The sequence below is a fragment of the Rissa tridactyla genome, chromosome 5 (genome assembly GCF_028500815.1).
Source record: "Rissa tridactyla isolate bRisTri1 chromosome 5, bRisTri1.patW.cur.20221130, whole genome shotgun sequence".
Lineage (NCBI taxonomy): Eukaryota > Metazoa > Chordata > Aves > Charadriiformes > Laridae > Rissa > Rissa tridactyla.
In genome coordinates this window covers 59258112-59319059 of record NC_071470.1, presented here as the reverse complement: position 1 = coordinate 59319059, position 60948 = coordinate 59258112, and the positions used below count along the sequence as shown (strand labels likewise).

General features: G+C 43.9%; 4 protein-coding genes across 17 annotated transcripts in view; 1 reads left to right on the top strand and 3 right to left on the bottom strand.

Annotated features, from left to right (window-relative positions):
• Window positions 1-9372: 9372 nt before the first annotated feature.
• YTHDC1 (YTH N6-methyladenosine RNA binding protein C1) lies at window positions 9373-31129 on the top strand. Of its 10 annotated transcripts, XM_054201764.1 has the most exons (19): window positions 9391-9506; window positions 11020-11110; window positions 12456-12532; window positions 13459-13560; window positions 14178-14506; window positions 14635-14989; window positions 16255-16344; window positions 16850-16903; window positions 17510-17604; window positions 19551-19659; window positions 19758-19875; window positions 21201-21285; window positions 23203-23369; window positions 25911-25993; window positions 27445-27481; window positions 27574-27613; window positions 27718-27780; window positions 29318-29452; window positions 30131-31129. In XM_054201764.1, exons 1-19 carry the CDS (start codon window positions 9479-9481, stop codon window positions 30353-30355), a joined length of 2283 nt encoding a protein of 760 aa, XP_054057739.1. In that variant the 5' UTR covers window positions 9391-9478; the 3' UTR covers window positions 30356-31129. The 10 variants fall into 10 exon arrangements, 9 of the variants coding, with proteins under 9 accessions (XP_054057740.1, XP_054057743.1, XP_054057745.1 ...); XM_054201765.1 differs by lacking the exons at window positions 11020-11110; window positions 12456-12532 and adding an exon at window positions 11111-11245 and having other exon boundaries at window positions 9373-9506; XM_054201766.1 differs by lacking the exon at window positions 16850-16903.
• Window positions 31130-33748: 2619 nt separating this feature from the next.
• On the bottom strand, window positions 33749-49928 carry LOC128909737 (UDP-glucuronosyltransferase 2A2-like). Of its 3 annotated transcripts, XM_054201776.1 has the most exons (7): window positions 48971-49928; window positions 46505-47153; window positions 40903-41051; window positions 37047-37178; window positions 36426-36513; window positions 35449-35668; window positions 33749-34124 (listed from the first exon to the last, which is right to left on the bottom strand). In XM_054201776.1, the coding sequence occupies exons 1-7, from the start codon at window positions 49697-49699 to the stop codon at window positions 33848-33850; spliced, it is 2244 nt and encodes a 747-aa protein (XP_054057751.1). In that variant the 5' UTR covers window positions 49700-49928; the 3' UTR covers window positions 33749-33847. The 3 variants fall into 3 exon arrangements, with proteins under 3 accessions (XP_054057751.1, XP_054057749.1, XP_054057750.1); XM_054201774.1 differs by lacking the exons at window positions 46505-47153; window positions 48971-49928 and adding an exon at window positions 43046-44262; XM_054201775.1 differs by lacking the exons at window positions 37047-37178; window positions 46505-47153 and having other exon boundaries at window positions 48964-49928.
• A 6102-nt stretch (window positions 49929-56030) lies between these two features.
• The window catches only part of LOC128910385 (sulfotransferase 1B1-like), a 5104-nt gene continuing 186 nt past the window's right edge, over window positions 56031-60948 (bottom strand). The window contains exons 1-8 of one of the 3 annotated variants that reach the window (XM_054203523.1): window positions 60202-60402; window positions 59564-59715; window positions 59213-59341; window positions 59014-59111; window positions 58719-58845; window positions 58526-58620; window positions 58268-58448; window positions 56031-58192 (exon numbers count right to left, since the gene is read on the bottom strand). In XM_054203523.1, the coding sequence (XP_054059498.1) occupies window positions 58080-58192; window positions 58268-58448; window positions 58526-58620; window positions 58719-58845; window positions 59014-59111; window positions 59213-59341; window positions 59564-59711 (891 nt within the window). In that variant the 5' untranslated portion in view covers window positions 59712-59715; window positions 60202-60402 and the 3' untranslated portion in view covers window positions 56031-58079. Of the gene's footprint in view, window positions 58193-58267; window positions 58449-58525; window positions 58621-58718; window positions 58846-59013; window positions 59112-59212; window positions 59342-59563; window positions 59716-60201; window positions 60403-60948 lie in introns of those variants that run through there. The other 2 variants (XM_054203522.1, XM_054203524.1) reach the window with 2 other exon arrangements.
• Window positions 60541-60948, bottom strand: part of LOC128910207 (uncharacterized) — a 6469-nt gene continuing 6061 nt past the window's right edge. Inside the window, exon 15 of the mRNA XM_054203162.1 lies at window positions 60541-60925. Within this exon, the coding sequence (XP_054059137.1) occupies window positions 60813-60925 (113 nt within the window). The 3' untranslated portion in view covers window positions 60541-60812. The remainder of the gene's footprint in view (window positions 60926-60948) is intronic.

The following is a 60948-nucleotide window of genomic DNA, read 5'->3' as shown; positions in this document are numbered from 1 at the left end:
TATTGCTGAATAGTGCTTGCACAGCAACAAGGTCTTCTCTGTTTCTCACTCATTCTTCCCTTCCCTGCCAGCAAGTATGTAAAGGTAGGCAAAAGATTGGGAGGTGTCACAGACAGGTCAGCTGACCCAAATTGATCAAGGGGATATTCCACACCACATAGCATCGTGCTTGGCAAATAACTGGGGGGTAGTATTTTCTGAAGCAGTCATTGCTCAGAGACTGGCTGAGCATCCCACCTCTTGTGGAAAGTGGTGAGTTATCACCTGTTTAATCACTTGTTGTCTTCCCCACCCACACCCCATCTTTCATTTAAAGGAACATGCCTTGATCTTGAGTCAAGAGTTTTTCTTGCTTTTGCTCTTCTGATTCTCTCCCTCATCCCACTGGGTGGGCCTTAGCCATCAGCTGGCGGGTGATTAGTTACTGGCCAGGGTCAGCTCCCCTCAGAGTCGTGCAAGACAGAGTTATCCCTGACAAACCAAGAAACTGGGAGTCATGCAGGTCAGATTAAAGAAAGTTTAGGATTACTTAAGGTATCAGAAAGAGAAACTACAGGTGAACTGAAATTTTATTGTAATAGCTAGGGATTTCAAGAGCAGAGAACAAGAAGAGCATGTAGTTTTTCTATTACAACAGAAGCCAGCTAGCTGAATGGTTTCTAAACTACCAAGACAAGGATAAAGCAGATAAAGTCAGTGCGGTGACACTAGATATTTCTGCCCTTGCTTTCACTTTAGGAGATGCGATCTCCTTTAGGAGATGCGTTGTGTTAACGGTTTTCAGGAAAATGCAAGCGAAATGAGCAAAAACTCAAAAGTACCAAAACCCACAAATATGCTCATTTGGGTCCTGCAGTCCATGCCTCAGGAGTCCAAGACCTGCAAAAGTGTCCTAAAAAATGAAACATTAAATCCTACGTCAGAAACAAACAGACAAGTGGAGCTTCTGACCCAACGGTTCTGACAGACAAAAAAACCCTGCACATTAAATTAGACTTATGTATTATGACTCATCTGAATGATTGCCCAGCAAGCTGTGCCTGAAAAAAAACACCTCAGCATGCAAGAATTTCTACACCTGGGTCAGAAAAGGTGAGCTGTACTTATTCACCTTGCTTTGCAGCAGAACTTGTCAGTGCCTTGCAGAGAAAGTCAGGTAGCAGAGGAAGAGCAGAAAGGAGACAGAACAAATGACAGTTCACAGTACATCTGCAATGAGCTGCAGAAGCAGATTACTCCAACAACAAACAGATAGAGAACCAAGGTTGAGAAGAAAAGGATAAGTAATATTTCATATGCATCAACACAGAGCTGTATGAAGAAGTTTGATGAGTAGATGCTCTCAGAGAACACCTGAGAGGCCACGTTAAATTCTTAAGCTTTTCTGGAATGAACCACCATTGCCTGCATCTCAAATCTCTTCTATTCCATTTCACTAGCTACTCCCACAACAACTCCCCTCTGGGACAAGCCCTGCCTGTGACTGCATAGGAGTTGCCTAAGGCCCCTCCTGCTACCGCTGACACATATGCAGTCTCCCTGAAAATCACTGCTTTTCAGCAAGGCTTACCAAGCCCCACAGGAAGCCTTGACAGACAAGTGGCACCACAGCTTCCGGCAGCAGGACTCAGTCTTTAAGAATTAGCTCACATACATTATCCAGCCAAAGCACAGTACCACAAACACACACTGTACAAGAAGAAGGGGTCATCCACATTGTATTCTGATTTACAATGGTGGGGTTTTGGTGGGAGGGGGAGGCATATGCATAATTGGAGAAAACTTAAAGGCTCCAAATGTGCAGAAGCCCTTCAGGACATAATTTAAAATATTGTTAGTTTGTATGATTCTAGAGGGACGTATGCATAGGCTGAGAAGGCCTCAAATACGAGGCATTTCATGAATCAAATTAATGGACAATTTTCTGAGAAGGATGAACAATTTCTTTGAGCTTCAACTTCTTCAGTGCTATACTGAAACCTGCTATATGACATCAAGGCTTCAAACACATGCAATCCTGTCAATACTGATTCTGATCAATGTTTTCCTTTCACCATTACACCTCTTCCCACTTGTCTACTGTGGACAAGATACTTCCTGGTAATTTGATTTCATTCCTTTAACATTTATGGTGACGCAGAGCACTAAAGTATGAATCCTACTTCTAAAACGCAAAGGCAATAGAATACCCACCCTTATGGTATCTGAGCACTTAATAATTGTCCAACCTGTTCTTCCAAGCTTCGGTTACAGATATTCTAAAGCTTCTGTAAATAAACAATCAGGAGCACTTAAATTGTAGTTGATCATGCCTGTGGTGGAGGAGGAATCACAAGACCCACCAATATCCTTTCAGCCCCAGCTTCTATTATAGGTCTACCATTTATCTATGAAACCTCATAGTTTTGCTATCTGACTCATGATTCTAAGCATCCAATGAGAGCAACACAGATAAACAGAATTGATAAACATGCAAACTCACACAGAAAAAAAATCCACAAAACTCAAAATAATTGAAACAGGACACGGAATGAGTAAGCTTAAACTCCAATCCTATGAAGCAAAAGTATTCCAGCAGCCCTAGAAACAGAAAAGCATTGTGGTTTAAAAATAGGGTGTGATACCAGATAACAGCAGTGATTCACCTGGAAGACAAGGAGAGTACAAAAGCAAGAGACAAGCCAAAACCTGCACTATAATGACAACACACTGAGTCAGCTTTAACAGCTCCTTTGGTGTTGGAATGAGAGGTTAAGAACAGGGCAACCTGGCTTTCACGGGAACAAATCATAGGAAAAACCATATCTATCACAGATGCAACAGACACCACAAAAACAAATGGCTATTACCAACTTCTCTACCAATAGTGATGCACACTGCAGCCATCTGCAATTAAATACAGTAAGCCACTTTTTAAATTCGCACAGCTTTTGTAATTTGAACCAAGAGATTTATTCACAACCAAGAGTTTAACCATAGACTGCAGATGCACAGAGGGAACAATAGTGGGAACAAAGGAATTTCCTGCCACAGTAGAGCATGCATATATGTCTGAACTTCACCATTATCCGCATGCTTACATGTGCAGAATGAGACAGTAACTCCTTATGCAATTTCTAATGTCTATTTGCATATTACCCCCCCCCTTTTTTTTTTTTTTTTTTTACAAATGACATAATATTTGGTCCCATTATACTGGGGTTCATGTTTTTGGTGTCAAGAGATAGATACATACCTAACCTTTACCCAAACACACAGATGTACATGCTAAGCACACAGTTCTACAATTATGAGATGGATTACATTTTTCTTAGCTGCTTCCTGCCCTTCAATTCCCCTCAGATATTGCTTCTAATAGTGTAAAACTCTGAGCAGCTGCTGCTTTGAACCTGGTTTCTTAAAGAAATATCATTAATGCAGACAGTGTCTGCCAAGAAACCCAAGAGGCTCTGAAATTTTAAAAACTTGAATGGAGGTGGGGGGAGTAGGGTAGAAAAAGAGGCTACTGCCCCTCTTTAGAGAAAGGCATTTATGCTCACACCTTGTTAGACACCAGAAACTCCACTAAGGACAGATGGGTAATTGGGTTTTACTTTGGTCAGGCTTCCCAAAGAACTACTTATTAACAGAAAGCCCCCTACAAAATCAGCAAACACAAGCTTTCTTCTTTCTCGAAAGATGACTTCCCAGCAACATTATCCCAATGATTATATTCAGTCTTTAATCAAACCTCCAACCCTGAACAGCTCTCTGCAGCCAGAAACTAAGCAGGAGATGTTCAAGACTGTCAGCACGCAGAAGGCCTCACTGTACATGGCTCCGACTGCGAGAGCTCAAAAATGTGACCTTTACAGCCTGTTACCTAAGTAGAACATGGTGCTCCCTCTCTTGCAATTCTTGTTTGAAAGTCTGTACTATCAGAAAGGAAAACCCTCTGCATTTCTTTCTCAGAAAGGACAGAACGGAGGAAAAACGCTGGCATGAGACAGGGAAACTTGACACCTGTTCTCTCCATTATGTTACTGAAAGCTATCTGTCCATCACGTACAGCTTTAAACTACGCTGCTGCCAATGGGTGTGAATGCTTACTGTATGCAGAGTACTGGACACTATTTTTGTGACGAACAAAATTCCTTGGTTTGCATCAGGGTGCTATTCATCTATTTCAGGATAAATTAAGGTAGGGCTACCCAGATAATGATAGGGTCTATCATAGTACCATGCAGACACCTAGTCTTGTCAAGCCTGTTCTTTAAACCCCTGTCTAATTGGGCTAGACAGTTTGTACCACACAGTAATTGTTCATACACTTCCAGTGAGATGACAACTGAGAGATGTACTTTTCAGCAACTATAAATCATGGCAGATAGAGGGGAGTGAATAGAGAATATCAAATACATTCCTCATCCCCTCAGTGCAGCATAGCATATAAGCTGAGCTCCTAGTATAGGGCTCATTGTCAATAAAGAGATAACTGTAACACAATTCAACAAGAAGCATAAGGCCATGCTTAATTTCAAGTATCTGGTTAGGTCCTCGTGGCTTTCGTAAGGCTCAGGCAGGAGCTCTCATAGTTCTGTAAATGCCCGACTGAACTCAAGCATATACAAATGTCAAAAACAGGTCTGAGAAATACATCTCAGGGATGACCTTAACTGCAACCTTACACCCTCTCTTGTTTACCAGGAAACCAGACACAGCACAAGGAGCAAAAATTTACCACTTAAAATATCATCCAGAAAAAATCCTGCCATCTGCAGACAGTGTCTAGCTAGGCCAAGCAGCACTTTCATGCCAGTGCTCTAGAGTGGACCTTGTATTTCCCTTCCTCTAGCCGTGACCACTTTCCTGCAGCAAAGAAAATAGTTCACATTGGTCTGGGATCAAAATATGCACCAAACGCAAGATACTGCCATCTCCTGATTCAGTAGGGAACTGACCTGGAAGATCCCCAAAGCTGTACCGAGCTGCAGCTGGTCCGAGTGCATCTAAACACTATTCACTGCTGCCAAAAGGAGGCAGTGGCCTTTTCTCTGTGTTCATCCTGACTCTTGAAAAGACATTTTAGCTCACGTTCTGGAAAGTTATCCAGGAAAGAAAAATGGAGCTGTTCTCTTTCAGATTAGCAATTTAAATTAGGCCACTGATGGCTATAAGAACTGGGGGCAGCACGACTAAAAGCAGGGGGCAGGAGAGAGAGAGAACGGACAGTCGTCACATCCTGGAGCAGAAATGCACCGACTGCCTCAGCTATATCATCTAACTGTACTTTAGGGTACTTTAAAAGGCAAGTTTATGGAAAAATAGTCTACCCTTTAAAGTGGAAGCGTTCAAATATGTGAAAATTGCAGCGATGACTATGAAATGCAGATTCTTCAAGTCTCTCTGCAAAACCAGAATCAAAGGGACCACCCAAACAACTCACCTTTGTCTTAACTTACTTATCACTGAAGTGACTAATCAACTCTCCAGGGTCAGTGAAGACTGCACAACAAGCACTTCCAAAAGCATTTCTCGGGTTTTATTTATTCATTCAGAAAAACCTCACCTTCCTTGAAACCCAGTGCAAACAAATAGATATCACCCTTAACACCATCAGCATAAGAATCGCATTTCCTAAGCGGAGAAGGGGGAAGAGAAAGCCTGGGGGAAAGAAAACAGTCAAGGAACACGAACAGGAACAACGATGGGAAAAAAAAGCAACCAAACCCATATCTTCAGAGAGACAGGAGAAAAACCTGTTGGCTTCCAAGAACTTAAGTTTTCTTTTGGTTTTCCCTCGTCCATCTTACTAACTTACTAATTAAAAATATATTTTTGAGTAATAACTATAGGGAGTTTCCTGTTTACACAGCAGTAACTGTGTGAGCCAATAAACTCAGTGGCCTGAAGTACCGGGCCTTGACACAGTCAGTCCAGAAGACACTAATTACCTTGTAAACAGGAAGCACGCTACTGCCAATGCACCGAGGCACAGGAACATAAGGCACACAGAAGTTATACTTCTGCACTAGCACCTCCTGCAGCACAGGTGCAGCATAAAGCGCAAATCAGAAATTAAATCAAATACAAACAATACTTCATGGCTACCTACGTAAACATCTTCCATGGGCTGACAAAGCCAAAATACTTTCAGGCATCGCAGGGTAGCTTTAGAAAGGCTTTTAGGCATAAGCAGATTAGAGCAAGGTAGAGGAAATTTTTGTTATAACCTACACCTTACTGTTGCAGGGTTGTAAGCAGACACAAGGGTTCGTGAATATACATTCTGAAAGGTATCAGACTTTATGGGAATCATACACATCGCAACACCAGCCAAACGTATGGGTGTACCAGTAGAGACTTATATACCAGGATGCAGCTATATGAATGTCTCCCTGCTGACTTATATTATAAAAGCCTGCCTTTTGAAAGAGCAGGAGCAGTAACAAGTCTTATCCTCCAACCTGGAAGAAAAAATCTCAATCAGTGGATTTTGCATTTTAATCTAACTTAGATAAACTAGCCTACTTTACAAAAGTGATATCCCCACCTCATCTTGGTTTTCCACAGTTCCAAGTTATACAGGCTGCAACAGCCCTACAAAGAAATCATTTTCAGAAATACACCTCTTGAGCAGTCAGCAACCATCCCTACTCAGTCCCTTGATAGACAGCAGAAGGCCTGGACAAAAGCAGGGCCAAATTTTGTCTCTAACATAGGACACGATTATTCTTAGTCATCCTAGTCATTCCTCAACAGTGGCCCATCTCTAATACACAGTCTTCAGAGAATGTCCACCAGCAGTCACTCACATAAAAAACATGGACAAATGGGCTAACACTAAGATATTATAAAGACCATTTTAAAAGGAGAACTTCCAAGCAACGATTGTAACCCAGTTCCAAAAGGCATTCTGCGGACACCAAGGGAATTCTTCAACATTCCTTTTAAAGCAGATTTGGGCAAAGCAATTATCTATCCCTTAAAACAAAAGTGTATCTATCAAATCTCTGGCACAGCAAGAACTAAAAGGAAACACACTACCAAGCTTAGCACTTCTTTTACCCCCTCCTTGCCATTGGGATTTGCTATATTGTAATCTATGTGGGAAGCCACAGCTACCAGCTGCTTTGCTACACTAAGGAATCTCTCTTATTCTATATAATTCTTGAACAAGAGCCCATCAATAACAGAACAGAAGAATGGTTAAGGTTGGAAGGGACGTCTGGAGATGGTTTAGTCTACCTAGAGCCACTACACCCTTGAGAAGAACATCAGCAGCTATCCTCGTTTGCAGACACCCCCACCTCACACCCCCCAAAAAAACTACAGCAAAGGTGCTAGACTCATACTACTTTGAACAAAGTTTGACTCACGCTGCATGAACTTTGTGCCACCTGAAAGGCATAAAAGCCACCAAAAGCACCAGACTTGGTTTTAAAGCACAGCATTCTCTAAAGTTGATTCAAAGAGAAGCGCAGAAAACTGACATAAACTGCAGCTCCGGTTTATTTCATTCCAGCCCTTCCTTTTAACTCATGTTAAGGACACCATCTAGTGGATTACACGCAGATAGACAATTTTTTTTTTTTTTTTTAATCGGTAACAAACCACCCAGTAATACCACAGGGTAATTTCTAGTAAAATTAGAGAATGCAGGTATTGCTTATAAATAATGCATGCTAAATAAACTTGTGTGCATGCCAGTCGCTGAAAGGTCACTGCAGAAGCAGCTTATGCACTTGATGTGATAGGAACACACACAAGAATTGCTTCAGTTTTTGGGTACAGAATCAAGTACCAGTAAAACTACTAGTGTCAAGTCCTGCATATTTAACAAAATAAAATTCCAGAGAACAGATTAAGACTTGTGGGATGAATAATTTGTAGCACTGTGGCAATAATAACCTTTAATCAGATCAAGAAGCTAATACAAAGTTGAAGAACAGGTATCTTTATCTCTTTCTGTAGACTTCACAGTCACTTCCGTCATTTTCACCTCCTCACATAATTCCAACTTTTATCACCTCTGTGCAGAAGTATTTCGGTTCTTCAGGGGATGCTTTTATCCTCTTTTCACGCTTTGCTTTCACAGTTTTGAAGCAAGATAGACAATACCAACTGGTGCTATAGAGTGTCTTTGGCACTCCAGCCTTCATCACTGGAAAGGAACAGTGCTTCATCAAGTTAGCCAACAGACACTTATTACTAACTTGTCCACTCTACGAGCACAAGCAAACACACATCCTGGAACTGCATTGTTCTGGAGGAAAGAATTCAAGGCAGAGTTGACTGGCTGCACCCATCAGGCTACACTAGCTAGTATCTGCAGCCTTAAAACAAAAATTATCCTTTAGTCTACAGCATCAATCACCTTGCTATGCATCCACTCCAGTTAAAGGGGGGTGGGGTGAACAAAAACAAAAAAAAACCCCAACCAGGTAGAGCTTTTATAACAGTAGCATGGCAGCTAATACGATTTAAAATACCACAGCAGACAAAACAAGCTCTTAATTGATAATTCCAAGTTACACACAGCCCTAATAAACTACCTAAGGCCACTCAAGTGGCCAGGCCTCCTCACAAGCTGCCTGAAAGGGTAACTAAGATTAGGTGGTAAATTTTCACCTAGGTTATAGCAGGAAAGAAGAACAACCTAATCCCAAATTTCTTTAAAAAATAATTTGGATTGATAAAGCACAATTGTTTCATATTTGAATGCATACATCAGAAAACAAGCTGAATCACAGAACGGTAGGGGTTAGAAGGGACCTTTGGAGATCACCTAGTCCAATACCCCTGCCAAAGCAGGTTCACCTATAGCAGGATGGACAGGAACACATCCAGGCAGGTTTTGAGTATCTCCAGAGAAGGAGACTCCACCACCTCTCTGGGCAGCCTGTTCCAGTGCTCTGTTTCCCTCAAAGTAAAGAAGTTTTTCCTCATGTTAAGATAGAATTTCCTGTGTTCCAGTTTGTGCCCGCTACCCTTTGTCCGGGTGCCACTGAATCTGGCCCCATCCTCTTGACACCTACCCTTTAGATATTGGCCAGCACTGATGAGATCAATGAGCATAAACAGGAGCAAGAAAAAAAAAAATTGCTTAGGGGAAAAAAAACCAAACAACCAGCCAAAGGAAACCGGGGGAGCAGCAATACCTAACACGGGGGAAGACCACGATTACTAAGACCCACAGCAAGAGCTCCAACGCCTCACACAACCGTCACAACAGCACAGGAGCACCAAAAGACACAGACTTCCCCTCAGCATCCCTCTCCCCCTCCCTCCAGCTCTTCAAAAATGGCGGCCGCCCCCCACAGCGCCCGGCAGCGCGCGCGCGCCCTCGCCCCGCCCCCGCCCCGCGCGTGCGCCGCCCGCGGCGCCGGGTGACGCGCGGCGCGTAAACAAAGCGGTGCACCCTGGGAAGAGGGAATCGTTACGTACAGGAAGAGGGAGCCTCCATCTTAGGCGCTCGACGCGTCGCGGCGGCGGCGGGATGGCGGCTGATAGCCGGGAGGAAAAAGGTACCCGGCGGTAGGGGTGGGGGCGATTGCTAGGCCTCGGGGAGGGGGGATGCCCCCTCCCCTCCCCGGGGCATCCCCCCTCCCCGAGGCATCCCTCCTCCCCGAGGCCTAGCTTGGTTGCTGGTGCTGGGCCTTCACTCTGGGAGACGTCTGTGAGGAGAGCGGAGGGCCCGGGGGGCCCTTTTGGAGCATAATTTCCGTCGTCTTTAGACGCGGCGTGTGGGGCCATCCTCCCTGTTGTGCGCTGGAGGTGGTGGGAGCCATCGTCCCCTAGTGCGGTGCCCTCTCGGTAGTGGTCTCAGGGCAAGGTGACTTCAGCAGCGGGGACAGGAAGAAGTTCGTGGGCCGCAACTTTAGCATTATTGGTAGCCAGGTAGTGCTGGTGATCTTCCCGCAGAAAACATCTGCTTTTCTTTATTTCTGCTTGGATCTGTAGCCGTGATTTTTGCAGGATTTTCTGCTGTGGGATATAGTTACTTTAGTACGCAGAAGCTGATTGTTGGAATATTATTTTGATGATTTTTTTTTTTTTTGCTTGTCTTTTTGCAGTCAGTTATGCTTTCTGGGCACTGTGGGTAAATAAGTTTGAATTAAGGGAATTGAACATTTCCAGCATAATGTATGTTCACAACTCATATAACTGCATGTGACTGTATGCAGAAGATGAAGTGATCTGCATGTTGTCTATGAGGTTATATGAGTCAGTCCTTCTAAAATAGTTCATTTAAGAAATAAAAACAAAGTTTAAATGTAGAAGACTGCTGTTTGGTGGTTAGTGCAGATAATAGCAGCATTATAAAAAAGGTAAGGGATCACTGTGGTGTTGTGGTTTGTTTTACCTTGTTTTGGATTTCTATGGAATACATTTTATGACAAGTTTTTTGCAGGATAGATGTCCATAAAATGTCTTTTGTCAGACTGCTGGTTTGCTGTCTCTAACATTTATTGTGAAATTAGATCACATGGAAAATTCCCACTAAATTTTGTTAGAAGCTATAAGCAAAATTATTTCTGGTGCTTGATTCTTGATGGTATTATTGTAAGACTGGTGGGATAGGGTACGACCAGCTTGTGTTGAAACAGGTGTTAGCTGCCACCATCGATGAGCAGTGACATTGAAATGCTTACTGTTGTCATCTATAAATTTCTGCTCATATAATCATTTATCCAGATGGACTTGAATTTTTTTATTCTTTGGGGTTTTTGTATTTGGGTTTTTTTTTTTTAAATCACTGACAGTGGTCAAGTTGTGAGTAGCAGATAATGGTTTTTTATGTTTTGTATTTTAATTTGGTTATATTTTTCTGTCCTATGGAAGGGATGATTCTGACTGAATAGTAGGTGTTAGTGCATGTTTGTAACTGAACTTATTTCTGCTGTAAACGCGACGTTATTTTTATGCTCCTTTTGGAAGAAAAATGCTGTTTCACTGCTTAAAAAAAGTGGAAATAAATCTTGCGCACCCTTTTAGTTTGAAATCGCCTGGTCTTATCTCTTCTGTTTGCCAAATCAGATTTTTGCTTGGACCCTTCCTTGAATAGATCTAATGCTCACGGCCAGCAGAGGAAAAATGGCCTCCCCAGGTTACTTTCCTGCTGTTTCAGGTGAGTTAAATTTGTTCATGGAAGGATCCAACACACCCCAGAGCCAACAAAAGATGAGTTGCAGGAGAGCCCAGTTGCGAGTGCCTGTAATGAAAAGGACTCATATGGATCTTCCCCCTTCAGCAATGATGAACTGTAAGAAATCTGTCCTGTACTGTTTTTCTGTTTCTCTTTTTTGTTCTTTTCCTGATCGTTATCTTGATCTGTCTGAGATAATTTAGCTCATCAGGTTGAACACCAGGGGTGACAGTTCACTGAGTGGAATCGTCTTGTGGAGGTCAGTTGAGCAGTATACCCGATGCAAGTGAGAGATGAGAACTGTATATTCATATTGCCCTTTTTGCATCACCAGGCTGCTAAATAAATTTGGAAATTTATTTTTAAATAAAGTAGATAGATGTATCCACATAAGGGGGTGGGGAGAGAGCTCATCCTGCTCCTGTCTTTTGCATACTTGCTTAAGGTTTCAGCCATAAACCAGGCCCACCTAACCTCAAGGGAATTATCAGGACTATGTGTCAGATTTGCTTATGCCATTAGATTTTCTTTATCTTCTTATTTATTTCCGAACCAGACAATATATCAGTCTTTTAGCACCTCTGAATGCTACTGCAATAGCTATGCTAACTGTAGTTTGCTCAAGTATGCTGTTGCCTCACCAAAAGGGAAACAAAGCTGAGGTTCATTATGTGTGATATGTTTAATATTCTAATCCTAGTGCACCTCCTTTTCATCAGTTTCCAGTAAAAAATTCTTGTGCTCTGAACTTGCCTAGTCTTCCGTGGGGAAGCAGAATGCAAGCCAGGAAATTGCAGACCGTTTAACAGTTGCACAACCATGAATCTGACTCTCATCAGTAACAGTAAGAATATTTTCTGGGATATATAGGTGTCTACAAATACAAAGAGCTGATCCCAAGAGAATTATGATGCAGCCTTGTGTTACATTTAAATGCCCTCTAACCATGAACTGCCAGGGAAAGGCTTGATTCACCTCTCTCTGCACTGCTTCCTTTGCATCAGCTACAGCATTTGTGCAGTTCAGGGACCGCTTCTGCATTTCCCTACCACAGAAAATGTGGAGAAATGCCAGCAGGAAAGCTAGCACACATGCTGACTTCAGATTCAGTAATACATACTAAAGATATAATACTAACTTTTTTTCTGGTGTGGATTGTGTCTTTTTTTTAATATCAAGATGTAAAACTTCTCTTGTGATGCAGCTCAAGATTTTGAGATAGACAAGTTGCCAAACTCTGGAGGACTTTGCTGCCTTATCCCAGTCTCACCCAGGAGAAGAGGCCTTACCTGCTGCTTTATAACATTGTACAATGTGTCTTCTACAGATACTGTCAACTAGCTGAATCCTTGGAGTTTGTTCTGTTTTCCTTTTCCTCAACACAGAACACAGAATCAATCATAGTAATATAAAGGGGAAAGAGCTAAGGATTCCACAGTTTAGGAGAAGAATACGAGATTCCAAAATTAGCACCTTTTCTATTATTTTTCTCTTTGCGTGCTTAGGCTTATTTCGCTCTTATTTTTAAAGTGCTTGCAATACAGTTCTGTCTTAAAGCAGGTGAATCCTTCTACTAGAATCACCATATATCCCCTTTGGTTTCAGGCAGAGTGAAACAGAGTTGCAAACAGTGGCAAATTTTAAAAGTATTGTGACAGAGTGTGGTCATTTACTGCTTCTGGCATGAATGTTTAGACTTTTGCCCTTTTAATCAAGGTGAATTAGTTGTAGCATTTTTTTTCAGAGCAGCTCAGAATTAATTATGCAGCAAATAAGTACTGCTTTTCCCTTTATCAGTGGGATGACCTAACTTTATGTTCTTGTTGCTAACTTGCCCTATTGTATATTTTCTACTTGTAGGTGAACCACAAAATTCACCCTCCTAACACAGAAACAACAACAAAAATAGCAGGGCAGGAGGGGAGAGAACTTCAGGTGCAAATTCTTCAGGATTTTGAGGAGAGAGATCTCTCCTCTTACAGCACTCAGACTACCTCCCAGTCTCCTTTTACTCAAATTTTTTGCAGGCTTTTTTGTTAAGCTTTCATTTGTAGGTCAGCTTTCCTGCAAAGCTTGTGTGACATGAGGAGCCAACTTGGACCTTATTCAGGGACCTAAATGCATCCTGTGACGTATTTTAATTCTTTTATTGGCTTTGTTTAATCCTTCCAACTGAAATTGTGGAAATAAATCAAGAAGACGTTAATTTTTGCCTTGTGGCAGATCCGTAACCTTAAAGGAAATGTTTGGATTTGTAAATACTAGTTCTACTGTGGTTTACGTATCTAGACTTTTTATAGTTGTTTTTAACTTTTTTTGTTTGTTTTCAGATGGTGAACTGAACGTTCTGGATGACATTTTGACTGATGCTCCTGACCAAGATGATGAGTTGTATAACCCTGACAGCGAGCAAGATAAAAGTGAGAAAAAGGGTAGGTGGCTTTGGTAGTGGACGCCCTGCAGCAACATAAATGGTAAAACCCGTCTTTCTTATTAGGGTTAAAGTCTTTGAAGTAGCAGCTCTTATAACCGATTCAAAGAGTGGAAGAGTTCCAAAAGTCTTTATTTCATGGAGATCTGCTTTTTCTCCAGACCTTCCAGGCAAACAGTTAACTAGGTTTCCTTTTGTCTCAAAAGCAGTTGCTGAGTCTGGCTTGTGAATTCATTTGCTGTTAGAAAATGACTGTTCTTTTTGGTTGTTGAAGTAAAATGGAAATGGAGCAAGAGGGTCACAAAGTCTCGTTCCTGCTCAGTTCTTGATTTGGCTTCAGGCCAGTCCGATAAGCATTTAATGTAGCATTTCCATATACAAAATTCAGAAAACACCTACCGAAGCCTAAAGGATTGCTCTTTTAAAGTAAAATACATGCTAGAGCATGAGCTGTTCCTAACAAGTAGTTTTGAGTGTTGTTGCAAAGCCTACAACTGGGAGATGCTGCCTATGACTGCAAGAGGGGAGTTGCCCAAAGTAGAGAAAGTAGGTACCTCTGCACAGTTTTTGGTTTGATATAAAAAATAACATTGAACTTGATATCTCTTTCTATTTAAGGATCAAAAAGAAAAACTGACAGGATGGAAAACGTTGAAAGCAAGAGACAAAAACCTTCTGTGCATTCATCGAGGCAAATGATGCCAAAGCCTCCTAGCTCATCAGTTAGCAATAACAAGAGAATAGTGAGTACGAAAGGAAAACCAATATCAGAATACAAGAATGAGGAGTATCAGAGGTCTGATAGAAACAAGCGCCCAGATGGTGATCGAAAGACGCGCATGTCAAGCAGTTCCAGGGAACCTTATAAAGGACAACCAGAAAAAACTTGCATGAGGAAGAGGGATATTGACAGAAGGGCTAAGTCTTCTACACCAGATGGTTCAGAGGTATTAAATATTCTTGCTGCCTTATAAATCAGTTATACGAGACCTTTATAAGGCACATTCTCTTAGGACTGTGTGCGCATCCTGACAATGTTATATGACTGCTGATTCACTTTTTCTTTAAACATCAGAGAATCAGGCATGAAGTGGATAGAAGACCAAGCAGATCCAGCCATTCTTCTAAAGAAGAGGTGAACTCTGAAGAATATTGTTCAGATCACGAGACTGGCAGTAGTGGTTCCTCTGAACAAGGCAATACAGAGAATGAAGAGGAAGGAATGGAAGAAGAGGAAGATGATGAAGGGGAGGAGGACGAAGAGGTGGAAGAAGATGGAGAGGAGGATGAAGAAGAGTATGAACAGGATGAGAGAGATCAGAAGGAAGGAAATGACTATGACACACGAAGTGAAGCCAGCGATTCTGAGTCTGAATCCGCCTCTTTCACAGATGGGTCAGTCAGATCTGGGACTGGTTCAGATGCATCAGGTAGGTAACATCTAGCATGCTAATCTGAAATATCTTGCCATTGAAAGTTTGGCTGCTTTTAAAAATATTCAATTCCTGACTATGTCAAAAGTAAGCCTTAGTACCACAAGTCAGTAAGATATTAATAGGCAAGGAAAAAGTGTACAGGAAGGTGGCAGGATTACCATGCTGAGGATTCATAGAGTTCTTGATTGCTTTGGCCTTGCTGTTCGATGGCTTCAAACATCAGAATTAATATTTTCTTAGCTATCTAGTGGCTTAGTTTCCCATATGATTTGTTTTAAGTTGGTGTTGAGCTGTTATGTATTCATCAGATGAGTGACCAGGTAGACTGATGTAGTAAAAGCATGGTCTCCCCAGGGAAGGATAGTTGAATAGTGGCTGCCTTCAGCATGGGAAATCTAAACCAAAGTTGAAATGATTAGCTATTAGGATGAACTTAGAAAGGGAGAAATGTTTTAAGCAGAAACTAGAGAAGAATGCTTCACAGTTGTCTATTATAACTGGTCCTAGCTTACAGATGTGACGTGTTAATAACGTAAATGCTTCTGGTTTTGGCTGTGCAGTTGTTTGGGTGTCTTTTTTGTGGTGTGGTTGATGGGTTTTTGGGTGTTTTTTTAAGAAAGCAGGTTGCAATCCTGTTAAGATTTCTTTTGTGTATCTTCCTTGTCTGAAGTCTCCATAGGTGTCATCCTGCTTAACGTAATGCCTTTTTTGGCTCAGCTCTGCTGTTTGGAATTGGAGGACAGAAAAGTGTAACCTAAAGACAAGTGAAGTTGTAATAACTGTTCTAAAAAGCTCCATAGTGTAACGTAACACTAATGTGTTATGTAATGTTCTACTTTTAAGAGTGGAAATATTTGCCTATGTACCACAGTGTTTTGTTTTCATACCTCTTGCCATTTTGTTGAGCCGTGAATAAATAAGCCCATATCACTGTCACAACACAATTTGTGCTATGTGTTGCAAATTTGGCTGCAGGCTGGACAGAAGAGCTAAACCACCCTTACTAAAACACCTAGGAGATAAATTCTGTCTCTAAACTTTGCATAGAACTACTAAATTTGTGGCATTTGTCTTCCTTTTGTGAATGAAAAGCTTCTTTTGTGCAGGAGAGTTTTGGGGCAGCAACCACAATTTTCATGTGCAAGCCAAATGCTAACTTCACTATTACAGATGTTTTTCTGTCTTAGTACTTGTTATCTCAATTTTATCTGCCACTTGGTGTTTAAAATATTGCTTTTATTTGTTATGGTTTTTTTTAGATGAGAAAAAGAAGGAGAGGAAGAGAGCTAGAGGTATCTCTCCAATTGTTTTTGACAGAAGTGGAAGTTCTGCATCAGAATCATACGCAGGTATTTTTGCTTTTACTGCTTGTCATCCTGACTTGCATCAAATCTTAATGTATAATCTAAAATAAATGTAACTGGCTGTAGAGATTTATGGGGTATGTAGCTTTGTAAAATTTGTTATTGACTTCTGGCATGTTGTGTGTGGATACCTTTGGGGGGAAGTAGGCTTTCTTGTTACTTTAATGCTATTCTGTTGCTTAAGTGGAATTTTCACTTTTTTTTTTTTTTAAACTTGGAAGATGATGATTCAGTGACTAGTTTTCTGAGTAGGAAATTGTTCAAATACTATTTAAAAAAAAAAAAATATCCAAACCAAACAATCCAAAACAAAACCAAAAAAAATGAAACAAAACACTCGTGCACATCGAATAGTATTTTTTGTGTGTGTGGGTGCGCGCCAGAAAGCGTAATTTGTCATGAATGAAAATTGTATGGGACAAGGCTGTAGAAATTGTATATTATCTCTATTAAGGCTCAATCTGAACAAATGTACTTTGGCTAAACACAGGTTCAGAAAAGAAGCATGAGAAATTATCATCTTCCGTTCGTGCTGTCCAAAAAGGTATCATTTAAATTTGAATTTTTAATGCATGCCCCATAGCAAGCCATTGTCTCTGTTCATTAAATTACCTGTAAATAGTGATGTTCCGATATAAATCAGTTTGAATGCATAATTGTTCTGAGCATAACAAGTGAATCTTGAGCTACTTTTGCATGTGTTGAGAGCGATATGCAAAAAATCAGTTGCTTTGCTCCTTGCAGAGGCAGTTAAAGAAAAATTGAAGTGCTTACATCTGAAAAAAAGAACATTTCAGCATTCTCTGTTGGACGACTTGTGCTGATATGAATGTTACCCAAGATTTATGCAAAAATTCTTAAGCAAGGAAATAAGTCCTGTATATCGGAACATCACTGAATCATGCTGATTTTATTTTATTTTTTCTTTACCTGAATATCTAAGTTTTAGTTTTAATTTGGTTTCCCCTGGCATTTTGTGCTCTACAGCTTAGACTTCAAGTTGGGTGGTTGACTGTGATAATCTATAGGTAGGAACTGGGTGGGATGTAGTATATTTTGAAGGAAACAAGCAACTATCTACACTCAAAGCAACATTTTTGACAGTAGTAAATATTTACAGTTCAGCTTATTTGACATTTTGTTTTTTCAGACCAAACAAGTAAACTTAAATACATTCTCCAAGATGCAAGATTCTTTCTCATCAAGAGTAATAACCATGAAAACGTATCACTTGCTAAAGCAAAGGTATGTTGAATTTTCTTCGAACTGATCATTTTATTTTCAGATACACCCACCTTACTATGGAAAAGCATATAGATAGATGCATTCTTTTCTCCATCAGTCAGATCTTGGTAGAGGCAAGGATGAAAGTTATTGCTCTTTGATTCTTCAAGGGTATCTGTTCTTCTTCCACTGTAACCTAGAAAAGTTTCTAGACCATCAGTCATTTATCTGGATAAGAGTTGTGTTTAAAAGGAGGCCTCAAGGTCCATTTGATAACGCCCTAAGCCAACCTCCATTGGGAATGTTGTGATGACATTTCCTCCCTTTCATCCGCACCTGTGTTTGTTTTGCTGTACTGCAAGGAGGTTCAGAAGGTTGTTTTGACTTTCATCTAATGCTATAAAAGTAATTTTTTTCAGTTGATTCAGGGATCTAAAGCCTTACCGCAGCAATGTATGCCTGGCAATGCTGGTGTAAGGGAGTTCTTTGGAAAGGATTCCAGTGCACTGGACTTGAACTGCTGAGGAATGGCAGTAGGCTGTTCTGGTGGTTTTGTGTTTGCATGTGTTACTTGGAAGAGCTTGTAGAGAAAATAATTGATTTGCTGTTACACAATATACACAGAGTACATGATTCTATTAATGAAGATTTTCTAAAATAGAATAGCATTAAAATGATTAAATGAATCTTAAAATTCCTGGACAGCCTTCCCACCAGCTCTGAGTCTGATCTGTGCAGCAAACACTGTTCTGACTGGTGTTTGCTTTAGCTCTCTAGGGGAGTATAACCTCTCTGTGCCTCATCCACAGTTGGGGCTGCAACAGTATCCTTGTTCCTAAAGTTTGTGGAGTGGATGCTTTGTCTCTCAGTGTATAGGCATCGGTGCTTCGCCAGTGCACTTTGAAACTGGCTTTTGCAGTGCAGTTGCAGTAAGTTGTTCTAGTTCACAGCAGGGCTTCACCAGCAGCCTAAAGCAAAATACGTCTGCCTGAAAGCTAGTAAAGAAACCCCAAATAGTTCTCTGGTGAGTACTATTATAGTCAGGCAAGCACTAATCTCTGCATAGAGTAGAGTATGAGAACATGTCTTCAATGAAAAAAGCAAGAGGGAGGAACACTTTCTTCAGTAGATCCTAGAGCATATTCTGAGGCTGAAGTTTGAACATATTAAACCAGTATAAACTTCTCCTCTGAGTTTGCCCAGAGGATGAATATGGGGGCTGATCTTGCTGAAAAGTAATACAGCAACTGGTATTCTGTAGCTCAGCTCAGCTGTTACCATAAAACAGATTAGGTTTTATTGTGTTTGGCTACACAATGGCTGGTGAAAACGAAAAGGTAGGAATTAGTAGGTGGGGATGTGGGAGGCTGAACAAACTGTTTTGAGTTGTTGTGCCATTTTAAAATGTTGGTCTGGGGTCTTCATGTTTCTGGCCTTTCACTAAAAGAGTTTTAAAGTCTGCAAGCTGTTGTCAACAAATCTGTCAAACTAAAAAGGTTACTGAAGTCTACCTGCCCAGCTTTCAGGATATGTTTGCTGCTGGGTTGTCTTAATTTTTGTCTATTATATAAACATGAACTCACAAAGTCACATAAAACATACATTAAAAATACGAAAGGCAAAGGTTTTCATATATCTGTCCATCATTACAATTAAAAATGAAACCTTATAGGTGATATAAATGCATCTGCAGTGTTTAAAAGAAGATTGGAAACCCAGTATTTTAGAAGGTTCGTCATGGGGCAGGCTAAAAATATTTTCTGAAGGAACTGAATTTAGCAATACCTTTCTCTTTCCATTATCTTCTATCCCAGAACACTAGTTTGGTCTTGTTTTCCTCACCTGTACTATATACTACATGTAATAGTATACTATATATAACAGTATATGTACTATATACTGTTAGGTCGGTCACTTGAGATGAACTCTTATATTTTGGTGGTGGGGTCGGTGTTGTTTTGTTTTAGGGAGTATGGTCGACGCTTCCAGTGAATGAAAAGAAGCTTAATGCTGCATTTAGATCAGCGAGGAGTGTTATTTTGATCTTTTCTGTAAGAGAGAGTGGCAAATTCCAAGGTAAGGGAAAGTGAGCTGTTACCAAGGTAAGTGAAAGTGAGTTTTATATGGAATAGCTTTCCTGTTGTCTTTGTTACAATTAATGTGAAATTCTTCAGGATTTGCAAGGCTGTCTTCAGAGTCCCATCACGGAGGGTCACCTATACACTGGGTGCTGCCTGCAGGAATGAATGCAAAAATGTTGGGAGGTGTCTTTAAAATTGACTGGATTTGCAGGTAAATAATTGTTCATTTATGTTACTGTTTAGTAACAAGGCATTATAACACCATTTCTATGTATTTCTCACTCAAGTGCTGACAGCATCCTTTTGAAGACTATTCAACCAGAGATCTGTTCTTCAATCTTCCCAAATCCACACCTCCATGTTACTGAGCTTGGGAGTCCGAGTCAGTACCTGACATGCATTATAGAATTTTTTTTTTTTAATGTTGACAATTAATTAATTTAGAGATTTTTTTAACACTTGGTTGTGTTTCTTCACTGATCTCTTGCGCTGAAACTAGAAAACTGTATTCTGAAATCTTAGAGTAAAAACAACTGTTCACTTGAATAGAGAGCTGTGGATAAAAGGGGAAAAAAGTCCTGTAAGGACAGATCTGTCTTCATCTGACATCTTGGACTGAACAAAGAAAATGCTACTGCTCTGATATAACCTATGAAATAATACAGGTATCTTGCATAATGTATAGGTGGTGAGCAGTATTTTCATTGATTTAACTGAGTATGTCTTACAGAAAAGTTTTTAAACCTCTCAAGAAAAAGATCTGTGTCAGTCCTGTGAGATACATTGCATGGTTGTATAAGCACTTTGGGCTGCCAGAAAGACTAAATACAGGGAAGGTGAGACTTCAAATGGAAGAAAAATCTAGGTTGGAAAGGTCCTCTGGAAGTTACTGACTCTCACCTCCAGCTCAAAGCAGTTCTAACTTCATAGTTAGGTCAGATGCTCAGGGATTTATTTTGGTAAGAAATGGCCTCAAGGTAAGCCAGGGGAGGCTTAGGATGGATATTAGGAAATATTTGTTCACAAAAAGGATAATCAAACATAGGAACAGGCTGCCCAGGGAAGTGGTTGAATCACCATCCCTGGAGGTATTTAAAAGGTGGGTAGATATGGTGCTGAGGGATGTGGTTTAATGGTGGTTTTGGCAATGTTAGGTTAATGGTTGGACTCAATGATCTTAAAGGTCCCTTCCAACCTAGGCTATTTTTTTGAGCTACCACCTCAACATAGAGACTGGTCGGCGTATTCAGATGGTGGGATAATAAGCAAGCATGATCTTGATATTGTACAAAGACCAAAAAAAATTTTTTAATAAGGTAGGCTGTCATAGTATGGACTATGCTAGTTAATATTGTAGTAAGTCAGAGTGAAATTTTCAGTTACTAATGCTTAATATGTACTAATACATTCATTCAGACCTGACAGTGCAAAATGTAACAGGATTATTTTGTATGTAATATCCTGCTGTATGTATTGTTAAATTTCTTTTACAAAAAACGGAGGCAAAACTGTAAATGATGCCACTTGCATATTTAGGCGTGAATTGCCATTCACTAAGTCTGCTCACCTGACCAATCCTTGGAATGAACATAAGCCAGTAAAGATTGGACGTGATGGACAGGTTTGTTAATTTATTTATCTTTTCTATAACCCACGTCTTCTAGTTCTTGCTTTCAGCTTTGTATGTACAGAAGATTGTAATCTTTTTAGATCAGCTGTTACTTGCAGTAGAGTACTGTGACAAAGGCATTTGGCTTATTTCTAATATTGTTGTGGAAGAAAGAAAGAGAAAACAATACAGTACCGATTATGTTGTCATCTTTGTGATAAACAATGTTTGTTGCTTCAAAACTATTGATATTTTGGATTTGAAATGTAACATCCCTTGCACTGTATGGTGTGCAAACCCATATAGCATCAGTTTTTTTAAGAACAAGTTCTGGTGTTTCCAGCTGTGTTCTATGTTGCATTTTCTTATATACTGTATTGTTTAGGGCATAGACTCTACCATTATAAAGTATATGCTAAGTAAACTTTAAGCGGGGTGGCTCTTTGTCTTGTCAGACATACCAGAGTGCAGATACATTGCTGGTGTCATCAAGTAACCTAGCCTTGACTAAAATAAGAGGGTCTGCTTTCTTAAGACAAGATGGGAGTTGCATAATCCCCATACTGTATGGAAATTATAGAGTGTGCATTGTTTTGCCCATAGACGTTCACTTTGTTGGGTAGCACAAGTAAAGCAATATTTTTAATCTTGTTTTTAATTTAGTGTGAACTTCTTAAAAAAAAAAAAAAAATTCAGTTAATTTCGTTTCTGTTAAATGGTCAAGGAAACAAATTTTTTTCACGTTTTGTCCACTTCACTATAGAATTGCAATCCAGACGTGAGTTTCATCTTTTTTTATAAAAGTGCTGTACTGCTGGGTACTGGGCAAGCGTTGTCTGATGCTTGCTCTTCCTGCATTTCAACTTTGGTTATTTTATGAAGTGGTTGTTCTCTATCCATTTACATTTTGTGTAACCCTGAGTGGATCTCTCTTCTGAGGATATGTATGCTGAGCTGCTTGTATTTACAGCATCCTTTGGGAAGGCGTTCTACAGGCTTCCTAGGCACCGGCTTGAAGAAGCACTTTTTTTGGATTGTTTTGCTCCTGGCTCCTGCTAGCTTCATTTGATGGCCCCAAGTTCTTGTACTAGAAGAGGGATTCAACAAGTTGATCTCTGTCCCTCTCCTGCAAACAGCTTGTGGTGTTGGACACTCCCATTGTATCCATCTTGTCCCCCATACACTACGTTTTCCTCTTTTATTCTAGGCTAGAGAGACCTGACCTGCTCAGCCATTGCATGTAGGAATTGTTGCACTCATTCAGTTATCCTTGGTGCCCTGCTTTGAAGCTTTTCCATTTCTACTGTCCCCCTATTTTTTGAGACAAAGGGGCCAGAACTGCACGCAGTATTTACAGTGTGGATGGAACATGGACTTTCAGTGTGGTATAATGACCTTTCTCATTCTGTGTTCCTTTCCTAATAATCTTGAACACACGACTTGTTCGTTTTGATTGCTGTCAAGCATTGAGCTGGTATTTTCATGGACCTGTCTTTCATACACTGAAGAACTCACTTTTGAGTGGTAATAGTCAACTTCGTCAGGCCATGGCTTTGTATGTGAAGCTGGGGTGGATTTTTTTCCTACGTATGTCACTTTTCTTTCTGTAATAGGTGATCATTTTCTTTGTGATGAAAAACAGTCCTCTGATTTTGTAGCAAAACAGTGATGTGGCCTGTATGTCTCATGGGAAGATATGATTGCCCCAAGTATTGGACTATTTTATGAAAAGTCTAAGTAGTGCCTAAAGAGTGAAAGGTAATGTAAGTGAATTTTGCTCTGTCTCTAGTGATACTGAAATCTCTTCAAAGTGTCTTTCTTTTTTTTTTTTTTTTTTTTTTTTTTTTTTAATGTATGTTGTCAGTGTATTTGGGGAGAGTTTCATTTCTTCAGTTTATAAACCACTACTGAACTTCTAACTAATTCTAGGAAATAGAGCCGGAATGTGGAACCCAACTTTGTCTTCTCTTCCCTCCTGATGAAAGTATTGACTTGTATCAAGTCATTCATAAAATGAGGCACAAGAGAAGAATGCACTCACAACCCCGATCAAGAGGACGCCCATCCCGTCGAGACCCTGTTCGGGACGTGGGAAGGTTAGAAACGTTCTTTGGACTGATAATAGGCACATGTATCAGAATAACGTGATGGAGGAATATGATTCGTCAAAGCTTTTCCTGCGATAAAGAAGAGAGAAAATCCTCAAATCAAGCTGCATGGACAAGTTTGTGGCTTCATTGAGGATTTCACATGGTTCCCCGGTCTGTCATTTTTCAAGAGGAAAATGGGGATCTTTGCTTTTGCAGAAAAAAAGCTCTTAAAGTGCTCTAGTTTAGACTAGATCATTTATTGAGATAATACAACATGTAATGCTAGCTGTAGGTGAGCTTGGCTTGATTATGAGCAGGCTAGATGGAGAGAAGGAAATATTTATATGCCAAAAATGTGTTAATATCTTGTAAAAGCCTTTTCTTTCAGGTGTGTCTCTGGATAAGCCTTATCAAATATGGGACTTTTATAAGGATCACTTAGAATTTTTCAGAAGATGCCGCCTCATTTTGAGGATAAAATATTTTAAGTTATTTTGATATTCAAGAGGAGCATTATTGGGACTGTTTCAAATTGTGTCACCGTGATGTGTTAACCCCATTGCCAAATATTCTCTAACATGTAACCACTGAATTCACACATCTTGCTGAGCTTCTGAAAACAGTAGGTTCTTTCCAAAAGGGATCAAGTGGCCCTTGGAGACCCGGCAACAAACCAAAAAGAATGGCTGTTGCTGTGTCTGTATATACAACCTTTCCAGATGCTGGCAGTACCTGTGGACTTTAAAGTATTTTTAGAGGATCGACATGGTTATTGATCACTGCTATATGAACTTAACATCATTTTCCAGAAAAAAGGGGGTATAACTTGTTACAGAATTGGAGAAGTCTTTGCAAAGAACTGATATTAGCCCTTCTGCCAAACACCTTTTCCCTGTGTAGCCACTTTGCATACAGACTGATGTATGGTTTGGGCTGAAACCTTTGGTTAAGTTTCCTCTTTGTGGAAACATCCTGTGGTAGGTACAGATACCCAACAAGAGTCCCCATTTCCTTGAGCTTAAAAAAAGGACACTGTCACGAGTAGGTAGGAGGAAACCTGGCAGCGCCCCCCTATTTTTGGCTTTAAAGGACTGAACACCAAGATGGCTTTTGAAGTTAAGCTAAGAGGTTTCCAGTGCAATAAAGTATATACAAGTGAAGGTTTTGCAATGGACTGCAAACTATACATATAACACCATCACACCTTCTCAAGCCTGCCAGGGCCTCCATTTATGTGTGTGGCTTACAGCTTAAAGTCAGTAGTTGGACTACTATATGAACTGTTTCTATCATATTTTATACCGGTCGTAAATGCACTCTCAAAACTACAAGAAAGCGGTATGTTTATTCTTTACACCAGCTTTTATTTTCCTTGATCTGATTTTGCTGTAGATGAAACTGCTTTGGTTTTTGGGCTTTTTGCTCATAGTAAAGAATCTGCTTTCATTTTAAAAAAACTTAGTAACTGGGTATGGTGGGCTTTAAAGACTGAAGTCGGGAAGGGGGAGGAGAAATGACTCTATAAAACTAAAAGCGACATGAGCTTGTTACTCAACAAGCAAGTTGCACAGTAATTAAGCGATTTAAGAAAGTGTTAATTTCATATCTTGTCACAGGGAATTATATTGCTGGGAGTGGGGTGGGGGTGAAGGGAATGGGTTTGTAGCTGCTTTCTGTTTAGAAACACTGTTGTGTTAGCATTGGAGTGTCCCATTAATGTTTATGTACCTCAATGGAGCAAAATTAGCAGACAGTTTTCAGTTCTTTATTAAACATAACAGCAACTGGAATGTAACTGTTTTATAAACAAACTTCCTCCCTCAGAGTGAAGTTCTTAAAGATAACACCTCTTCCATAAAAGAGCTCTTGGTATAGAAAGGAGCCCCAATTGTTTTTAATTATTAGGAAGCTTAAGCATTCTTAAACGTTCTGTAAAAGGCACCAGTGCATTGCTGGTAAATTGTTTAGAACAGAAATTGTTAGAAATAATGTAACTGGCCTACCCAGTTGGAAGAGCTACAGTGAAAGAAGCAATTTCATAAAGCATGCACAGTTTTATTTATAAATGTTATGGAAATAGACCTTTTATGGAGTTCTTTACCCCTGAGCTAGCACATGCAGCAATGTCCATGCCTTCTGACTGTGATGATATATTTTGATATCTATTTTCACTGTATTTAGTTCTGTAAATTCTTTTGTTATCCAATAGGTTGTTTCAAAATGTAATGCGGGAAGTATAATGTTAAAGCAAGCCTAAGTCTCGGTTTGTTTTAGACAAATTTGTTACCCTTTGGTACGAACGTACGGTTGGGTAGAGTTCCTTCCTTAATTACCAAAGCTCCTGTAGCCAGAAAGTAACAATGAAGGGTATTTAATCAGATTGTTGTTCCTGATTATTTGAGTTCAAATTTAAAGCTGTAGAACGTTTTGAAGCAGATGGAATGATTAATTTGAGATCTGGGCAGCTCAAGGTATTCCTGTGAGGTATTCTGCTGTGACGAATGCTCCAAGCCGCTTTGTTTAATCTTTGATATCTAATTTGTGTAGGCGTCGACCAGAAGATTATGATATTCATAACAGCAGAAAGAAACCAAGGATTGACTATCCCCCTGAGTTTCACCAAAGACCAGGTTAATATCTTACTATGAAGATTTGTGTGCACCAATTCACCAGTGTTTTCTCTTTTAGTGTATCCTCATTTAATTCAAAAGTAAAATATTGATATGACTAAGATATAAAAACGGGACCTGTCCGAAGTGCTGACTCCTGGTTTAACCCACCTCTCACAGAAGTCAGTGACGCTGTTTCACTCGTTCGAGAGAGAGCTGAGTTGATCTAGGCTGAGCGCTTTTAAGACCCTCAGAATTGTGTACATTGCTGTGAATGATCCTTTCAAGCGCTTTGTTAATACGGGTAGTTGAAGTACCTGACAGGCACAAGAATTGGTTTGACCTACTTGTCAATGCACTAATCATCAAATTAAAATGTTTTTCTGAAATTTCCAATGGGGAAAGTCAGCAGAGATTGCCTGGCTAGCAGCCTGTGTTTAGAAAGGATCGTAGATGTTCAATTATGTTTTCAGAGAGAATTGTTTTACAAGCTTGACATGAGGAATAGAGAGGAAAGTTTACCTGTGTTTTACAGAGGGTCTAATGATGAGTTTGAGACCAGGAATTTTGTTGTGCTCCAGAAAGAAATGTTTGCAGTGGCAATATTGCATATTTCTTTTCTTCAGAAAGCAATTATTAAGAAATTGTCACTTTTAATCTACCGAATCTTGCTCCGCTGCTGTTAAAATACATATTCCATTATTTCAGTAGTAGATTTCTAAATCTTTCTTAAGAACCTGCCTTCATCTGTTCAGCTTGACTGCAAAGTCTGTTCTTTGATGCGGAAAGAGTGGTGTTTCTGCTCCCTGGCTTTCCAAGACCATTGTTTAGAGTACAGAAGAAAATTTTTTAAAATAGTGAAGCTTGGAAGCATTATTTTATCAGTATAAGCATGCCTGTTGGTTTGCACGATTTTACTGAGCTCTTTAAAGTTTATTTCCTTGGATTTACTGAAGCTGCAACAATTCTTTGCCCTGTGGGGCTTTTCCAGATGTTTTTTAGGTTATTTTCAAATTTCTGTGTAACATTGTATCCAAAACCTATTAGGAAATAAGCCTTAAGGGTTTCCCAGATGGACACGTTCTAGGGGATATGTGACTAATAAGTAGTAACAGCTGTGTGCTGACTGTCTCGGGATAGTACTGTTCAAGCTTGTGGGCATTCCCAATTTGTTTGACTAAAATTCAAGCCTTTATTTGCACAGATACCCCCTTGCATATTTGTTTGTACTGCGTGCAAGTTCCTATGGGTATATCTGTATTATTTTTTTACTACTGCATTATATTATATTTCTGTACTGTCTGCAAGAAGTTGTAAGTTTTTTGAGAGCTATTTCGAAAGCAAGGGTAATGGCAGCTAGACACAACTTCATAGCTGGCACAAAATGAAAGGACAGTTTCTAATGAGTGTACTTTTTGAGACTGTTATCATGCAATAGTAAATCGAATTAATACTGCTTGATGTTCGAACAGGGTATATAAAGGATCCCAGATATCCTGAAGTAGACAGGTAAGGTGTGTTCATGTTATTAATTTTATGCCCTCGTAACTTGTCTGTATGGATAAATTGGATTTAGTTCTACAAATTTTTATTCCCAACAGACGATTTTCAGGAGTTCGACGAGATGTATTTTTAAATGGGGTAAGTTGGTGCATGCAGACTTTTGGGCAACTTCTTATATTCAGCTTTCACCACTTCCAAAGAACACTCATCACAAATGTTGATATTACTGTCTTTCATTTTAGTCCTACAATGATTACGTGAGAGAATTCCACAACATGGGACCACCACCACCATGGCAAGGAATGGTTTGTGTCTTGTTGAATTCAGTTTTTCTCTGTAGAATATGGCTTTTTTGTTCCCCTCTAGAGGACCCTAGCATATTTGGTGTGCGTGCAACTCTTCCCTTTTCCTAAAACATACCTTTGCTATAACTGTAAAATTTTTAGGGGAAAAATTATTTATAACAAGTATTTTGTAATTTATTTCTCTCTTGGCAATAGTCCAGCATTCTAGTAAGCAGTATGGCAGCAGGAGTCTGGCTTGGTTTGAACCTACAAGAAACTGAAAGCTCTGAGGAAATAGCAGAACCCTCCTTTAGCCTACACAAAAGGGTGTGATGAAATTTTGTATTTCGCTAAATATTCGTAGCGATTGGCTGTCTCTCAAACAGCAAATGCATCAAATGGGTGGACTTGCTGCAGAGACTCATGGAATGGGCTGGCATGCTCTAGTGTTGCGCATTGGCTTGCTTTTGGCTATGGCAGCAAAGCATACAGGAAAATAGCAGGATGTACTGGACACTGTAATCAAAATAACTCTTACTGTATTGCAGCCTCCACTGAAATGCACTTTTATCCCAGTCAGATAAGCCCATGTATGAGTACAAGTATCTATGGGTACATACATGGAAATTAACTGATAGTTCAATTGTACAGCTGTGATTTTTGCCATCATGTCAGGAGGAATAGTCATAAATAGAATAAAATAGAATAATAAATAGAATAATTATAAACTAGTTATTTTGCTTATATTTAGTAATTCTGGCCCTGAGGGTCCTGATTTTGGATAACTTGGCTCTGGTGTATACTGTGAATGAGCAAAAGGCAATGCCAGATGTAGAGATGCTACTATAGCCTCTCATTTTTCTCACCTGAAATACAGCTCTGGTTTGTTGTAAATGAAGGAAGTGAGCAAAGTTGTCAGGCTGTGGCCTCCAGAATCTCCCGCTTTTTTCTACCCCTCTTCCCCGTTCTGCATGCTGTCCAAGTAGTCATCCTAAAATCCAGCACTTCCACCTACTTCCTTTGTGACAGCAGTGCAAGCAAAGATGCTTCAGTAATATGGGAAAGAAAGGAAAAAAAATTATCTGCTAACCTTTTGTTAAATAATTTGTCTTGCAAAGTAAGTTCATTTAAAATAGGAATATATTCATAAGGAATGGCACTAAAAAGACTTATTTCTGTAAGACCTCCCTGGTTTGGACAAAATTCACATTCTGTATGTATAGATTTAAAAAAAAAAAAAAAGCCGCTGCCACCATGTTTAAGTAGCAGAAGTTTTATGTACAGTATCACTTTGAGGCAGACACAGAAAAAAGGCATGTTTGGGGTTTGAGGAGGGTGTTGGCCAAACTTCTGAAGAAACAGTGGTAGAGAAGTAGTAAAGTATGCCGACAATGAAAAATAGTTTGCCATTCGGTTAGGAGGCTGTGATTGGATTTATTTAGATGTCATGTTTTCTATCTGAATTAAAGTAACCTCTGCTCTTAATTCCCAGGACTCAGCCTTGTATGCATTCCTTTGTTTTGAAACACTCAACAAACTTACTGTAACTTTCTTGTAGCCACCGTATCCAGGTATGGAGCAGCCTCCACACCACCCTTACTATCAGCACCATGCACCTCCACCTCAAGCTCACCCGCCATACTCAGGACATCATCCTGTACCACACGAAGCAAGATACAGAGACAAACGAGTAGTAAGTGTCCACAGAGACAGAGGGGGACATGAGTCTGCAGGCCAGATTAGGAACATGAGGAATTTGGGTTACAGATCTAGCCTAGCCTGAGATTTGTTGACTTTGATAAACTGCATTTTTAAGAGCTGTATTAGTTTTCTTTGGAAAGATCAGTTATTTAGATGGACTAAAGACTTCCAACATCTTTGAAAAGCCTCTCTCTCCCAGGTGATGCAGAAGTGCAAAATTCTCACAACATGCTCTTAAAACTGAGTCCAGCTGTCTAGCTCTGAACTTTCAAAGCTGAAGCCCAGTTTGAATAAGGACATGCCTGTAACATTGCTTGTGCTCATGTACAACAAATTATCAGCAGAAAAGTTTGTGGTTTATGATTTTTTACAGGCACATCAAAAAATGGCAAGTTGTTAAATAATTTCTGTTAGCTGGCTTTGAAGGCTGCTTCAAGCTGGTATGTGGCATTTGAACCCCAGCTTCTGCAGAGTGGAAGCACAGATGTGGTGCTGCCCTGAAGATGAAAGAAGAAACTTGTGCTTATGGATGCTGGACATAATGTCTTTTTTTCATTGTGTTTTTTAAATACTGGGCTTTCCCAAGAGTTACGGCCAATCGTATGGGTAAGGGAAGGAAGGGGATTTTAGTCTGGGAATGGAAATAAACAGAGCTGTCCTTTCATCACAGCACGACTACGACATGAGAGTAGACGACTTTCTTCGCCGCACACAAGCAGTTGTCAGCGGTCGGAGAAGCAGACCTCGGGAGAGGGACCGAGAGCGGGAACGGGACCGTCCTAGAGATAATAGAAGAGACAGAGAACGTGACAGAGGCCGTGATCGGGAAAGGGAGAGAGAGAGGATTTGTGACCGGGACAGAGACAGAGGTGAAAGAGGTAGATACCGAAGATAATCTATCTGGAACCAGTGCTCACTTGAAACAAAAAAAGCTTGTATTTTTTTGTGTGTTTACAAGTAGTACATTTTATTTTCAACTGTCTACTTAAAGTTCGTTGTGTAGAAGGATTTATAATGACCCTCTCTATTCCAAGCATGCAGTGAACTCTGAACTGGAAAAACTGAAATCGGCCAAAAATAAAATAGCAAAGCTCACACTCAACTTGGCGTTTCTATTGGAACAGAATGGGAAACAGCTAAGAATGTAGATATTCTCAATAAGTGTTCATCTACTTAGTGACTTCATTCTAGGTTTTTGAATACTGATGGATAACTGCCATATTTTTTTTTTGCTTTGATGTTTTCTTCCTGTAGTTTCACATGGTTCAATGGGAGAATGCTGCTATCAATGCAAATATTGAAGTATGATTTTTTTTTTTTTGATGGTATGGCAATGTTGTAGCAGCCTTTTTTTTTTTCTTCCCTCTCCTTTCCTCCCGACCCTGTTTTTTAACCCTATCTGTAAAGTCAAGTGTTTCTTCAGTCTTCAGTAATGAAAGCAATATTAAGAAGACACTATTGATATCTAATTTTTAACCTTTTTTAAAAATCTTCCCGTGTTCAGTAACATTTTGGTCAATTCTCTTGTCTAGTCTCCTTCCAAAATGTACACGTTGCTTGGAATGTTCACAACCTGCGTGTGTGGAACCAGAAAATATTGCTGTATTCTACATTGCTACCATTTTTTTATAAAAATAAATTGGTAACTATTGAAATGATTAAAACTCCAGATCGGGTTTCTTGGTCTTCTGAGCTTGCCAGCTTTGATAGATTCTGGCAGTTCTAGGAAATTATTTGTGTTCAAAAATAGTTTAAAGTTTCTTGTGATAGATGAAATTGATGCAAAGCCTGAATTTAGGAAAAGGACTGCTGAAAGAAAAGGTAATGGCTTTTCTCTTTCCACAGTGAAGTAGTCAACTTACCGCTCCTGGAGCTAATCAGACTTATTAAGGCCCTACATGTTCAACTTAATCAAATGATCTTTGATCTATTGATAGGCTGTCCTTGGCCATAATCATACCCGTTTCCCGGGAGTGTGTTAGTCCTGCAAGATCCAGACTCTCCCCATGTCGTCTTTGTAGAGATTACTGCATCAATTGTTATTTCTATTAAATAAGAAAAAATTGAATCTAAATGCCAGTGGTAAAACTGTGAAAAAAGACAAGTAAAACTTGTAGTGGAAGTTGTTAATTTTCTCCGGCAACTTCCTAGTTCTCAAAACTTGTATGAGTGCCTCAGTGGACTTCTTCATAACCTTTCTTCAGTGTCTTCTATGTAACAAAGCCAGATTGTGGCATGTGCTGTAAAGACCACCAACTCACCAGTGCCGAGTGCTGTAGCTGTTTTTATGAACTGCAATATAGGATTGGCCACGGTGTGGCAGTTGTGGAAACGCATGATTTTTAGATCAGACAATAATTTGGGCTCTGTATATTTCAGTCTACAAAGCTATAGTAAACATCTACACGTGCTAAGCAAAATGTTTTACTTCCTGCAAGCATGTTGGGATTTTTTTAAACACTACAAGAAGTTGAACGTATGTTTGCATTCCTCAAAACAGTTTACCATGCACTGAGCAGTATGCCTATTAGGAGTAGGATTAGATCAGCCTGTCAAATTTGGTACACATACTGGATCTAATTGGAGAAATGCATCATAGACCACCTTCATTCTTTGTTACCTTTCTCTGCTTTATGTACAGATTCTAGAAAGAAGAGGGGGTTTTGGTTGGTTTTCTTCTTTACTTTTTAAATTCAATACTAGGTAAGCCAGACTTCTCTGAGTAAGTTAGGAAAAAAAGCAACTCCTTAAAGTGACTGCAGAGCACTTTCTCTGTCCAACTTTTCCCAGCTATCTTGTTTCCTGTGTCTTTTGTTAGCCCTGTCTGACCAGTGTCTATGCAGTATGCTAGGAGGCTTACTGGCCTTCTGGCAGACCAACTTGACATCTCAGCAAACCTTCTGCTTGCAGAAGCTGGATGATGGGGACTGCTAGTGATCAAGCTTCATGGAGCTGTGCCTAGGGAACGAGTTCTACAAATGGTTACAGCAAAACCTTTCAGATCTGGGGCCTGAATGTCGTGCTGTTCCACTTTCTGTTCACCGTGTATATTTCCGTATGCATATGCCTGCATAGGATCCCATCATGACCACAGAACCAGTGTACCAAAAGTTACCGTGAGAACCACTAGTCTTGTTCTAACCCTCTTTAGTTTGGAAGCAACTTACTTGAGCTTTTGTAAATGTTGTAGTATGAAGAGATTTAAGCAGACGTTGAAACTCTTGACAATGCTAATAAAAAAGTTAATGTAGGGTAGGGAATTTTATTATGTAAACGAATATATTTTCTCAGCCTGTTCTGTTTGAAAACAATTCTGCAGCATCCAAGATACAGCAAATATCAGTTAAAATTATGGCAGGTTTTTTCTTGAGTAAGCTGGCACAGCAGTGGAATTACCTTACCTAGAGCATGAGGTCTGAACTGGCATTTTATTAGGCTTTCATCAGTAAATGCACCTGGAACAGTTTCAGGAGTGCTGCATTTACTACCCTTATCTGAGCCAAGAACAGCATTATTTCCCCTCACAACTTTCAGGCAAGGCAAGTGACTATTGCATTGATCTCACATGTAATAGTACTTTGCAAGTTCCATCTCTAGAGGTTTTTTTGCGTTTACTAGTTAGCATGGCTCAGAGGCATTTGGGCGTTAAGATGGGCAAGTTACTGACAGAGGTGGTTTTCACACCCCTGTAGTGTTGCAGTTAGAATGATGACCTGTGCAGCAGGACTCCACTGAATGGAAAAGAGAAGTGGTTCTCAAAAAAGTAATTTCTCCGCTGGTTTTAGGGTCTGGTTTCCCCTCAGCCCCCAAGTAATTAGTGCATTTGTGAGAATGTGATGATACAGCCACTTGCAGCTCCCAGTTTTTCACGATCTTGGCCATTCAGATGAGTGCTTTTTAGGAGCTTATGATCTTAGCTTCACTTTCCAATCTAGAGAGAGCTGTTCTGACAGGAGAGACATTTTGGTTGTGAATGGTCAAGCCTGGGTGACATTACAGAAAAGGACGCAGTTAAGGTAAAGAGACTAGTTGCAGATTGAGAGACCCAGAGTACCACAAATGGGAAGGCTGGATTTATGAAATATACTAAAACGAATTTGAAAAGTTAGAGCAGGAATTACCGTTCTAGGGGCTGTGTGTGATCAGCTAACAGGGTCCCAAGGGATAAAGCAACTATAATTCAATCTTATTTAGGCCAGAAGGAATTTGCTGGCTAAGCAAGCAGCTCTGCCCACAACAGCTTTTTAGCATGATCCAGTTCAACAGGGTGTTTCATGATATGTCCAGCTTAAAGCACAACCTAATAATTTTATTCACCAAAGAACGTGCATAAATGCCTTGCTGAATCAGCCTAGGAGAAGAAAAAGTGCTGGTGGGAACAGGATGTCTATTCTTTCTTCCTCTTCGCAATCCTGCCACATCTCCTACAGCAAAATAAGCAGCACTTGACAAGAATGAAGATAGCAGTGGCTGCACAGGTGAACAAGAATGCCAGAACGTCCAGGCAGTGGTACTGGTACCAGGTGAGATGGTGAGCAGCTGGTCTCAAGTGCTTTGCTCCTTTGTGACGCATGACAAATTCAATCCAGAAGACAGCTCTGTCCAGAGGCTTAACTGGCTGGTCATGGTGTATCTTTGATAACCTTAGAGCATTTTCCTTATAGCTGCGGAAAGAAAGAAGAAACCCAAGATTTGTCACTGATGCTTGAAACAACCTGTTCAGCACCTGGAAGTCCTCTTGAGGAAGGTAGACAGCCTTGCTTTTACTTTCATCAATGTTATTTAAATATATTTGAAACAGTTGGCCCATTTGACCCCTATCTGCATAAAATTGGGTTACAAACAGTAAAAGAGAAAGCCAGTATTTTGCAAAGAAAAGTTATTCAAAATTATTCCAGTTACTCCTTTAAAAAAAAGCAACATGGAAACATTTGCAGCATTTTCTGTTCCGGTATAATACAGTGTGCTGGTTCTGGCTGGGATAGAGTTAATTTTCTTCACAGTAGCTGGTATGGGGCTGTGTTTTGGATTTGTGCTGGAAACAGAGTTGATAACACAGGGATGTTTTCCTTATAGCTGAGCAGTGCTTGCACAGTGTCAAGGCCTTTTCTGCTTTTTACACTGCCCTGCCAGTGGGTAGCCTGGGGCTACCCGAGAAGTTGGGAGGGGACTCAGAATGGACAACTGACCCCAACTGACCAAAGGGATATTCCATACCATGGCAGGGGGGTTGGAACTAGATGATCTTTAAGGTGCCTTCCAACCTGAACTATTCTATGATTCTATGTGATGTCATGCTCAGCAATAAAACTAAGGAGGAGGTTGACAAGGGGGCTGCATGCACCAGATTTCATCCGGGTCTTTGGGTGCCTGGTCATCATCCAGGTTGTTATAGATCACCTCCACCATGGCTAATTCCCTCAGACTCTGGATTGTTTCCATCAGTTTGCTTTGGCAATTTGCAAGTTCTTCCTTGGAGGGGTACCTGCCTTTTTTCCAAGCCCTTTGTCAATGGCCTTATCCTTACCAAGTGATCCCAGCTACCAGGCTTACTTACCCTCTGATTCCTGACTGATAGGTACGGTAGCCTAAGGATATTGGTAACTCGGGGTAGAAGAAAGAGTTGTTGTGGCTATGGACAGAGTAGACATAATACAACTAGAATTGTCATCCAGAGCCTCCAGAGGATTTATACTTGCAGAGAACAAGGAAGAGAGAGAGAGAGCAGAAAACTGTCTCGGGTGCTGCACTGAGCTTTCCAAGAACTATTTTTCTCAAAGGAATCATAAAGTGTGGTATAAGGAAAATCAGATTACTCGTCTCTCCGTTCTGAGAAATGCGGATTCTCAGAAATGATAGTTTTCATCTGAAACCCGAACTCCAGCTACTCTGTATTTTTGGTTCCTGGAAGAAACAGCAGAATTTCTCATATCAGCAGCCAAAGATTTTAATAACCTCATCCTACTGTAAGGCAAGAATAAAACTTACGTGGAATTGTTAATGACTGTATTCAGTGCATCAACTAGGTCCTGCGTCTTCAGTGTGCTGAAGTCCAGCTGAACTGCAGCTCCCTTCGCCCTCATATGAGCAATGTTGTCATACTGGTCAGCAAACAGGGGAATCCCAACCATCGGGATCCCATGGTAGATAGCTTCATAGATCCCATTGGTGCCACCATGAGTGATAAAGGCCTTCGTCAAGGGGTGGCCTGGAAGGGGGAAGGAGAGGCATGTGTAACAGCAGCTGTGGCAAACTGCGTTCACTGGGACAAACTTCACTGCAAACTACCCAGGCAAATGCACTGCTAGAGAACAGTCCAGCCCTCTGGATCAGCATCAGAGATTGCACGCTTAGCTTTCACACATTCATATTCATTTTAATGCAATGTGTGAATTGGCATATTCCTCCAGACTGCCTAGTGTCTGTCCAGACAGCCCTTCTGCTGTTGCGCAGTTCTAGTTTTTACATGGTATCAGATTCACAGCTGCCCCCTGCTGCAGCCTTGCTTAGGTCAATCATTTTGAAGGGTGAGCCCTGGATATTAACTGCAGAGGACAAATCCAGCTCCAGAGTACATGTCTACGTTGATATTTACTCCTGCCTACTGGTGGTTTTTAGCCCTGACAGACAATTGCCACCAAGTTCTGTAAGACAGAGGCATTTGTTCTAGAGATTTATCTTTCTAGCTAAGCTCAAGTTGCTGCCTTCTTAAGCCGCTGCTCCTTACTCCCTTCAGAGCCTGGCTGTATCTTCCATGGTTCTTCTACAGCCACTCACCTTAAAGTAAAAAGCAGGCCAGGAAATTAAGGCTCCAAGAGCAAATCTCTGCTGCTTACGCTGTGAAACTAATTGTAGCCACAAGTATTATGTGGTTCTTTTGCCTGAATAAGCCATTATAGTGGAAAAACAAAGAAGGAAACAGTTTTTCCAAGGGCATAATGCATCCCAGACAGAATCAGTCTCACCAAGTAGGTCATTCTGGGGTATCCAGTCATAAATTCTGGTGTTGGAGCCCAGAGTTTCTGGTTTTGTTCCTTTGTACCGCCAGATGACCTTGAACAAAGGAAGAATAAGATAAACATAGTGCATGTGACATGTTCTTCTGTATTATTGCATGTAATGTAGGGCTTCATTCCTACCAAAGGTATGGATATTCTATACTGTATGACATCATGCTCAGCAATTAAACTAAGGAGGAAGTTGGCTGGGAGTGGGGGCGTGTGCACCCCTTTTTAGGTACGCATGTGTACCTTTTCACAGTAAATCAAATAGCTTTGTCTCCAGTTTAGCTCTTTTAGTTATCAGTTATTACGTGCTTATTATAAAAATATCAGAGTGATTTTTATATTTTGGCCTATGGATACACCTCCACGGCATTTGATTCAGAGAAGGGGAAATGCCAGAACTCCGCATGAGGTGACCCATCAGTCTGTCTCTCTGCAGAGCTGTGAGCTGCTTCCCAGCTGTGGCGCATCCAGCAGAGATGCAGATAAAAACCAGGCCAATCCAAATGTAAAAGGCTTGCTGAGGGCAACAGGAGTGACAAAAAACAAGGCAAGTCGTTTTAGACTCAAAAGGAAATTCACCTTTTGTGGAAGCTGGCTGAGGGCTCTGGCAATCAAATTACTTTTTTCATCAGTTAGGTTGTAGACCATTGACCCGAGAGAGAATACCACGATGCCATGTTCCCCTGAGCTTTGAACAAATTCTTCCATTTCCTAGGAGAGACAGGAAACATACTAAGAGTAGTTATGCTCCGCAGATTACACAGAATAAAGAGGAGGAGCTAGAGACATGAGCATGCCTGCAGGGCTATGATCTTATTGGCATCATGGAGACGCGGTGGGATGGCTCCTATGACTGGTGTGTTGGAATGGAAGGACACCGGCTTTTCAGGAAGGACAGGCAGGGGAGAAGTGGAGGGGGTGTCACCCTCCATGTCAATGACCAGCTGGAGTGCATGCTTGGAGCTCTGCCTAGGGATGGATGAGGAGCCGACTGAGAGCTTATGGGTCAGGATTAAAGGGAGGACAGGGACAGGCGACATTACAGTAGGGGCCTGCTACAGGCCACCTGACCAGGAAGACCAAGTGGATGAGGCCCTCTCTAGACAGATAGGAGCAGCCTCATGTTTTCAAGCTCTAGTCCTCATAGAGGACTTCAGCCACCCCGATATCTGTTGGAGGGACAACATAGCAGGGCATAAGCAATCCAGGAGATTCCTGGAATGCATTGATGATATCTTCCTTCTCCAAGTGATAGAAGAGCCAATAAGGCGAGGTGCTATGCTGGGCCTTGCTCACACCAACAAGGAAAGGCTGGTGGGGAATGTGAAGCTCAAGGGCAGCCTTGGCTGCAGTGACCATGAAATGGTAAAGTTCATGATCCTTAGGGCAGCAGGGAGGGCATACAGCAAACTCACTACACTGGACTTGAGGAGAGCAGACTTTGGCCTTTTCAGGGATCTGCTTGGTAGAATACTGTAGGATAAAGCCCTGGAGGGGAGAGGGGTCCAGGAAAGCTCAATTCAAGAATTACCTCCTCCAAGCTCAGGAGCGATGCATCCCGACAGAGGAGATCGGGCAAAAATGCCAGGAGGCCTGCATGGATGAACAAGGAGCTCCTGGGCAAACTCAAACAGAAAAAGTAAGCCTACAGAGGGTGGGAGCAAGGACAGGCAGCCTGGGAGGAATACAGAGAAACTGTCTGAGCAGCCAGGGATCAGGTTAGGAAAACTAAAGCCCTGATAGAATTAAATCTGGCCAGTGGCATCAAGGGCAACAAGATAAGCTTCTGTAGGTATGTTGGTGACAAAAGGAAGACTAGGGAAAATGTGGGCCCAGGGAAGTCCCAGGGAACTACAGGCTGGTCAGTTGTACCTCTGTGCCTGGCAAGATCATGCAGCAGATCCTCCTGGAAACTGCTAAGTCACATGGAAAATGAGGTGATTAGTGACAGCCAACATGGCTTTACTAAGGGCAAATAATGTCTGAAAAATTTGGTGTTCTTCTACAGCGGCGTTACAGCATTGGTGGATAAGGGAAGAGCAACTGACATCATCTACCTGGACTTGTGCAAAGCATTTGACACTGTCCCACACAACATTCTGGTCTCAAAATTGGAGATACATGGATTTCATGGATGAACCGTTCAGTGGACAAGGAATTGGCTGGATGGCCACACCCAGAGTTGCAGTCAACGTCTCGGTGTCCAAGTGGCGACCAGTGACAAATGGCATTTTTCAGGGGTCAGTACTGTGACCAGTGCTGTTTAACATCTTTGTCGGTGACATGGACAGTGGGATTGAGTGCACCCTCGGCAAGGTTGCTGGTGATACCAAGCTGTGTGGTGCAGTTGACATGCTAGAGGGGAGAGATGCCATCCAGAGGAACCTTGACGGGCTTGAGTGGTGAGCGGGTGCAAATTTCATGAAGTTCAACATGGCCAAGTGCAAGGTCCTGCACGTGGGTTGGGGCAATTCCAAGCACAAATATAGGCTGGGCAGAGAATGGATTGAGAGCAGCCCTGAGGGGAAGGACTTGGGTGCGTCGGTGAATGATGAGAAGTTCAACATGAGCGGTCAATGTGTGCTTGCAGCCCAGAAAGCCAACCGCATCCTGGGCTGCATCAAAAGAAGCGTGGCCAGCAGGTCGAGGGAGGTGATTCTGCCCCTCTGCTCTACTCTGGTGAGACCCTACCTGGAGTACTGGGTCCAGCTCTAGGGCCACCAACATAAGAAGGACAAGGACCTGTTGCAGCAGGTCCAGAGGGGGGCCATGAAGATAATCAGAGGGCTGGAGCACCTCTCCTATGAAGACAGGCTGAGAGAGTTCAGCCTGGAGAAGAGAAGGCTCCAGGGAGACCTTATTGTGGCCTTCCAGTACTTCAAGGGGGCCTTACAGGGAAGATGAGGAGGGACTCTTTGTCAGGGAATGTAGTGATGGGACAAGGGGTAATGGTTTTAAACTGAAAGAGGGTAGATTTAGATTAGATATTAGGAAGAAATTCTTTGCTGTGAGGGTGGTGAGACACTGGAACAGGTTGCCCAGAGAAGTTGTGGATGCCCCATCCCTGGAAGTGTTCAAGACCATGTTTGAGCAACCTGGTCTCGTGGGTGATGTCCCTGCCTGTGGCAGGGGGGTTGGAACTAGATGATCTTTAAGGTCCCTTCCAACCTAAACCATTCTATGACTCTGTGATTTCTGTGAACAGAGCATAACCTTTTAAGCTTATCAAGGAGATATCATGGTGTATGAGCACCTCTGCTGACAGAAGGGCATTACAAAGATAGACCTGGCCCTGTGCAAAACAGAGTTTCTTATCAAGAAGGAGCAGAACAAGTTGAGACAGGTGACAGAAGCTTTGTCTTTTTGAAAGCAACTCAAGCATTTTCAGGACACATTTCTGACAGAGCACAAGCAGCAGGAATGGAAGCTGGCACTGGTGTGAGAGGGCCATACCCTGTGCCACCCTCCCTAGTGTAGTCAGTCAAGGTTCTGGATTTTCATGGAACAACTATGTTGCATTTCATAGCTCTGTAGGAAGGGAGTGTGCTGAAAACTGATTAGTGTTTTTCAGCATCCTGATCAGAGATTGCTCAAGTCGCTGCTGTCACTTCAGTCAGACAGTTCTCTATTTCTTGCAATATAACACATGTTGCTAAACACATTTTCTACAAATGAGACCAATAGGTCTTCCTGTTCCTTTTTTTAGTTAGTGACATGTGAAATGGAGCAATAGCACCCAAAAGAGAATGGTTATCCATTTGCCCCAACTCAACCCCTGCTACAGGGGAGTGTGATGAGTTAGAAGGTTTCTTTTAGTGGACAACTTGTACTGAAAGTACCCTGCCTCCTCTAAGGCTCCTGCAGGAGTGATAATCTAGACCAGAGCTTGTCGTGTTGCCATCATCGGTATCTGGGAGTTTCAAATTCCACCTGAACATTGCCAGTCACAGCAGAGCTTAGGCTGGAGATGCTGAGTATTTTTCTTCCTTTAAGTTGTCTTAAACTAGGCAACAATGGAAAAAGCATTTATCACTCATCTCTTTCGTGACTCCATTTTGTCTAAAGAATTTGTCCTGTCACAGTGCCTTTTTGCATCAGGTATTTCAATGGTATCATGGGCAGCAAGTCTGTACCTTAGAATTAAATCCTACACTTAACTACTCCAAGGTAGCACCTGTTTTTCCTAAAACAAACGCTGTATTCCCTCCTGCTGAACTCAGCTATCTTCTTTTAAGACAGCAGGCTCTAAACCCAGCCCTCAGTTTGCACGATATGGGCAGATTGCTAAATATCTCTGTGCTCCCCACCGGCAGGAGAGCATCTTCTTTAAGAATGAGGTTTCTCAGGACACGGCTTGCGTGGTTGATCAGGGAGAGAAACGGCTTTTGTTGTGCTGGGCACTCAACCAACCAACGTCAGAACAAAGTTGGGATACCTTTGATAGTGGCTTTGCAGGCTGGCAATGAAGTCCTCCAACAAACTCAAAGTTGGGCAGGAAAGGGCGTGGAAATTCAAAGTCCCAGTATGTTCTGATTAACCATATCTCTGCTTTCCCCATCGTCTCACACAGGGTTGTGGGCCTTCCTATGGACAAGGTACAAGGGGTTTACAGCATACACAGGAGCAGTTTTGTTTGTTCTAGATTGCAAAATAGGAGACTTACCTTTGTCTTTTGGCACTCCCAGTCAGTATAGTTTAGCAAATCACGCATTAAATGAATATATGGACAAATTCAGACCTATTCCTTGCCCCGTCCTGTGTTTGGCTTTGACACGTTGCCATGAACAAGGTAATACAATCTTTAAAAGAATTTTGAACCTTCAGGGTGAATTAAGAGCAGTACAAGACTAAGTGGGAAGCACTTAGTTTCTGTGATACAGAAGTGCAATTCTTGTACCGCTGAAAGACTTCATTACCTGTGCTTGTAATAAAAACGCACTTTGGGGAAGAGAACAATCACGGAAAATTTAGTTCTAAATAAAAAATAAATGAATCACAAAGTGATGACCACCAATCAGGGAGGAAGAAATTTTTTAAACAAAGTTCTGTGGCATTTTTCAAGTGGTGACTCAGTCAGTAGCTGCTCAGACTACAATAGCAGACAGGTACAGCCATCCCTAGTTCTTTTGGGGACTGGGTCAGCCCCTTTTGATACATAATGGGAAAATTTGGCCAAATCCATAGATGCTCTGAATGTCATTTTATGCAAAATTAAATGTCTCTAGAAATCCATCTACAGAAAATAATCCAATTGGTAAAACTGTGTTATAGCTTCCCATTTGGAAAAATATATATTCGCAGGTACATGTTGCAAGTTGTCTCTGCAATATTTTCCACACAAAGTGGAACTGGGGAGTGAAAGGGTTAGCAGTGTTGGTAAATCATTGTCCAAAGCCTGCCGAATGCAAGCAGGAACGAAGCAAAATAAGCAGCAAGATAAAAATTATTTGTAGGGCATCTTCTTATACTACTTGATCAGCGTTACAATTTACACTAGTAATTTTTTTTATTTTAAATAAAGAACAATGTTTACTTAATAAGTACTCTTTGCTAAATAATAACTAAATAATATTACTCTCTACTAAAATAAGTAAAAAGTAAAGTCAGTTACAAAGTTACTGGAGTGAAAATTAAGCCTGCATTACAAGTAGAGGGATATAAAGGTGTAATTAAGTCTTACATAGTATTTAAAAAAAATAATTCAATCCATGGAATAGGGACTAGTTTGCAGAGCACAGTGGTGTTTTTGGGAAATGCAGGAAGAGATTGGAGGACAACAGAATAGATGTCCTTGTGCTTGCTGTTCACTCATTATCTGCTTAAGCATAGATATTTTGTACAAGATTCAAAGTCCAAAGACTTTAAATCAAGCCTGAGTTGTACTAGGTTGGAAGAAAAATTTCAGATACGTATGGAGTTTAAGGAGACTATTTCAAACTCCGAATGGTGTATGAAAGGGAAAGGTGACAGTTCTTAGCATTTATTGTTGGAGAACATGCACTATGCACTCACGCTTAGCATCCTGTACTACACAGGGTTGCAAGATGATACCTCCAGATGATGCACGCAATATGAATGAGGAGTGCTTTTTTGCTTTGCAGTTGTCCAGAAGCAGGCAGCGTTCCCAGTTAAAACAGGTTTAACTCCATCCCTGTGTTGTCAGTGGAGCTGTCTCCAGTGCCTTACACTTAATTAAGGAATGATTTTGCCCTCCAGCTTTTATCTGCTACCATCCTAATTGTAGAAGTGCCTGTCATCAAGAGGCGACAACTGTCCTCTGAAAACACTAAAATGCGCATACAGCTTACTGCAAGAGCTCACCAGCAGTATCATCACTGGCAAAAATTAGAACTATGTGCTCTAAAGGTCCTCAAGAGGAACTAGAACAAAACCGCACTAGTGTCTGTTAGACTAGACCAGACCTAAAATGGAAAGCACAGCCTTCATGTGACCAAAATGGGAGTGCCATCTCTGCTGGCCATTGAGATAGAGTATTTTGAGACAACAGCATTGAGCTCCCAAAACATTCAAAAGGTACAACCTATGCAAGAGGAGAAACCACTCAACAGCTGCCTTACCTAAGACATTACTGTAGTACCCATCCAATTCGTCTTGCCAAAACTTGGAGAAAAATAAATCCATGTAAAAGTAAAAGAGGAAGTTCTGTAGTCGTTCCGCAAAGGACATCTGGTCTGTCAGCTGTATTGTGCTAGCAGGCACATAAGAAGGTGGGGATGGGAGTCCACCGCACAGCCGCTCTGCCACATTCCCAAAAGAGAAGCGGAAGCTGTAGACAAAAGGGATATCTAGGATTTCTGCTACAAGCTCCCCACCTGCAGACAGGGGGTCAGCGATCAGAACATCAAACTTGGCCTGCCGCAGCTTTGCTATCAGCTGAGGGTTCATCACCAAGGTGTCACAGGTCTGCTTTGACATTTTGATAAAGACTTCCATGTCCTCTTTCATCCTCCACATGATCTCCCAGGGGAAGGCATTAGAGATCTCATTCATCCAGAAATTGAGGAAGTCCTCCATGACAGCATCCAGGGTCTTCTGGGTAAAGGGGACTTGCAGGACCTCAAAGGTGAAGGGGGAGGAGGTGTCTTGGTAGTTGATGAGCAGGTTGCTTGAGGGCACCAGCACAGTCACTTCATGACCCCGGAGAACAAGCTCTTCCAGCAGCACTTTCAAATTGATCCAGTGACTTGCATCGGTGGGCCAGACCACCACCTTCCCACAAAAGCCAGCACTCCAGCAGCACGCAAAGGCCCAGAGCAGCCAGGGGAACCTTGTCCTCATCATCTCAGCAGTTCATGTACAACTCTGGTCTGACCAAGCTGGAAACAGTTTAGTGCTCCAGTGTGCAAACACTTTAGAGCCAACCAATAAAAGTGAGATCCACTTGGTGCCAAGCTTGGCAAGAGAGCATGTCAGAACACACTCATGGGAGGGCAGGGCAAGCAGCAAATCCCGCCCTGCAGTTTCCTGCAGAGCCACAGCTGATCTTGAAATGATGGCAACTCCTGTTTCTGCTCACCACAAAGTGCATTTTGCAGCATGTGAGGACCAGAAGCCCTTTCCCTGTGCCGTGGTTCAATCTTGATAGGCAGCTAAGCACACAGAGCCTCCCACTCCCCCACAGTGGGAGGGGAAAAGAATCAAAAGGGCAAAAGTTAGAAAACTCATGGGCTGAGATAGAGACAGCTTAATAAGCAAAAACCAAAAATAAAACCAAGAAAAACAAGTGATGCGAAAAGGAAATTGCTCACCTCCCTGACCAACGGCAGCCCTGTCAAACTCCACCCCCCCATACCCCTCAGCTTTTTTTGCTGAGCACATCATATGGTACGGGATATCCCTTTGGTCAGCTGGGGTCAGCTGTCCCGCCTGTGTCCCCTCCCAAGTTGTGCACCGCCAACCTACTCTCTGGGAGGAGCAGTGTGAGAAGCAAAAAAAGCCTTGATGCTGTGTAAAAACTGCTCAGTAATAACTAAAGCATCCCAGTGTTATCAACACTGTTTTGGGCACAAATCCAAAATATAGCCCCATGAAGAAAATTTCTACTATGAAGAAAATTCATTCTATTCCAGCCAAAATCAGTATACCCTGATACCAGATCTTCAAGGTGAAAGTACACATTCTGGTACCAAGCAGGAGCTCAGGCTTGGGAAAGCATATGAGCAACCCATGGGACTTCTTTGACAACTACAAGATGAACCCTGTCTATCACTTGACTACAGCCTAAATTTGTGTCTTTGCACTGTAAGAACCAACCTACCTGTAAAGCTGGTTACAATTTTTATCTCCTTCTTTACTTGGTGCAAAGTGTCCTGCAGTGAATCACAACTAGGTCACCGGGTGCTCTTGTTCTGTCCTTTCTATAACTAGATGCTGTGGACACACAGGACTGCGCTGGAAGGACACAGTCCTGGTAGAGATGACTCCAGCATCAGGCCAGCCCAGGAGAGAAACAGGAGGAGGTGAGGAGCACAGATTTTGCTCACCTTGCTGCTTCTGTGCCTTCTCTTGGGAAGATGCTGCAAACTGACATCAGTGTATCCGTATCATATTGCCCAGGACAGATAATGCCAAGACAAGAGACCTGACTTCTCCTCTTGACTGTATCCTGCAGATGTAGTGGAGGTGCTTGGTGCTGCTGATGTCTTGAGGGAAAAGAACAGGCAGCTTCTCTCTCCTGAGCAGAGGGCGAATGAGGCTGAGACTGAGCATAAACAGAGCCTGAGCACTAGTCCAGGAGCTCAGCACCGCCACATGAGCTCCCCTCACAAGACTGACAGTGGAGCAAGCAGTCTTTCATCATGCTTCAACCTCATTACTTGAAAAAGCCTTTAGGTAGCTCTAGGAAAGCAGCTAGATTAATAAGAACCCTGAGGAAGATTTTCCAAAGAGAAAGAGAAGACGCATGTATACGCTGCAGGAGCTGGGACATTTCCCCCATTTCTAAGAGATGCTTGCCCCTTCCTTTCACGCCTCCTTCAGGGCTGGATACACTCCAGATCAAAGTGTGTCACTGTCAGGGCAGAGAACAGCTAAGCTAACACAGCTAACAAAACAGGTATTGCACATGGAGCCTTAAGTGCTAAACCCCACATTTAACAATAGAAAAGACAAGACAAGATCCAAGCAGCTCTGAGGCTTACACAGCAGGATATCAGCAAACCATGCTTCTGCCAGCACAAGGTTTTGTACTCTGTCAAACATGATAAGAAACACCAGTAAACACACAGCTAGGTACTCTAATAGTAGGATATCTTAACAACTTAGCTCTCTTAGCACAATTACACCCTACTAGTGAAATATAAATAAAAACACTTAGAGTCCTATATTGAAATAATATCCATTTTACCTGCCCACCAATAGATGTCTTTGCCCTGTTTCCTTTTAAGTATTACAGTAATTGCTTAGAGCAAAAATGTGAAAATAATTATGCAACTATTATTTAAAAAAGAGAAAAACCTATACATAAATACAACTATCTTCTCATATTTCTTTTAGACACTTTCAAAAAAGCAAAGAACCCTTCATCACTGCAAATTGGAGCTCAGCTGCTCTCCCAAATCTTTACAAAACCGGAGGAGGCCATTATCTGTCATTTTGAGATAAGCTGGCAAGCAAGAAGGGTACTAGGGGAAAAAGATAGTATTGTTGTATAGCTTACCAAAACCATTTTTTACTTCTACTTCAAAAGGTTTAATTCAGTACTAGTGTTTGGTGGGTTTATGGTATTAGTCTTCTGTTCTTAGTGTTTGTCATGATTCATTTATGAATGTGACTGATGAGCTCTGTTCCCAGTGGCTTTAGCACTGTTTTAGCTATCCTAGAAGTACCTGTACAGACTTAGCTGTAGTAGTGTAGCAGGTCGGGATTAACAGGTAACCTTTGTACTCGCCTGGATTGTTTGACTTGACTTGGAGGAAGGAGCGTGAGTTCAGGGCTGTCTTGCTCCTAATTTCTGACTTAACCTCTAAGCTCTCGTGTGTGTACAGCAGATGTAATTTCTAGAAGAGCAGCCTTACCTAAAACATCACTGTAGTATTGATCCCAACTTCCCCAGAAAAGGTAATGGTATACGATGTCCTGCACAGTGTAGGTGAGGATGTTTTTTAGCCTTTCCAGGAAAGTCATCCGATCTGTTAGGCAGCTTACAGTGGCTGGTACGTAGGAAGGAGGTGCTGGGAGTGTCCCACAGAGCCTCTCTACGGTATTGCCTATGGAGAACCGGATGGTGTACACGAAGGGGATACCCAGCTTCTCAGCAAACAGCTCCCCACTGGGTGACAGTGGGTCTGCCAAGAGGACATCGAAGCTGGATGCTCTCAGTCTCTCCAGCAGCGCCTCATTCTTCAGGACTTCATCACAAATGATTTTGGTTACGTTTTCCAGCTTGTGCACCAGTTGAGCTATCTTGTAAAGGCTTTCCCAGACAGGTATCACTCTCTCCTGGTAAAACCAAAAATAGAAAGCTTCTTCCAGTATAGTAGCCATCTCTGTTTTGGTGATCGGCACCTCAACGACCTCGAACTGGAAGGGTGAAGGCTGTGTGGGGTCAAGGATGAGGAAGCACGAAGGCAGCAGCACAGTCACCTCATGGCCCCGGACCACAAGCTCCTGGAGTATGTACTTCATGTTCAGCCAGTGGCTGTTGTCAGCCGGCCAGACCAACACCTTCCCCCCAGACCCACAGCCCAGCACAGCCAACAGCCACAGCACCGCCACCTCCTTCCCAGCCATAGCCTGCCCTGTGTGGCAATGTCACTCTGGCCCTCCTTCACCGGGAGCTGCAGCGCTCCCGAGCTGGGCTGGGCTGGGCATGCGTGACAGTGGTTTGCTTCAGAGGGCAGGGAGACAAGTTAGCTGGTGCAAAATCCTGTCCTGGATAATGGCATGTGACTGTGACCAGCTGGCACCATCTGGTGGGAAATAGCTTGCTGAAGCTGGAAGATACTCTTCCTCTGGAGCAGTGGGGAGAGCTGTCAGTCCTGGGGGGCTCAGTCCAGCGAGGATTGTGTCCTGTTGGTCATCCTGGCCCTCTTGCCTGTCTAACTACAGTCTCTATGTTATTTGTTTGGTAGAAGAGGTGACTTTCATTCTTCTGGCCCTTTGAAGCACAGCTGGGTATGCAGAGAAGATGTTCACCCACTGCATGGTCACCCTTTTGCTTTATAAAGCCCCTGAGCGTCCATTTACAGTGTACTTAAGTTGGTGATCCAGGGCTGCAGCTAAAAAGTTGTGTCTCAAAGCGGATGTAACTACAGGGCAAGTGACTCCAGGATTAGAGTAAGACTATCCTCATGTGAACTTGCCTTTTCCAGAGCATGCATCGCGGGAGGCCAGAGCTGGTAGGTGATGGTGTGGGCTGTCCTGCCTGCCACTAGGTGCCAATTATGCACTCTAAGTTGAACCAGAAAGTCTGTTAAACGGGTTTATTTATGGTCACCCTTCTGATGTGCAATTAAGAAATAATGTAAGTCCTCTTTACTGTGCTAAAAATCATCCTTACTGGGCTTCTGCCCAGCTCTGTTATGCAATGTTTTGGTAATGTTGTTGTGCAAGACTTTTGCTACAACTTCCCTGCTGCCTAGAGCATCCATAGGATGAAAATGAGGGTGATGGAAGCAGTTTGGTTGTGAGAAGCCAAGCTGAGATACCTCACCTGCTGTGGATAAGACAACAGTTTGGTGTACTTGTGGAGTCCTGCAGCATGCAGGTATTTGCAGGCAATTGACCCCTGAGAGATTTGCAGGTGCTCTTTTTCACAAGCTCAATGTGAGGTTAGTGAAAATAGCGTGTTGATCATGTGTGATTAATACTTAAATAAATGTATGTTTCTACATATTCACTCAAAGCAGTCCAGAAGAAAAGCCTGCAGAGGAAGACTTGTTGCTTTCACCGTTTGCTTGTGGGTCAAGGGTGTGTTTTAAATAAAACTTGTTTTGTGCATAAAGGATTGGCTTTATGTGACCAGTGACATAAGTGAAGTCTCTATTACAAAGCCACAATGCATTTCAGTATTGCTGCTGAGGGAGGCAGGGTTGGCTCGTAATTCACCAGCTCCCCCCTCCTTGTATGATACTCAGGATTAGGAAAACAGCTCTGTCCCTGGCTGCTTTCTGCGCAAGCAGTCATTGGAGGGGGCAATGTGTAAGCTGAGCTCCCTTGCTGAGGGCCCTATATGGTGTGGAAGTTGTTTCAACCTCCACGTTAAAAATAATTAATGGTAGAAGTAAAACGCACCAGTCAGGATGACCACCAATCCCCACCTCAGTGCAATGGCATAGCAGCACAGCACCCTGCAGGGGAGTGGGTGCAACTGACGGACCCTGGTGGCTCATTCCATTTTCCACATAGGGGCATAATGACAAACTTCTTGCTGACCTCTCTCAGACCTTGACTTTGCCACCCTGCCGGGTTCCTACCTCTGTAGGTCATAAGGTGGGAGGCTGTGTAATGAGAAATGAAGTAGCAGGAGGCTTACCTAAGACCTTGCTATAGTAGATATCCCATTCTCCCCAGTAGCTCTGGAAAACGTAGTCTTGCAGGTGGTAAGACACAATGTTTTTTATTCTCTCGCTGAAGGACATGCAGTCGGTGAGCTCAGACAGGGCTGCGGGTGCATAGGATGGTGGGGCTGGGATCTTGCCGCAGTGCCTCTCCACGGTGGAGGCTGGGGAGAAGCGTAGTGAGTAGATGAAGGGGATGGCCAGCTTGAGAGCCAGGAGGTCCCCGCAGAGGGTCACTGGGTCTGACAGCAGCAGGTCATAACTAGACCCCTGCAGATGGGACATCAGCTCTTGGTTGGTTAGCACTGCATTGCACATTAGTCTGTTCATGTGGTGCCAGTTTTTGGACAGTTTTCCCAGATCCTTGTAAAACTGCCAGAAGGTTAAGGTTGTTGGCCTGTTATTCAGCCACAGTGCCACTACATCCTCGATCAGGTTCTCAATGGTGTCTTTCTTGAAGGGCACATTATAGACCTCAAACTTCTCTGTGGCCTCAGCCCTGGGTTTAATGAAGAGGGAAGCGTTGGATACCAGGACGGTGACGCTGTGCCCACGGCGGATGAGCTCCTGTATAACTATCTGCACATTCAGCCAGTGGCTGCCTTCCGTTGGCCAGACCAACACGTTCCCACAGAAGACAGGCCCTAGAAGAGCAACCTGAAAAAGGAGCAGCTGGAGGTATTTCTTAGAGATGGTGGCTTTTGTGGCCATGGCAGGGCTAGGGGCTAGATAGTCTAGGAGTTTTCTCTTCCAGTTGGGAATGCTGCACGTCTGTGTTGTGTTTGATGGCTCTTTACTAGCACTCCAAGCAAAAGCAAGAATTTGCTGTTGCTCAGGTGGGGCCTTTAAAACCCAAATTTGGTCTCAGGTCTGAAAAGACAGAAAAGGATGTTTGGTGATTCATTTTTCCCTTTGTGCTTTCTACCCTGTTAGATCCCCCCTGAGGGAGTTCCTTTCCCTGGTTAGCAGGGTGGCATCAATCCCTGCTGCTGTCAAAGGTCTGCCTTCAAGCTAATCCATTTGCACAAGAAGAATTTAATCCTTTATTTTTTTATATCTTTTATAGTTTTTCAGAGGAATCCTTACCATGAAATAAAAGCAAATAACAGGGGCCTCTTCTATCTGTGTAATAACCGTATCAGTAAATGCTGGCAGATTTACTATAAGTATTAGCAAATAAGTAGCACTGCTGCCAACACTGGAGAAATACTGAGATTTGCTGGAGAACGCATGACCACACCTGATTTTACAATGCCTGTTTTCAATTGCAACAGCTGTAGTATCTGTATACTGTAATGTTTCTATTACTTATGGCAGCAAACCTACCTGTACTTAAAGATATATTTCTCTTATTCTGAGAGTTTCCCAGCTTTCTCCACCTTTCTTTCCAGAAGCAGCACAGGGGCTTATTTAGGCAACAGGCAGCAGTACTACAGGGAGTGTTTGGTTGAAGATACTGCTAGTCTTGGGGCAAAAGCCCAGGGCAACACAAGGCGGAGGGGCACCTATGATGGGACTAGCAGTGGCAAATTATACCGTGGGCATCCTTAAGCCTCCTCAACTGATCTATAGCCATGTCCCTGATGGTAAATCTATGAGTTACTGGCATAGTTGTGCCCCAGCCCCTGCGGAGAGCTGCTCTGCCTCTCCAGATTTCGTTAATTCAAGTTGGTGCATCTTTACAGAGGAAGAAATCGCAAGTGAGCCAGCCCCCTGGATGCCAGCTCTGATACTCAAACAAATCACTTGTGTGGCTCCCATGAACTAGCGATGCCAGAGGCTGGCCAAGGAAGGAGAGGCCACAGGGCACATTTAAGTAACTGACTTGGAAGCAGCATCCTTTTTCAGGGTGAGATGTTAGAAGTGCTGATGTTTCCCACACTGAGAGAAGGAAGCAAATCCTTCATTTGGGTGATGGTAATGTCAATAATAACATGTAGTTTGTTCTGGTATGTGACAGGTGGTTTCCGACTGCTCCCAGACAACTCAACGCAGGAAGCACGTTGCTACTGTCTGGGACACATCACCACCAACCTGGCCATGTTGTGGGCTCAGTTCAGGTGTCTAAACATGGGTCTGGAGCCCTCCTGTCCCCTAAAGGTGCTTCTCACAGCAAAACCAACATCTTCTGGGGCGGCTCGCGCTTGGAAAGTCGGTGCTTGAATGTAAGGCGCTATGTCCTGGAAGGAGCTCTTAACAACTAGGAGCCAAAATGACAACTAAAACCCATGCATAGAATGATACACTTGATCCAACAAAATTTGGGGAACAAACGCTATGCAGCAAAAAACTCTTACCTAGCAGAGTCTTCCGGGGTGCGTAGGCATTGTGCTCTGAGTTGCGAGCTGCAATTTGCTGCACCGTTCTTCTTCCGTTTCTTGCTGCTCACCTCCTCCGCGCCCGGGCTGCTCTGGCAATGTTTGGTATCGGGCAGAAGGACCTTAAATAAGTTACCCTCTGAACGGGGCTTTTCAAAAGGAGGAAGTAATACAATATGGGGTGATCATAACAAGGCATGTATTCTGGGATTATTCATTGCTTTGTTATGCTCCAGTAATTTAACAGTCGAGGTGGTCTTCCCCATGATAAGGTATATTATAATGTTATTACAGAGCCAGATTCTCAGAAGGACTTTGCGTCCTCTAGCTCCGAAATAAGGTGTGTGACTGGTAAAAAGATTTTTCACTCCCTTCAGGGTGCCAGCTGGCAGAACAAAATTGTTTGTTAAGTAATAGGCTTGTTTATAAACTGTCCACAGGAACATAGAGAAAATGTTGTGGTTTCTTTGCAGAGTTTTTCAAAAGTTGGTATGTTACCTGTGCTGCGTGTGTGGCCCTTGATTCTGGAGATCTAGGCCAGTTCTTAATGACTTGAAAATACAGGAATCTAAAGGTGCACCTCCTTGGTTTTTAAATATTTTCCATAATATTCAACCTGGCTTTTTCTAAACCCTCGGAATTCAGGAAGAATTATGCCAGCCATGCTTCAACAGTAATTTGGCCTTACAGCGAGGAATTTCACTACGATCGCTCTGTATACCTTTGTATTCAGGATAGTATCTTTTTTCAGGCTCATTTACCATATTTGGGAAAGTTCTGTAAGAAACTTAAAGCTTTTCCAGCAGCTATTGAAAGGCCATGTTCATGCAGGCTAGGGCAGATGGGAATCTGGGTTTCCTTTCTAACCCCTCTAATTCCTCCGTAGCAAATGAGCGCTATTACTAGGGGAACCAGAGGGTTAAATTTGCCTTGTTTCCATCGCCAGGTTTTAAAGACGATACTCAGATTACTCTTAATGCAGAGAAGATAAGTATTTTGAGAGGACTGAAGGACAAAATCCAGCAAATGAGAGAAAAGTGGGGCTGAAGAAAGTAGGTGGTGTTAAGTGTCTGTTTTTCACACATCTAGCGTTACTAAGTAGAAGTGCTGCAAATGCTGATGCAAGCTGCAGCCTTGTTAAATAACGACAGGCTTTTCGAGGCAAAGGTGAGTTATGCAAAAGTTAGGCAACACAAACTGGTGTTTTCCACATACGGGTCTCTTCACCGTTTTGCTGAATGAATGGGGGTGACGGTGTACGTGGCACCTGTATTTCTAGAAAACCTTGAGGCCAGCCAGCACCTCAAAAATTCAGTGCCAGGGTAGAAAAGGGAAGCTTTTGCCCTGAGAAGCACCCAGTGACTCTGTGGTTTTCCTTTAACTTATTGCTTCTGGACTGAAAGCAGACTTGAAAGTCTTGACTATGTTTTTTCGTGGGTTTTTTTGTTGTTGTTGTTGAGGGGGGGGAAGGCTGGGTGGGGAAAATGTCAAGGTTGGCTCATCCCTGAGTACAGACTGGATGGAGCAATTTTGCGGAGGCACGTGTGCAAATGTTGAGTAAAACGCCTACTCACACGTAATCCCCAGGGGTAATAGGGAAACTCCGGCAAAAGTTAATGAGCTGAAATAGCCTTACCATAACCACCTTTTTCAGCTAAATTGTATCTTTATACCTCTACCCTGCAGCTGTCAGGCAAACATACCGCGGGCTAGGTTTGTAGCATTTCACTTGTTTTTATTGATTCAGTTTAAGATTTTATGAACTCTCTTCACTGCTGTTGCGATGCTGCAAGGGCACCTTGGCATGTAAACTTACAGATGCTGGGGTGGCTTGCACTGGAGCCATTTCCACTCTGCAAAGCCAAAAAGAAAAAAAGGGAAAGGAAAGAAGATCCAGGCCGGCCAAGCTTTGTGTCCCTGCTGGGAATTGTGCATTTTTGGTGGAGAAGAGATGCTGCACCCTGTCCTTGTCAGCTCTACAGTGAGGCACAGCAGCAGAGACTTGATGAAACTGCCTGCAGATACGGCACGCCCCTGTCCTGCCAGCATCCGTCCGACCCCCAAGGGAAAGCTGAGTGCTACGGAGATGGGAAAATTTGCAAATATTGAGGGTATAGACGTGATGGGACTCATCCAATGGCTCCCAGCCCAGAAAGGGGCAGTTGCTCCCTCCTTCCTGCCTTCTCGTGCACATTTGCTGCTCATGCTCCCATGCCAAGCCTTTCCCTGTGCCAGGTCAGCTTGCCAACGATTTATTTTAGTGGATGAGTTTGTTGCTGGGCCAGAGAGGAGTTGGGCAAAGACCAGGCTATCACGGAGCTGGGGCCCCCCTGAATGGTTGGCCGGCAGCCATTGCATCGAGCCACTTAGTAATGTATTCAGATGCTGGAATGCATTTTGTGTGTTCATAGCTCTGCAGGGGAATGAAAACTAAATTGAAATCCCTGCTAAATTTTGGGTGAATCCACCAATTGTACATAACCCTGCTGCTGTACTGTAGTTTCTTGCTGGCTTTCTCATCTCAGCAGAGCAAAGCTCATCCCTGGCCAGGGAATATTTATGAGAAATAACTTTTTCTTACTTGGATGCAGCCTGCTCAAGGGCCTGAGACACATCTGTGTCTTGCAGGAGCGAAGTTTTGCTGTTTGACACTGGAAGCTGCTGGCACGAGGTTTGTACCTGGGCCTCGGTGCGCAAGCGATACATCTGCCACTTATTCCCCAGAGGCATATCTGCGTGGGAAGTCTGCACCCCGGCCTCGGCACGCGTCCTCGGAGACAGCCTCCTTGCCAGCACTGCCTGTGACCACGGCTCCTCTTGTATTTCGGCATGCAGGGAAGGCAGAGACTGCTTTTCCTCTGATATTGCAGATTTGGAGGTGATCCACTGTGCCACGGACTGGGATGCAGAGGGGAGCACCTCATCAGCTGCTAACTGCAGTGTGGAGGAGTGTTTCTGCATGCCTGAATGGGACACAAATAGAGGCAACCCCTCTGCTCCCAGGAAATCAGGCCTGGAGGTTTGGACTTGGGCTTCACCTTGTAACTGTGAGGGATGCCATTTCATCCCTTGGGCGTATTTCACCGGGAGAGGTTTGTGTTTCCTCCTCTGTTTGCCCTGGAGGTATAGGTGGGATATCGGCTGGGGCTTTTGAGGCTGGAGGAGTGAGAGGGAGGAAACGTTCTCTGCTTTGGCTGTCACCAGCTTGGATGCCTGGATCTCTGCATGCGATGTGGCAGCGCCCTTGGCCACTCTTAGCATGAGCATTAAGGACTTCCCCTGAGCTCCTGCGTCTAAACCAGCAGGAAACTCCTTCTGTGGTCCATGGCTCCGCTCCCAGGCGTCTGCACATGGCCACGAGGAGGAAGGCTCCTCTGTCCCCGCTGGGACTTTCACCTGCCGTATGTACCTCTTGGCATTGACAAGCAGTGGGAAGAGAGGTTCATATCGAGGGATTCAAAGTCCTGGTTTTACAATGGTGTTTACAAGGGAGCTGCACTCGTCCTGCCCTGATTTGCTAGATGGTGCTTTTAAGGGCATAGTTACTTCTGCGATCCCTCCTCTGGCCTCATAATCATGTACTTGGTTTTTTTCCTGGGGCCTTAGCAGTCTGAATCCACACAACACTTCTGGGGCACAGCATTTTAACCTCCCCTAGCTGGTTATGTTGCATCTCTTCAGCTGCTAACAAGCCCCGTATCTACAGTGGTGAGGACAGGTGCTGGTAGGTTTGCGCTTTATGCCCAGGGATGAAAGATAAATACACCAAAAAATAATTGTTCTCATTGAGAGCAGTGAGCAAAACCACTGAAGTGCATATGATGCCCCTATACATTTCACAGGAGCTGCTATCTAAATTATGAAGAGGAAAGAGGTGCCATTAGAGAGTCATCTAACAGACCAGAGATGCTTTGAGGAAACAAAAAAAACATCTGTGTGCTTCCACACAAATGGAAACATCTAAGGAGCAAAGCAGGGGTGATTAGAAGGTCTGGCTTTATATCCAAGCAGCAACAGGTGTGCAAGAGATTTAGGGAGGGAAGAAAATGCCTGGAGCAAATTACAGAGGAATGAGTTGTTGACATGAGTGGAGGAGCAGTCTTTGGCAAGGACAGTGGGGCCAAAACACATGCTGGGGGTGCTGAGTCTCAACAGCAGGAGTAAGAATGAAAGGAAATTCCTGTAGCAAGATGTCATGATGTCAAGGGGCTGCGAGATAAATCAGCAGAGGAAATCCAGCGCCTGAATAGACTCGGATGCCTTCAGCCTAAAAATACACAGCTGAGGGAGGCTGTGTTATGAGAAAAGCCTATAGAGTCCCGAAGGGTGGGGAAGATCAATGTGGAGGAATTGCTGGTAGTATCTCAGTGCTTGAAGTAAGAGATCTCAAAAAAAACAACCAAACCCCAGAAAAGCAACTTGTCGGGGAAAAGCAAATTCCAGGGGGGAGGCACAATGTGCTCTGGGATGTGATGGATGTCTCAAGAGTCAGGGTTTCAAAGGCAGATTTGTAGAAGACAACACTTCAGAGTGACCTGACACAGGGAACCACATCTGGCCCAGGAGCTGCTTCCTACATGGCATCTTTCCTGTGTGACAGAAGTGGCTGAAGCCACCACTCACCAGTTCAGGTATCTCCGCTCCTGTCTGTAAGTACCTGCATTATTTTTACCATCCCCTTTTCCGGCATCTCTGGCTCAGTTTTGTTCGTACTGAGACTGCAAGGTAAGAGGGGACAGCGAGGTTCAGCGCCTGCTGCGTCCTTCTGTAAGAAATCACTACAGTCACGCAATACACAAACCACATCGTACAACTCACAAAAGCACACGGCATCGGAGGCAGAAACAGAAACCATTTGCAATTATTTTATTATGACTTAAAATAACATTTCTTCCAAGAAGGGATCACAGTTCCATATCTTCTCTTTTTCTCCTTGTTTTCTACCCACACATCCTGCAGGTAAGATGTATCTCTGCTGCGATGCCCACCCCACCCCATTTTTGTTGGGTTTGCGGTACCTAATGGCCAAACTCCAAGGATTTTGCTGAATGATGTTTGTTTCACATGCAATAGCCCCTGTTTCAGCACTGGGTTGTGTCTGGGTGCAACCTGGCCATTTTTTTTAATCTCATGGCCTGTTTCATCCACTCCTGAGAAGGAAATTGCATTTTCAGAGAGGCTCAGCGCCTGCAAGCAATGAATGTTTCCTCCAGGTTGCAGGCAAGTTTGTCTTGCACATATACCAAACAGAAGAGAGGATGATGAACGTGGGCAGGAGGGGACAGCATCTGAGGTATTGGGACCCGACAACCATCCAACTTGTATTTTCCTTTAGTTAAATGATCGTGACATAAAACCAGCTATTTTAAAAGCACCAGCTTTTAGCAATGCTGTTCGAGACCCATCTAGGCCCCACCTCGAATACTGTGTTCAGTTTTGATTGCCTCACTACAAGAAAGACATTGGGGTGCTGGAGTGTGTCCAGAGAAGGGCAACGAAGCTGGTGAGGGGTCTGGAGAACAAGTCCTCTGAGAAAGTGGCTGAGGGAGCTGAGGGTGTTCAGCCTGGAGAAAAGGAGGCTGAGGAGAGACCTTATTGCTCTCTACAACTGCCTGAGAGGAGGCTGTAGAGAGGTGGGGGTGGTCTCTTCTCCCAAGGAACAAGTGATAGGACAAGAGAAAATGGCCTCAAGTTGCAACAAGGGAGATTTAGGATGGATATTAGGAAAAATTTCTTCACCGAGAGGGTTATCAAGCATTGGAACAGGCTGCCCAGGGGAGTGCTGGAATTGCCATCACTGGAGGTATTTAAAAGCCGGGCAGACGTGGTGCTGAGGGACATGGTTTAGTGGTGGTTTTGTCACTGGTTTTTGTCAGCTGATGGATGGACTCAATGATCTTAAAGGTCCCTTCCAACCTAGGCAAGTCTATGATTCCGTGTGCCATGGTGCTGCAGTGCGCCCTTTAGCTGTGTTTTTTCCGGCCACGGTGAGAGGGGGAGCGGCTGAGGAGACCCTTTGCTCTTACCCCCTGGGGCCATCCCTGATGGGCAATGTGGTTGTGGGGAGACTGGGACAGCATAACAGCTTCCAGGTTCCTGGGAGAAGGACGGCACGAAAGCAACTGGCAAAATCCTCCTTTTGCTTCCAGCTTCATTACTCCTGGGTGGAAGGATTGGTCCCAAGATCCCCAGGCTGCGGCCATCTCCCAGTCACCCTGGGGCTGATTTTGTCCCTCCCCATCCTGCTCACCTCATCTCTCCTACGTGGCCCCAGCAGCGAGGGGGAAGCATGGCATGATCACAGTGCCCTGTCCTGTCCTCTCCCCCGCTAAAGGGTGACATCAGCAGGGGGGTTTCTGAGGTAGGAGATGGTGGGTGCGGCACCCCGTGTGAGCGCTGGTAGAGATGCACACGCAGAAGCTGCTAGCAACTTTTATTCGTCACGTGCTGGAAACGCCTCTGCACCACGTACTGGCTTTTTTATTCCTCCACATAAAGCCGCACAGGCATATCCTACACACGTCCTGGGTGGGCAATGCGGGGCTGGGGTGATGCACGGTGGGGTGAGGTCCACAATGCTCTGCAGCAATGCAGTAACTTCCACACGGGTGCAAATTTGTGAGGAAAATGCAGAAATACAACTCTCCAGTTTTGCAAAAGTCTCTCTGGTGTGGGGGAGCCAGTGAGATGCGGGCAGACCGGGGTGGTGCTGGAGCTGCTGCCAGGGAGCAGGACTGGTGGGGGTGGGTTGGGGGGAAGGCGATGGTCCCATCTCAAATCTGGGTGCGGAAGCGCAGGTCAGTGTCTGACATCTTCTGCGCGTAGTCCTGGTCAAAGCGCTTGCTCTGGGCCACGGTGAAGTGATTCTTCCAGTCACCGGTGGTGCCTGGGGCCGGGCAAGATGGGCCTCAGCAGGGGGCTGGGGGGGACCATGTGCTGGGAGCCCCCCAGGGCCACTCACCTTTGCGCATGAAGGGGGAGATGCTCTGGTCCATGAAGCGGGAGGGCACCATGCTGTAGTTGGTGGTGGGGTTGTCCCGCATGGCCTCAAAGGAGGTGTGGCGGGTGATGGCATCCAGCGTCGCCTCCGGCAGCTCCTGCCCCAGGAAGTGGGCCATCTTGGCAATCTCCCGGCGGAGGTCCTGCAGGACACAGGGTGATGTTCAACCCTCCTGCCACCACCCCAGACCCCATACCAGCATCCACCCCAATCCATCACCTCCTTCAAGTCCTCATAGAAGAGATAGAGGATGGGGTGGTCCTTCCTCCGCTCCCAGTAGTCCTTGACATGGTCATACCAGGAGCCATATGCCACTGCATGGACAGAGCGGCCACGGGGATTGTCAGTGGGAGAGCTGGGGGAGGGGTATGAGGTGACACATCTTCCCCACCCCGGGATGCCCCTGTCCCACCTCTGCCAGCCATGAACTCCTCCAGGTACTGGGCCCATGTCCCAGGGTGCGGCTCGAACTTGTTCATCAGGTCAAAGTGGTAGAAGGAGACGGCCACATCCTTGGCGTTGCGCCCCACGTAGATCATCTGCAGAGGGGCCATGGGGTACGAGGGGCAGGTCCAGAACCCCCAAGAGGGGAGATGATCCAGGCCCAACACCACTTAGGATGCTGGAGGGAGCAGGAGGGGGTCCCGCCCCAGGGGAACAGGGGGGCTGCAATGCCTCCCGGGGCAGAGAGTAGGGTTGGGGGTTACCTTGCAGCGGTTTTCCCAGAAGGATTTGGGCAGGATATGTGCGGGCAGGTGGGTCTTCACCACGCGGGGAGAGGGCATGGTGGCCAGCAGGTCTGTCCCTGAGGGACCCCAAAGCACATCCCTAGTGGGCCCTTGGCAGAGTCCCCTTGGGCTCAGTCCCTGGAGAGGGGCCGGTGGCCAAGCCCCCATGTCCCACTACCTGCTGTCATCTGCCCAGGCGCAGCGAACTCCAGCATGGGCACCCTGTTGCTGATAATGTCCCGCTTGCACTTCTCGGTATCACCGCCGTGTAGGATCATGTCCACAATCTCGGTGACCCAGGTGGTGCCTGGAGAAAGAAGCCACCGGGGGGGGGCCCAGTGCAGCATTGGTGGGGCTCAGCACCAACACCCCCCTGGACCTTGACCGGATGCTGTGGGGGCAAAGGGAAATCCCGCACGGCTCTGTCGGACAGCCCCAAATGTGTTGCGACCCCAGGCAGCAGGTCCCAGCCATAAAACACGCCTGCCCACCCAGCACCGCCACGTCTGGTGGGCTTGGGGACACTCACCAGATTTGGGGAAGGTGACCACCACAATGTCCTCGGGGCGGCTCTGGAAGGTGTCAACCCGCTCCCAGTCGTGGGCGAAGGCGTTGACCATGGGGACGCCGTGCACCATGCGGCAGGGCTGCCGCAGGTAGGTGTCTGGATCAGTCATCCTGCTGACAACAGGGACGCGTCGGGAAGGTGGCCAGTGGGGGGGGGGGGGGGGGCCTCACCCTCCCAGGGTGGCCACTGGTCAGGTCATTGCGGACACCTGGCAACGTGCCTGCCTGGGGAGTGGCAGTGACACCGCTAGCGCAGGAGCCAGAGGTCACCACAGCCCTGCCGCTACCCCCACCTTTGGGGACGAGGTTCCCGTCTGTGGGGGCAGGAGCCCACCCCGTGCCCCAGCAAGGGCTGGAGGTGCCCGTGGGGTGCCGGCGTCACCCGGGCGTGACAGCTCTCCCCGTGCCTCAGCACCCCAGGTGAGCAGGGAACCGGGTCCCTGGGGTTATCGCAGCAGCCCCCAGCCCAGAGGGAGTTTTAGGGGTGCTGGCTGCACCCCATAGTACCCCAAACCCACCACCTTGGACCCCACGGCACGCGTCCCCGAGCGGCTGAGCACGGGCAGGGCACCCACAGGGCGCCCCAGGGCACCCGCTCACCTAACGCCGTGCTGCTCTGCGAGGAGGCGGAGGGTGACGGCCAGGACAGGGAGACGTGGGGCCCGGCAGCTGTTTTTACAGGGCGGAGAAGTGAAGAGGGCGGGCGGCCGAGGGCAGCGATGTTTGCCAGCGCTGCGGCTGCCGGGAGGGAGGAGCGAGCATGGGGAGAAGCCAGCAGCCACTGACCTCCCCGGGGGGCCGTGGTGGACATCTCCGGCCCCACAGGCCCCACTCCCCACCCACAGGTCCCAGCCCGTGTCCCCCTACATGGGGACGGGGAGGCCAATTCTTGCTCCCCGCGCTCAGCTGGCACCTTCCCTACACACAGTTTTGGCAAAATCCTCTGTGATCCCACGAGCTGCTGGCAGCAATCCCCACGCCACGATGGCTGAGGGGACATAGGGTGGCACAGGCTTGTCCCCAGCCCGAAGAGAGGCCAGTGGCCCCAGGGTGAGCGCAGGCACAGGGCAGTGAGCATCCCCTGGTGGGATTAGGGAGAACATTTTATTTCTCTCCAGCAGTCCCAGGAGAGGGGAAGGAGCCCCCCCCAGTGTGGCGGCAGCAGTGCCGTCGGCACAGGGTGGATTTGGGGGGCATCCAGCGGTGCCTCCTCAAATCTGGGTGCGGAAGCGCAGGTCAGTGTCTGACATCTTCTGCACGTAGTCCTGGTCAAAGCACTCGCTCTGGGCCACGGTGAAGTGATTCTTCCAGTCACCGGTGGTGCCTGGGGCCGGGCAAGATGGGCCT

Coding starts and splice junctions, on each gene's coding strand:
- YTHDC1 (XM_054201764.1), top strand. CDS start 9,479: ATGGCGGCTGATAGCCGGGAGGAAAAAG. Junction 23,370..25,910: donor CCTGTTCGGGACGTGGGAAG/GTTAGAAACGTT, acceptor TAATTTGTGTAG/GCGTCGACCAGAAGATTATG. Junction 27,781..29,317: donor CACCACCATGGCAAGGAATG/GTTTGTGTCTTG, acceptor ACTTTCTTGTAG/CCACCGTATCCAGGTATGGA.
- LOC128909737 (XM_054201776.1), bottom strand. CDS start 49,699: ATGGCCACAAAAGCCACCATCTCTAAGAAATACCTCCAGCTGCTCCTT. Junction 41,052..46,504: donor ATACTACAGTGATGTTTTAG/GTAAGGCTGCTC, acceptor CCTTGTCCATAG/GAAGGCCCACAACCCTGTGT. Junction 35,669..36,425: donor ACCCCAGAATGACCTACTTG/GTGAGACTGATT, acceptor TCCCCCTTCCAG/GCCACCCCTTGACGAAGGCC.